Consider the following 72,089-nt stretch of genomic DNA (forward strand, 5'->3'; position numbering starts at 1 on the left):
GTTTCCATTAAATAGCCAAGATAAGTAAACAATATTTTTGAAAGCTATTAACATAATTACACCAAATAATGAGTCAACATAGATTGTTCATTTGCAAGTACAATTTGTTCACAATTTCCACACAAACTAAAAACAGTATTTAATACGAATTAGTAAGTTTGAAAGTTGCTTATATTTTATTTTGTTGATATTAAAAGCTTGCTTTCCTCTGCCAGATAACAGTGAAAAATCAGAAATAATTCTGAGATAAATCCTATTTCCATACTTCAATTCTTATTTCAAACAAGTTGGAGAAAGAAAAAATTTCATACATGAGTTATTTTTTAGAAACTCGTTTTAAAAAAAAATATTACAAAATTTTTTTTCATAAAATTGATATCTTACTTCTGCAATCCCACAATTAGTATAAAGAAATTGTGAAAATTCTTACAGAACAGCAATTCAATTGTTATCCTCCACATTATGCAACATACAAAATCTGACATTGATTGAGCGTCAAAAAGCAATTAATCTCAGAGGTGCCAACTTTCCGAACTAGCTATCAGTATGTGTGCCATTGTACAAAAACACAAATATTTAAAGTTTACAAAATTTAAATCAGCACAATTTTAAAGTGTACATACTACATAATTCTATAAAGGTATATAATATCAATAAAATTATGCATGAATTTACTATTAAATAAAAAAAATAACACCTGGATAAAGGTTCTTAACTAAAAATTATACAACGCTGAAATTTTATACTTAGCTATAAAATTATGAAATTAAATTGATTACTTTTAAATGTTATAGTTTTTTATTATTTGGCTTGGTATAGGAGATAGCCCTTTTTACCTTTCTGCATTTGAACCACTAGAAATTCTTGCTCACAGCATTTCAAATTTGATTATATGTTCTGCTTTTTCTATAAAGAGTTAAGTTTAAGTTTCTGAATAGCTTGTTAAATGGGTGAAAATGTGAGATTTCTATGTTGTTTTCCTTTTATGTATTTATGGTTTCTATTAAACCATTTTTGTTTGTTATTTTAAGAATTGTATAAGAAATAGAAAAAAACTATTGCAGACAAGTTGCAAACAATATAATTTCATAACTCTGGGAAATTATGGGGAAAAAACTTATTTTAAACAGATTATTAGGGAAATTCTCAAAAACTGCAAATTTTATAACTAAACCGCAAAGAGCGTAATCTTAACCGTGAAATCATAATAATTGGCACCCCTGTAAACACTCAAAGATTTGCTTTCCCTAAAAAGAAAAAAACTAAGGAATTGCATTTTACAGAGACATGCAGCCTGTGTTAATTAAAAAATTCATCTTTAAAAATAATATCTTGTAATAAAAAGTACTTTATACTTAGTTTTATAAGCATTTTTTAAGAATAAAAGTCATGGTTAATTTTTTTTAAAAAGGCAAAGATGTGAATATTTTCAATTACATTAGAAAAGAGCTGGGTTCAACACACATTTCAAACCTTTATAAGAGAATTACATTTATATAAACAGAATTATACTTAAAAATTAATTTTTTTTTAATTTTCATTGTGTTACAATTCTGCAAATGCTGAATTAAATATTAAAGGCATCTTAAATTTTTCAGTAAAATTGCATATATATGAACAATACTATTTTAGAATGATTCGTAGATATATTAAAGGAATATACAATGCTAGAATACATCACAAAGGAATAACTCAAGCCAAAATAATTAGTTAACTCAGAGTGTAAATAAATTGGATTATGCAAAAAATAAAGTCAATACTGCTTATAAAGAGTAACAGGAGTTTCAGCAAGCACAGTTTATTTACTTTATATATTTTTTACAGGAAAAATAATAATAAAATTTTAAAAAATTAAATTTTCCATTTTGGAATGTTTATATTTGTTCACTTGGGACAAAAGTTAGAAAAAATACTTGCCAAGTCAAGTAATAATTATATTAATACTGTAATTTGTTTATTTTTATTCTACAACTGGAATAGTTATGACATACAAAGCTATATATTTTATCATTTAAAAGCAATCCCAATAATTAACAGTAAAAAAAATAAAACAAACTTGAGCAATGATCTAAATTTTCTATTAAGCTGAAGTACTAGAAAATTGAAAGTTCTAACAAAATAAAAGCATTTCCCTCTTAAAGTAAAAAAAAAAACTAAATGCTTCAAACATAATACAACAATGAGTTTAATAAAAAAGTTTTAGACATAATATAGAACGAATTGAAATAATATTAGGATAAGCTTGTCATATTTTAAGTGAGTTTACTATTTCAAAATTTGTATTTTATATGCGGGTTATTCAGAAACTAAGGTCTGATGGCCATAACTAATTGAATGTCCCATTAACACTGAAAGGAAACTATGTATGAATACAAAGAAACTTGTAAGGAATAAATAAATAAAAAAAAGATTTGAGAAAAAAAACTTATGGTTCATATTATTTTACAAAAAATCAGATGTTACCTTCCAAATAATTTTCATTTATGAACTCTCAAATTTGTTCGTATGATTCTAATTTTGAAACTACAACAATACAATGAAGGAAATGTTTTAAATATATTCTTAATTAAATGATATAAGTATCAATATAAACTTCATATTTGTAAACTATCCCACAACCAAAATCATTTGTAAACTTTCAAATTAAAATCCACATAGCTTTGACTCGCTTATATTGTATATTGAATATCATATTTATATTATACATCAAAAAAATTCTAGAAATTTTCAAGAAGTAGCACAGCAACATTGGAAGTTGCAAGAAAATAAAATTGTGCTTGATATGTACGCAATGGATTCATTAAAACATATTACACAATTAGGTCAATATCATAATCTTTATGTCATAGATAAGCATTTAAGCCGAAAAATAAAAACAATGAAAATTTACTTATGTAATGCAACTTATTAAGCTAAATAGTTACAAAACTCAAGTAAACATGTCACCAAGCTGTATTGTATTAAGTATTGTCCATAGACAATACGTCACATGGCACTTAGGCAAAAAATTAATAAAAATGAAAATTCACTGAAATAATAAAAAGTAACAAACAATTTCTTAGTTTCTAACTGAACGAAACAAGCAATCAACAATGCGGCAAAAAAGCAACGACTGAAACTAAACATAATAATATACTTTCTTAAAAATAAATAGGTATAAATTCAATTTGTAGTATTTTGTCGCATACAATATAAGTCAAAATCAGCATCAAAAATTGACTTTATTGTTAAGGTTAATTTAAGAACTTAGAATATATTGACTAGGAAATAATACAGAATATTGGCAATAACAGAAATATGGCAATCTATTTTTTTTTACCTGAAAATTTGTCGCATTTCTCCCAGAATAAGGGGCAATAAAAATTTTACTCAGACTAGATATAATTTGTAGTTATGAAAATGAAAAATTACAAATAAGGAAATTTACACACCAAATTCAACAATAAAAACATGAAGTCAATGTAAGAAAAATATATAAATATATATTATGTATAGAGTTCAAAATAACAACTGTTAAAAATATCTAAATACATATTTATTCCAGGAACTCATATTATTTGCATAAATATAAAATTAAGTAATACTTTAAAAAAATTAACTACATTTATATTTTAACTTGCACACTAAAACAAGAAAAATATAAAGATTTATACAATAATGCTAACTTGGATAAAGAAAGAACAGATTTTGAAAATATATTTTACAAGTATTTTTGACAAAGACAAGTTTAAATATGCTCAATATAAAGTTGAAAGCTTCAAATATATATAAACCAGTGCTGTACATAAGTTGTCAATTTCTAATGATTAGAAATTGTTCTATAAAGCAAAAAGAGCGCCATCATTGTCATCTTTATCCATCTGACGTCGATTGTTTACAGCATTTGATTGGGATGAAGCTCCAGTTGCTCCTGCGGAAAGCCCAGTTGTACGTGAGTTGTGAAAGTTGGCAAAATCTAAAGGTAAAAATTTTGTTTTAGTTCTCTCATTAAAATCCTAGAACAAGAACATAAGTAAAAAGCAAAAAGTTAAAATGTTAAGCTTGCAACTTTTCAGTTCAAATTGTGTTCAGTAAAAAAAAAAGATAGAAAAATGGGTTGAAAATCTATTAACTCATTTTGAATAATTATAAATTAAATGGTTCTATTTATTTAATATTTCAAAGGTTTATATGAGAAATTTAAAAAATAAAAATAGTGAGTTAATTCAGAATAAATTACATTTAGATTAAAATTACACATAAAATTACATGAGTTAATTAGATTAAAACTTTTATAAGTTAATATCAGTTCCTACTAAGCCAACTAAAGGTATTAAAAACTAAAGATATTATGAAAGAACTAATATTAAAACTTTCAACATAGTTTTTAAGTATGCAACTTAAAATAATGCAATAAACGGCTTTATTTTAATGAACTATTTCATCCTTGAAAATCCAAATGAGTACATTCATATGTCTTACATGGCATTGCTATTTCTTTATCTAAGTTGACATGGTTAAAGTCATTGGATCTATTACACCCTTTGAAAAATTAACCATGCACTAAAAAAAATCAGACTTTTATGTGGAAATTTAAATACACTTCTCACAAAATAAGCTTTTTGTTAATATTCTAATTTTGTTAATGTTCAAAAAATACTTTTTTGTTAAAAAAAAATTTTTGCTTTAAGATATTTTAGAAATCAAGTAGGCAGAATGAAAAAATATGGTAAGAACACCATATTATGTTAACATTAATATTACAATAATTTAAAATTTATATTATATCCAGTCTTCTTTTCTTTTCTTTTTTTTTTTTTTTTTTTTTTTTTTGCAAAAATTATCAATAAGAATTTTTTTTTTTTTTTTATTTACTAAAGAGCATCTGATATTCTATAGGATTCATTGTTTTGAACTTTTATATGAATTCAGGGTTTGCCACACATTTCACAAAAAGGTTTAATCTCCAATCGATGCCTTTAAACTTTTACCTGTTCTTGGAAGATTAAATATTCTGATGTACTCAATATAGTCACACTTAAAATATTTTTTTATCATTCATTGTTAAATTTATATAATAAATTGCCAATGCAGTGAAGGCAACCAAGCCATACTGAAAATTTAAAAAATTCTAATTGGGCAGTGACAATAAAAAGGTTGGGGAGCACTGAGCACTTACAGCAACTATTTAATCCAATCATATGATTTAACAGGGTGCGTAGCCAAATCTTTGAATCAAAAATAAGCACTTTTTAAAAACTTTTCAAGCACTTTACAAAAAATTTCAAGCACTCAAAAAATTCATATTCAATCAATGATATTATTGAAAAACAAAAACTTTTTATAAAGAGTTTTAACGTTAAAAAAAACCCAAAAAGAAACGGACGTAAATCAAAACAATCAGTACTTTCCCACATCACCGAGTGAATTCAACTTGACCCTGAACTCAGAACAAAAGTACCCTTACCCCCTACGTCAAAAAAGTGTTAGAAGTAAAATAAAATAAACAAGAATAAAATTAAATTAAATTAAAAAGAAAAACATTTCATAAGGATCTGATATTCTCTATCCGAATTTGAGCACTCGGGTTTCGGTTTAAGTGTGCGCGCATGCGCAAGTCATAACGTGGGTACGACATGAAGTCCACGTGAATGATTATGTAGCAAACACCCCATTTTTCGTGAAATGCATGGGATCCATCAGATATCACTGAAGAAGAAAAAAATTAATTGTGGAAATAAAGCACTTTTTAAAAACACCAGCTAAAAAAAGCACCTTTAAAAGCTTTTAAAAACGAAATCCCCAAAAAAGCACCTTTAAGTACTTTTTACAAACGCTACGCGCCCTGTTTAAGGACATCCCTTAAGTAATTTTATACTTAACCAATGGCATTGGCTTAAAGCAGGGGTTTCAAACTCGCGGCCCGAGTTGAACATTTTTGTGGCCCAGTCAATATATCCGATGCAAAGTAAAAATAAAATAGAAATGTGAATTAGAAACGAAACCAGCATATAAAATTATAATATACTTAATTTATAAACTATACGGATCATTTTAAATTGTCCAAGCGAAAATGTAAAATTCTAATTGGCTGAAATGGAGTCCGTTTCACACTAAGCTATCAATTAGATAGTACATAATCAGGTTTATCCTATTATAGGGAGGTAGTTGCTTATTTTGCTCCAAGGTCTCAATCAATTCTGGGATTTGAAAGAAAAAATATGTAAGTTTACAAACTATAAACCGAGATACAAGCTTGTTCTCCGATCAAATATGGTTGCAAGATTTATCTTTTATGGTTGATATAACCAAACACTTATCCGATTTAAATTTATTGTTATAAGGCAAGGATCAGATCATTTTGAACATGTTTGACATAATTAAAAAAGCATTCAAATGTAAACTATTTCTTTGGGAAAGGCAACTGAAAAATGAAGATTTAACGCACTTCCCAACGTGCAACAAGAACCAATGTAGTTTAGATGATACTGCATCGTATCCAAAAATACGCAGAAAAAAATTTCAAATCTTAGAACAGAATTTGAAACAAGGTTTAAAAATTTTAATTCTTTGGAAGACAAATTTTGTTTGTTTTCTTCAGATTCAGTGCGACTCAAATTTGAAGGCACAATTCATTGAAGTGGGTGTGGGTGAATTTCACGCATATTTACCTGTAAGGTATGAAAATACTCGAAAATTCGCGTATGAAATTATTTCCATATTTGGAAGTACTTATCAGTGAGAGCAATTATTTTCTGTTATGAATGGAAATAAATCTCCTGTCCAAAACCGTATTAATAACGCTCACGTTGGGTCAATTTTGAAAGTAGTCTCGGCCAATAAAATTTCTCCCGAAATAGAAAAGATAATAGCAGAGAAGAAATGTCAAGTATCACGACGTAAACAATAATTTAACTATATGTTTATTACAATTCAAAATAAAAATATTAGATTCCATGAACATTGATTTTTTTTTTTTTTTTTTTTTTTTGCGGCCCACCTAAAGTTAAGCATTGTTTATTTGGCCCAAGTTAGCTTTTGAGTTTGACACCCCTGGTTTAAAGAAAGCAACTTTTTGTCAATTTTTAAAAAGTTTGACAGTGTTCTTTGATAAGAATTTTGACTTTTTAACCAATTACATAGCATTATGCCAATAGTTGACTATAATTGTTTTTACTTTACGCTATAAAAACATCATAACAGAAACATTTCAAGGGATTGCTTATGCAATTCCTTCTTCAACATGAAATATATCAGAAAAAATAGTCGAATTTCAATGTTCCTAAATCATAGGTTCCTAAACAATTTTAAATTACTGCCCATTATCAAAAAAATTAGAAAGAAAAGAAGCATTAATAAATAATTAATCTATAAAATTGTTTGTGCTATTAGATATCTTAATATTTTTGTTATGTTACACATCTGAAACAATATGTCATTAAGTTATTGAAAATATACCTATTGATCAGAACACTTATATTGGAAACACAATATAAATGTACTAGCCACTAGGTATATCTTAAAAACTTAAAATCATAGAAAACATAGTTATAGAAGATACATGACAGAAATCCTATATTAATTATGTTCTGATAATATCTCTTTAAATTATAAAACAAAAAGATAATAAATTATAGAAATAAATTAACTTAATGATAGATTTCAAGTTTCTTTATAAAAGGAGTTAAAAATAAGAGAAAAGTAAACAAAAACTTACATGCTTTAAAAATTTGTGTATAATACTCTTTTTTGAAGAAAAAAAATTAAATATTAATTTTAATAAACACATAGCCTTCAGCCTTTCAGGCAAAATTTAGGGAAGTCACAGGGGCGCAAGTTTTCAATTCACATAAAGATCATGACACCTTTCAATGGTAAAATTTTAATGTGGGTATTACATTCCTTCTCCTGATTAAAAAGTATTAAAAAAAACAATTTTAATGACTTAACTGCTTTAATGAAAGCTAAGTTATAAATATAAATAATTTTACCATACCATACTAAAACATTTATGAATTTTACTGTATAGTCAATACTAATTTCATCTTCAGTTACTTATAAAACTCTAGAAATACACAACACTCCTAAAATACCTATTATCTTGCTAAGGCCCCCTAAAAGTCTTTACTGCTTTGGAGACGATAGCACCCACGTTGGGAGCCTACGCCTCAAACAAATAACTCAAATGCTTATAACTTTTTAAATTTGTAGAAATAATATTAAAACAAGCAAATTATTTTAATTTAAGATTATTACAGTAATTACGTTACGTTTTCTAATTCTCTAACTCATCTCATTATGAATAAAAATAACTCCTAAAGTGAAACTAAGATTTGAGTTTTTCCAAACAAATAACTCATAACATAAAGGCAAACTTACCATTGCTTGCAGGAACATTTGAAGATCCTAAATCCCCACTTTCCTGAAAAATATAATTTAAACAGCTTTTAGCTTCAAACAATATAAGACATAATTACATGTTTATTTGAAATACACACAGTATATAATGTGGTCATGAACATGATTTTAAGTAGAAATTAGTGGCACAAGAGCCAGAGGCAGCTATACTGTGTTAAATAATTTTATAAACTAAGCCTGTTAATATAATGGAATGGAAGAAAACAAAATAAAAGGAAGAAAGACCACATGGATGCCTTAAGGTCATGGAAACTGTATTTACCTGAAGCATAAAACCCTCCTAAAATAAGATGTTTAAAGCTTTACTAAACTTCGCAATTACATTTAAACAAGTATTTTGGCCAAATATTCAATGATAAAATAAAAATATATTGGTCATAACATATAATACTTAAACAAACTTGAAGGCTATCTTTCCCAGACTACGATGATGGAATGTTTTAAAGTAATACTTAGAAGTGTCAAACAGAGATATGTTGATAGAATTTGATAAAGAAACCTATATGAATCTTAAAAACATGTTACTTTCCATACAAAATAGTCTCCCTTAAATTGTTTATAGTTTTGACAGACATTTAATTTTTAAATTTTATAGTCATATGCTTTCAAAAAATATCTAGCAAACTTGATAATGCTAAGTTTTCACAGGTAAATAAATAAATTAGAAATATAACTACATTTTTATATGATATTGAGTACATTTTTTAAACATCGAAAATATTTTAGTGAAAGAACGAGTTATGGATTGAGGCTTTAAATCTTTCAAATTTGAAAAAAATATTGAGTACCTCATAGAGCATAAGAAATACTATTAAAAAGCTATTAGGACATAAAAAACACTATTAAAACTTAAGTGTTAAATAGTGATTTTTTGGCATAACTGTCACTTTCAAATTAATCTAAATATAAATTATAACAAATAATACCATTGGTCTGCCTTTATTTGCTGCAAAAGATGCAAGACTTCCTTCAACTTGATTTGGATTAGTATTATCTTCATATGTACTACCCCTAAAAATATATAGGATACTTAATAATCAATGAATATCTATAATTTAATTAATTATTAATCAATGAATATATGAATGTATAAATTATTAATCAATGAATATATGAATGTATAAATTATTAATCAATGAATATACGAATTAATAATCAATGAATATCATCAATATCATCAATAATAATATAATAATCAATGAACCTTCGAAGAAAAAAAATTCTTATAAAGAAAGAATGATCTAAATTTCTTTCTCTCTTAGCAATGTTTGAGAAATACTGTAATAGGTTAATCATTTTGGCACAATTAAAAAAAAAAGAATGATTTAATAAAACAAATTCATGGTTTACACTCTAGCTTTCTTATTTTAACGTGAATTTTCTATTTTCAGAATACACCAAAAATATTAAGAAGTTGAAATAATTCACAAAAGTTACAAAATCAACAATAAAAATTTAGGAGGTAATCATTTAGAGGGCTCGTTTAAAAATTTATTGCTAATCAACATCAAATGAAATAAGTATAAAGCATATTATTTGTTAACAGAAGGGTAAAGGGTTAAAAAAAAAAAGAAGGGTAAAAAAAAAATAGAAAAAAAACAATCATATACATGTTCATTAAATAGCAAGCAATATAAATTAGAACAATCATTATATGAATTTCAGCATTATGAAGAAAGAAAGAAAAAAATATATATACTGAGCATGTTGTTAAGCAACTCTATATTGAGAATGTTGGAAGATAGTGAAAGAATGTAAAATAACTTTAATATAAGAGTAAACATATAACTTACGTTAAGAAGATATATTACACTTACATATATTAACTTACATTAAGAATATAATTTCGAACACTATATCAGAATATCATAAATTACATACTTAAGCTATTGATTTTTATATTTATACAGGGTACGTAGCCAAATCTTTCAACAAAAAATAAGTACCTTTTAAGCACTTTTTAAGCACTCAAAAATATTTTTAAGCACTATATACATTAACAATATGCAAAATAATTTTCAAAGAATTTACATGATTATGATAAAATAACTAGTTTCTGACAAAGAAATATTTTTTTAATTATATTAGCTATTATAAAATGATCAAGAGATTTTTTAGTTCGATATCAGAGGGTGGAAAAAGAATCCTGAAATTGAGAATATCTTGCAAAATGCAGCAGAGTTGCACATTAGAGAGCAAAGAATCTCACCAAATCCAGCTCAGTAGGCTCACACGCGGACTCGCAAGTATTTAATCAAACATGTAAAACGATTAGCGCTTTCATACGCTACCGACCAACGGTAAGCCGAAATGGATTGTCGTTGAATGTGGTAAAAACATTGAATAAAACAATGTGAAAAGCACACTTTTGCATAATATGGGGCGAAAATAGACATGGTTAAGAAAAAAATATTTTCGAAAATGGAAAATTAAGCACTTTTTAAAAACACCCAATAAAAAAAGCACCTTTAAGGGCTTTTAAAAAACAAAATTCGAAAATAAGCACCTTTAAGCACTTTTCAAAAATGCTATGCACCATGTTATACAGTAATTTCTTAAATGAGATAGAATCTCACCTGTTATTTCCACATTGCAGGCAACAGTAAGTAAATGTCGATTTTTATTTATGACGCATCTAATAAATATTGACATTAAGTAAAACTACTAAATATTTCATATTTAGAGACATACAATTTAAAAATGAAATGAACTAAAAATCTCTACTTTTAAACAATATAGTTTTCTACGCACAGGACCATCAAAGGGTTAACTTTAAAACTACTGAGGACTTTAAAAAATATTTAAAAAATATTTACTTTGTTTTACTAGAGTCAAAAGATGAAGTCCTTGCTTGTGCAAACATGTCAAATTCATCAGCTAGAGAGCTACTTTTTTGTTCATTGGAGGCAGACGCTGCTGAATCTTGCAAGTCTAGAATTCGGAGATGAAAGTCATAGATTAAAAGCAGTATCACAATAATGTATTTATTTTCTATTCATTATCATTATATTTCTCATTTAGTTTATTTATTTTTAACAGAACTAAAAATACTTTTTGATTTATAAAGGTCTTAAAGTGATAACTAATGATTAATTTTAAACTAAATATACATGAATGAGTTTAAATATACATTCAATCACATACAATAATAAATCAAAATATACCAAACACATTGCACAGTGGTTAAGGCACTGATTATTAACTGTTAAGGATCAAGGTTTGATCGCCTGGGATGGCTTGAAGCTGGTACCCAACCTAATTTCAAATGGGTGGGTATTACCTTGCTCGGGATATATTCTACCCAACAATAAATGAAGAAACACTTTTAGTTTTTAGCATTATTTTAAATTTCTCAAGAAATACTTAAAGGATTATTTTATAACTTTATAGGTGTATAGCTCATGTGATTTCTCATACTTATGAATAAAACTTTTTGCTTTCAGGAGTTTTAAGGGATCGGTAATAAATTACGAAAGAAAATAAGTGCTTTTGAACACTCTGTCAGAAAATATAGCAATAAATTTGTAACTTGTATCTGTGACTATCGAAGGCCTAGCTTAAATATTTATGAGGATACAGACATTTTCATAAAAGACTAATTTTTTTGTTTAATGTTTTTTGCTATAACTTTAAAAATATTCGAAAAAGTTTTTTTACAAATTAAGCAAGATATCATTTAAAGTAGTTTTTTCATACTGAGCATGTGTTGAAAACATTTTAAAAGGTTTTTTTATAAATTTTGCAGTGAATCGTATTTGGTAAAAGTGTGATTTGACTATCTTAAAAATTTAAAGTCATTTTCTAAGTAGTTTTGGTAAATTTTGAAGAAAAAAAAGCTCAGAATGGTAAGGGATTTTCTGCAAATTTCATTTTGTATAATAAGAAGATGAAATTCAATAGCAAATGATACCTTAGAAAAATCATCTATACATTAAAACATAATGGTATAAAAAAAGAAAACATACTTTTATGGGGGATGATTCCCCATAATGGAGTCTTTTTCAGGGTTCTTGCTCAATTATTTCAAAAAAAAATTAGGACTTTTTTAGGACTATGGAAAAAAAATTAGCACTTGATGTAAAGTAAAAATAACATACTTAATCTATACATGATATTAAAAATATACAAATAAAGTGTTTCACGATTCATGAAGTAAAAATTACATAATTAATCTATACATGATGCAAATTGCAGCTTAATTTTGTCACAATCTTTTTCCTCGATTTTCTTTTTTTTGACTTAAGTAATTTAATATGTTTCTCATTTTTAAAACACACTTGCTTTTGTTTTCTGACATTAATTTTGGATTGATGCAAGCAACATTAACATATCTGACAACAGAATAGTTTATTGGACATTTCTCCAGTAAAGTTTCTAACATTTTGGTGATAAACTTTCGGCAATCTTTCTTTATATTCATATGATCCCGGTCAGAAATAACTTTTGAGGGCAACAGCTGCTTTAAAATTTGGTCACCTTTAAAACCTACACTGATTTTTGTCAGAGAGACATAATTCTTTTCATCACAAAAATTAAAATGGCACAGTTTCTCCAGAGAATTTAAGTTTTCTATAGATTCTGGCTTCAGAATGTTATATAATTGCACACTATGTAATACCAAATCCTGTATATCTGCAGCAAAAAATGGTAAAAGTGGCCGATCTGCTTGATACAGTTTCAAAAATGGTGAAACTATCTCCGACACATTTAAGAAAAAGTTCAGCTTAATAAGAATTAATTTGTCTTTTATTGCTTCTTGTAAAGTTGAAAAAGATTTACATTTCTTTTTTCTAAACTTGCCAACATTTTTCACATAAGATTTCAGATCATTCCAAAGCAATATTGCTCTTTCAGCTGCAGGTGCATTTTCCAGCCAACCGTGGTTACAAAATTTTAGTGGTAATTTGTTCTCGTTTGATTGATTAATAAAATCTTTTCTTGTGGGTGAATCTTTAAAAAGATAGAAGATAAAGCTCAGGATGGAACCAATGAGCCATTCTGTTTCAGATTCACCTTTGTAGAATGCATTATTTAAAATATGAAGCCCACAACTTCCTATTGCATTGCATTGAACACCATGTTCTTTTAACAAATCTTCTTGATTATTATAAATTTTCCAATTGACAGCAGGACTATCCATAGAAATCTGCAATAATTTCTTCAGGTCTACATTTTTGACTGATGCATAAAAACAGGATAAAAGGTCATCTGCTGCTGAATGGCCCAGAAAAGCTGATGTTAAGTATAGCGTCTCTACAATGTTCTTATCTGGGTTCCAAAAGTGGATATGTAAATCCAACTGCTTCTGCTGGGTCGCTTTGTTCAAAGACTCATCAAAAAGCAATGTATAAAACTTGGCATTATCAATGCACTTCAGAAGTAGCATGCTAAAATGAGGTGCAAGTCCAAAATGACAGAGATATGCACACTTAGATTCACTGCAGGCGAAATGACGTGCTATTGAACTGTCTGGAAACATTGTACTAAATAATTTTCCAGTGTCTTTGGAAGAATTGTAGGAGTAGTAGCTTTCTACAACTTTTAAAGCCCATAAAATCTCAGAAGAAAGAATTTCTTTCCCCAAAGCCCAAGAATCTTCTAAAAAGATGGAGGCAGCAGGAGAGCTGAAGGCAACAGAATTTAAGGAAACCGATTTAAGGAATCCGCACTTTTTTAGCACTCAGAAGAAATTTTAGCACTTTTTAGGCCCTAAAAAAGTTTGGGGAAAATTTTAGCACTTTTTTAGGACATTTTAGGACAGCAAGAATCCTGTTTTTTAAGAAATTTTGTTAAACAAACTTAGTACAAATTGACATTTGTAGAAAATATATCATCATTAAGAGCTTTCTTTAAAAATGTACAAAAACTACTAAGAAAATTGCAAGAAATTTCTTAAATGTTCAAAATTTCAAATTGGACTTTTTTCATTAGTTACTAAATACAATTCACTACAAAATTATGAAGGGAAAAAAATTTAATGTTTTTTTTTTAATGCAAAACATGAAAGAATTACTTTAAATGCTCATGCCTTGCCTAATTTTTAACATATTGTTCTTTTTAAAATAATAATTTTATAATTAATCAAAAATTGCTCCAAAAATTTTGTTTACATTTATTGAATATTTCTAAAAGTATAGCAAAAAAAATGTAAAACAAAATATTTTTTTTAATAAATAGTTCGTTATACAAATATCTACATTTTCATAAATATTTAAGTTCGGCTCATTAAATTTTATGGAATTATTACATGTATTGCATTATTGCAATAACCAAAGTAAGCAATACAAGTTACAAATTTATTGCTATATTTTCTGACAGAGGGTGTTTCTTAAACACTTTTTTCGTTCGTCATTTATTGCTAGTCTCTTTCACCTCTGAAAGTTTTAAACTTCATTGATAAATATGAGAAATGCCATGGCCTAAGCATCTCTAAAATAGTCCTCCAAATATTTCTTCAGAATTTTTTTTTTTTTTTTTAAATTTAAATCTGAAAGTGTCATCTTCAATGATTATAGAGTAGAGTAAAAATGGCTGGTGTGAAACGCTTATCACATTGCAGGCAACTTCATATTTCATTCACTAATGCAGGACTTAGTATTTTTTTTTAAATATCTTATAATTGTTTTGATATTTTTTCCAAACAAATGTTTTAATAATCTGACTCCTGAGTTTATCTGTACTTTTTCTATTTTACCTTTAGAAAAAAAATCAATAGAAAGTCATTACTTGTTAATAAAATGTTTCTTTTATAGGAATTAATGAGCTACTACATAGAGTTAAACAAATGTAAATAGTATTCCAAGTAGCAGAAACCCTTTAGCATGGAAGTGGGTATGGCACAGCAGATTATTTTTTAGGAAAATTGCTGAGATTCCTTTTTAAAATATCTCTAAACTTTTTCCTCGTCAAAATTTTAAAAAAAGGCAGAATTGAGAAAACACCACAAAGATCAAAAAATTAAGAATTTGTCTGTTAATTGCAAGTTTAACTGTATAGGGATACATTCCATTTTTTTAGTGTCATTGTTTAAAATTCAAATTTAACCAATGTATAATTTTAAACGACCATACATTTGCAAATTCTGCTAAATAAATTTTTTAATACAAGAATTAAATTGTGAACTAATAATATAACTTATACATACTAAAATTAATATACGGTCGAACTCGCTTATGAAGAGTGCAAAAAGTCAACAATATTTATTCGTTATATTCAAATGCTTGGAAAGAATGAGTTTGTGCAAAAATTATTACAGTGCATAATTACATATTAAATTAAAAATGTTATACTTTCTTCGTTTCTTATTTCTGCACAGTACAACAGAAGTTAGTTTGCTTTGAGCTGTCTTAATATCGCTTTGTGGAGTTATTGTTCTTCGGATAAGATTCACGGCCCAAAAAACATTGTCATTTTACACCCCTGCTTTAGAAAAAAAGTTAATGTGTTGGCTAGCCTAATGATTTATCACTTTCAGTTCGATGTCTTTGAAATCTTAAAGGAATTTTACGAAAAAGGAATTATCTGAACTGATGGAAATACATAGAAATTTTATAAATCACAAAAATATTGCTCTCTAAAACAAGGTTTTGCTCATTTAATAAGAGCAATGCTTCAATTAGTACCAAATAAGTATTTCCTAATTCTTTATTAAATCCAGATTCAGAGTAACTCAGGGCTCTTTATAAGCAAGTTTGACTGAAATAGACTAAAAAATAGTTTTCAAGTACAAATTACATAATAATTATTCTCTTACTCAAATTTGAAAGTTTTGCAGCTGTATCCCCATCTTCGAAAGCTTCACCAAAATCTATTAGTGGCTTATCTATAGGATTCTAATGAATAAAAATAAAACAGGATATATTATTCACATAATGAAATGCAGTAAAGAACAAATTATCTAGGATGCTCGGGACCATCACTATCCCGGATGCCTGAATTTACCGGTTTTCCGGATCAGGTAAAAAGGTGCCATTAATCCATGTTTTATTGAACCCAAAATTCAATGAAAAAGAGTAACACATTTTAAAATAAGAAAAAATAAGAAAAGCTCTCCTAAATTCAAAAAAAAAATGGTAGAAAAATAACATTCAAAAGAATAAAAACATTTACAAGTTTAGACAAGAAAAATAAATTTAAAAAATGCAAAATTCACATATTTATTTCTTGAAGATTGATTAAAATCACCAAAATTAATTTATATAAACAAAACCAATGATTAGAAAACGCATTATAATTCATACCAAATTACAAGGAAAAAAGAAAATGATACAATAAAAGGAAAACTTATTAAACTAAATAAAAACAACACTTGAAAATTATCAAACGGAAACGATAGTTAAAAAAGGCACTAATATAAATATTAAAACCTCGGAAAGGCAGGACATTATAAGACCTGAATTTTTTTTAAAAACTTAATCTTAAAATTTATTGAGCACAAATTTTTTTGTAAATGGGGGGAGGGGGAGAAACACTCAAAACTTTGTGGAATCAGAAATGTATCTTTATACTTTATACTTTTAAAAAAAACTGCAATCTATTCATGAAATAATGTCTGTTATCAGTAATAAATAATTGCATACTTAGAATAATAAACAAACTTCTCCATTTATTTTTTTAATAAAAGCAGACAATTTTTCATGAAAGCAGATGTGATTCCACACCAAGAAAAACCTGCAAATGTTTTCGTAATTCTAAAGAATCAAAATTTGTTCAATTGGAAAATATTGTTTCCTTTGATGAGTCAAATTTTCATTTTATTCCACAATCGTTCTAGTTCAAAATGGCGGAAAACTGAGCAAAATTTTTCCCTGTTTTCTCGATGCCGAATAAATGGTTTTCTACTGTACCAAATTAATTTTATGAAATATAGTAGATCTAATATCTAAAATTCAAATCTAAATATAAGTTATCCAAAATTGCTTTACTTTTTGAAAACAATCTAAAAGAATAATTTCCTTAAAATTTTTTAGTTTTTTTTTTTTTTTCATAATCATAAATAAAAATATTTTTTATCCTGCAACAAAATATTATACACTAAAAACAAACTGATTGGATGATTCAAAGATCCCATTTATATTAAATAAAAAAAATTTACGGTCTATTCGTCAGCTAAGTACCAGGCAGAAATTCTAACAAGTTCTTAAGACAAATTTATTTTCAGCAATTGCAAGAGAAATTTATAAATCCATTCTGTTTGAGTAATTTTTGCTGCATTCAGTTCTTAAGACAAATTTATTTTCAGCAATTGCAAGAGAAATTTATAAATCCATTCTGTTTGAGTAATTTTTGCTGCATTCACATGTTTCTTTACCCATATTTTCCATCATTTGTGTCAACTGAATGGCAGAAAAATACAAGTCAATTAGGATCAAATAAATAACCAAGCTAATGCATGGATGAAGAAGCTTGGAAATTTTCTCAAGGCTTTGCATGGTAACCATCCAATGTATAAGTATTAAGCTAATGATAAGATAACAAATTACATTACATCACTAAATAAAATTAATTTTTTTATTGAACATTTTAATTTTACCTCAGCACTCGGGGGTGGAGGTAACTTGTGCTCAACATTTGATGTCATGGCTGTGCGTTTCTTGTCATAACGATCATAACGAAGAAATAAATTGTTAAGTTCATCATTAATTCTAAGTAAGTCACCTAAAAGAAACAGAAATTATGTTAACTTTACAGAAAAAAATAGAATGAGTTTCTGTTATAAAACAACAATACAAATAAAACTATAACATTAAAAACATCTGCTCATAATTTCAATAATACTCAGAATGTTCAACAATAAATTTCAATAAAAACAAAACATACTAAATATACTGAAAAATTAAATGATATTAAAAAAATATAGAATTTTTAAAACTTTACTTTAACCCGAAAAAATATTTTTTTGCTCGGAAAAGTTATGGAAAATACTTTTATAAGATTACATAAAAATTAAACATATCCCACTGTTTTATGTTCAAAATTTCGAAGTGACAAATTTAAAAAAACAATTTTTTTTTTAAATGTTTAATTAAAAAAGATTTTTTGATCATAAAGTACTTGACATATAAAAATGTATTATCCTGAACAATTTCAAATAATAAAATATATATTACTCAATCATAAAAGGTTGTTTTGTTATTTTTGAACCTAATAATCCTTTCATGCCCTGTAAAGGCAGTATCAATACTTTTCTTTTTCATTTGCAAGCAGGATACTTAAATGTGTTAAGAATTATATGTTCATAAATATAAAACAGTGAGCATATAAGCAAAAAGGTAATTTTATGATTAAGGATTAAATTGAATTTTACTGTTAAAATTATTTACTGAAATATAAGTAGTCAAAAATTTAAAAAAGTGAATTATAAAAGATACATTACATGTTTAATATAAATGGAAGATTAATAGCTTACCTCTAACAAGCATTTAAAAAAAAAGGGAAAACAAGCTTAGTTTTTAAAAAATCTATTATAGTATATAATTTTGCAACAAAAATAATTTTTTTAATAATAAGAACTTTAAAAAGTCTTGCACTAAATATATTTTGTCATTTTGTCACCAAAAATAAAAAAATGGTTTAAAATTAACTTCAACCCAACTTTAAAAAAGGGAGAAAAGTTATATAACTATTCAACTATATCAATGAACCAAAGACTTGGCTTGTAAAAAAAAAAAAAAAATTAAGTTAAAATATTATATTTAAAATAACTCCCTTGTTTTAGTTTGGATCATTGCATCAATAATAATAAAAGTGAGTAAAAGTAAAACATTTTTTTTTTGTATAAAAAATAAACTGAAAGTAATTACCATCATTATATTTCAAAACAAATTGACGTACATAGAATAAGCCTAAATAGTTTTAAAACCATAAGAGGTTAGGAATAGATACATCTCTAAATTAAATGAACTACTTAATGTATGTGAAAAACAAAAACATAAATTCAACAAAAATTAGAATTTTCAATATTAATTCCTATCTGTCCTACTAAATGGATCTGAGACATGGCACTGCAATAAAAATAACATGAAAAATCTTCAAGTATTTATTAACAACTGTTTAAGAAGAATCTTGTGTATCAAGTGGTTCCAAAAATTTTGTAATACAAAAATCCTTGAAAAAGCAAAACAGAAACATTGATCTGGAAATTAAAAAACGTAAATGGATTGGTCATGATCTACATAAACCTGAAAACTTTAAAGTAAAACAAGTTTTGGCTGGAAGCCTCAGGGCACTAGAAAAAGAGGAAGACCTAAAAATACTCGGCACAGGACGATTGTAAATGAATTGAAAGCAATAGGGAAAGATGTAGAGAGGCAAAATATCTGGCCACAAATAGATTGAGATAGAAAACTATGATAGAAGCCCTGTGCTCAGATTCAGAGTAAAAAAGAATATAAAAGTCTGTGCTAATGTACGTTGAGAACTTAAAACTTTAATTTCCGATATAAATAATATTTTCCTATATTATTTGAGCAAATTAGCTATTCAAACATAACATTTTATTTGAAATTTTAAGCCTCAACATTGATTCAAAATAGATATTTCATGAATGATAAGAAAGTAAAATTTTACATTGAAATAACATTATTTAGCAATATATAAATAATTTATTATCCAAATATTAAAGCATAAAATAATTGCAAAAATTTTCAGAAAAAAACTAATAAATTTTTGTACCCCAATATTAATTAAAATTATTGCTCTATTTCCACTAATTTTATAAAAATAGAAAAGCTAAACTTGATTTGTAATAATGTAAACTTTAGGAAAAATGCTTCATACTTTGTTCTTTTTTTTTTAACTAATTCATAGCACAAAATGCTTAACTCATGTTTCATTTTACATATAAACAAATCAACATTAACATGATACTCTAAAAATAAGAGTATACATTTATAACAAATAACATACAATTTTTGAGTATGTAAACAAAACTATTAAAAAGGTTAAAACATACTCGTAATTTCTTCTACTCCTATCCTGTCAATAAGATCCACAATTCTACTTTGCATAGCATAACATGTTTTTTGTAATTCCTAAAATAAACAAAGATTTATTAATAAATAACAGTCCGCAGCAACCAGCAGGTTTGCGTTTTTGATCTAACTGCTTCGTCGTCCCACATTGTTTTTTGTCTTCCCATTACGCAGCTCTACATTGATTCTGCTGCATTTGGCAACATTGTTGTGATGGTATTTTAGAAAAAAAAATGAAAAGAATGGAATTGAAATCATGCACGTCTCATGTGGCTTGCGGATCTTTCCTTATATTTGGTTAAACAAACTCACTGCTTGACGTTTCAATTTTATTGCAGTTTTTGAGGATTGTGGTTACAAAATCATCATTATTTAGTGTGCTTCATTTCTTTATTTTATTATATATAGAGAGAATAATATACATCCCAAGAAACTCAGTAATAAAATAAACTCTTTAAGCTGGAAACTATAATTGAATGGCATTGAGATAAAAGCAAGAGAAGTCATGATTTTTTTAAATGAAATATAGATTGTTTAATATATTTTTTTTCTAATTTATTTAATAGCACAAATAGTTTAACATATTTGATTAAGTATGGAATAAAACACTTCTGAAATAAGATCCTATACCTGCAAAAGTTCCAAATCTTGAGGGTGTTCTTTACCAGGAGTAAGTTCAGTTAACATATCTCCAAAAACTTTCATGTTACCTTGGACAATATCTAATTCACTGCGTAGTTTGGCTAATTGTTCCTGATTCAAAGTGAGAGGCAAAGCTTGAGGTGGCAAAACATCTGGCATAGGATTTGAACGTAGTGGCTGGAATACCTAGTAATTAATTAAAAATATGTTATAATTAATAAAGAAATAATAATTTTTCTAACATTATAAAATTTTTAATTAATATCACTTTCAACTACCTTTAACTATTAAAAAAATAAATCAAATAAATAAAAGCTTTACTAACTGGTGTTGGGTGAGCTACTTGGTCAGAAGACGGCCGAACAGCAGAAGATGTTGCAGGCGTTGGAACACTCTGGAATCAATGTTTTTTATAATAACAGCTAGTTTTGAATAGAAGCAAGTGATTTTTTATTAAGTGCAAATTCTGAATTAAAAGGCATTTAGCATTTTTTTTAATAATAAATTCTAAGTTACAGTTGAAATAACAGTATTTATGAAAAAAAAAAGATTCTAAATAAATTTTCTTACTAAGTGCTAATCCTAAAATAAATTGTAATATAAGTATGAATCAGACTAAATAGACTAGTTCAAAATTATAATAAAAACCCCAATAATCCTGAAAAAGTTATAGTTAACTTATTATCATTATTATTAAGAACAATTCTTGTTGAATGTAAATTCTGAAAAAAAAATTATATTAATTACAGGGTGCGTAGCAAAATCTTTCAACAAAAAATAAGCACTTTTTAAGTACTTTTTAAGCACTCAAAAAGTATTTTTAAGCACTATATACATTAATAAAATGCAAAATAATTTTCAAAGACTTTACATGATCATGATAAAATAACTAGTCTCTGACAAAGAACTTTTTGTAGATAATATTAGCCACCATGAAAAGATCGAGAGATTTTTCTGTTCGACTTCAGACAGTGGAAAATGAAGCCTGAAAATGAGAATATCTTGCAAAATGCAGAAGAGTTGCACAAGAGAGTACAAGAATCTCACCGATCCCAGCTCAGTAGACGCACATGTGGATTGGCGCTTTCATATGCTATGGAAATCAACTAGGAAAAACTCAAACTCAATTATGAAAAATGTATTATTCCTATTTATTTTTATTATTATTAAAGACAAATTCTGTATTGCTCAAGCTCAGATATGATTCATTACTATTATTAAAACAGAAAAGAAAATATAATTTATATTTAAAGAAAAGAAAATATAATGCATTCTTTGAAAAAGAATTATTCAACTAAAAAAAAAATATCTAAAATGTCTAATGATGTCACATTATCATCCAGACTAAAAAAAATTCTAAAAAGAGAGTGAGACCTGATAAATTAATCTGATTAAAAAAAGCATTGAATAAGAAAAATTACATATTTGAAAAACATAATTTATCCAAAGATATTTCAATGATTATATAATGCCAAATTAAAGCAAATCAAACATTTAAATTTCTTCTCTTATCTTCTGAAGTAATAGTATTCGTTAAAAAAAAATTATGATAAAAACTTCCATTTATCTCATTAGAGATATGTACAGTGCACAAAGAAAAGCAGACCATCCTGAATAACTTTTGATCTAATGATCGGAATTTCACATTCTAGGACCCAATTTTAATGGCTCGAGGGGGTGAGTTCAAATAAGTACATATTTGAGATCACCCCCTCGGGCCATTAAGACTGAGTGCTAGAACATGAAAATTCAATCATTAGATCAAAAGTAATACAGGTTGGCCTGTTCTTTTTTTGGCGCACTGTACATTTGCTCCAAATGAAACTTAATACTTAGCAACTTGCTTTAACAATAATTTTTATTTACATGTTTCAAATTTAACTAAAAGAGTAAAATATTAAACAACCTTAAAAGCTTAGCCTTAACTTATTATAAGTGTAAATATAAATAAAAAAAATTTAATTTAATGGATAGATGCATAGATAAATGTTTAAGTTATATAATATATAATTAAAAATAATGTAATATTGTTATATAATTGATAAAAGGAATTAAAACTAATTTAACATATTCTGAATGCAATGAAGATATTAGCTTTCAGATAAACCAGTTAGGCCTTTTAAAGAGTTACATACCATTAAGGGAAATTAAACTTGGAAACCAAAATGAAAAATGAAAAATAAGATTGTCCTTGTAAACTGAATTAGATGGCACAAAAGAATTTTAAAAGGTATGTTCATAAAATCTGACAATAAAGTGCAATAATAAAAACTCAAAAGTTGGGGAGTTTAAAAAGCTTTTAAAAATACTTGAGAATAACCCTGAGATTTTTTAACAAAATGGTCTTTAAACTTTAAATTCTATATATTAAGATTTTAGAAAAATATATTTACTTTAAAAAAATCTCAAAATAACAAAGTGGGATTTAAATTTTTTTTAATGCTTATGAACAAGAAACCATATCATTTAATTGCAACAATAAAGAAATAAAGACAAAGTTCTTAAAAATAAGAACTGTAAGCTTATTTTTTACTTAGTTAATAACTTATAATTAATTTAATAACAAAAAATTTACAATAAAAAGTTAACACTTTTAGAAACTGCAACAACTTATCTTTAATACAATTTAATAAATAGCATATATTTTCCAAATTTAATAAAACTTCATAATGATTGGGAAAAAAAACTTTTTTTGCCAATGCAGGATTTATAATTGATAACAGAATATGTAAAACAATTAAAAACAGTAGGAAGTTAATTAAAAAATAGCAGAAAAGTTAATTAACATTACAACTAGTATCCTGTATATAAAGAACTTATAAAAAAAATATGATAAATTGAATAATATAAATAATTAATATTTTACCCTTTGTGGAGTGTGAATTGGGGCCATTGTATCCAAATCAGTCATGGGAAATTCTATTCCCTTTTGTTTCAAATCGTGATACACTTGCACAACTCCTTGCATATCAGGATTATTCTGAAAAGCATCAGCCCAGCTCTAAAATGAAAAGCAATAAAATATAAATAAAACTATATTAATACTAGAGGTCTTTGCTCACAAATGTCATAATAAGTTTGCAATAATTTTTCATTTCTTAATGATGCATAGAAAATCCACTTTCTAAATTTATTATCGATCTCTATTGGTGAGGAAGATTTAATTATTATTGTCAATATTTGGATACTCTTCATACAGATTTTAGCAGGGTGCATAGCCAAATTATTCAACAAAAAATAAACACCTTTGAAGCACTTTTCAAGCACTTAAATAATATTTTTAAGCACTTAAAAAAAACACAATTACGTAGGATTGGAAAGTTTTTGACAATTGATGGTTTTATCTGGTTTTAACCGTCAAGTCAAAAAAAAAATTTTAAAACTTTTGGCATTGTTTTTGACAATTGTCAACATTTTTTAATCGTGTAAATCGAATGGCGTTTTCATACGCTACGGACTGACGATAAGCAGAAATAGATTGGGGTTGAATTAATTGTGAAAACGTTGAATAGAACAGTGTGAACAGTGTCTTTCTGCATAATTCGTAGCAAAAATCAACAAAGTAAAGGGAAAATCTAATTTTGGAAAAGGGAAATTAAGCACTTTTTAAAAACACCCTATGAAAAAAGCACCTTTAAGGACTTTTAAAATACGAAAATCGAAAATAAGCACCTTTAAGCACTTTTTAAAAATGCTATGCACGCTGTTTAATGAGAGACACCAGGATATCTTACACAAGGTAATACCAGATTGGTTTATTAATCCTTTCTCAAATGTAAACATCGCAATCACCAGATTTAAAGAAGAAACTCATAAAATTTACAACAAATGAAAAACTGAAAATAAAATTCAAAAGTGGATAAGGTTTTGGTTACAAAAAGAAAAAGCTATAATTACCCTAAATTATAGAAATTAGTTGTAAACATTCTAAATTGCATTTCCCTTCTTATTTTGCTTATTTTTCTGGGTTTCTTCTTATTTATTTTGCATTTTCTTCTTGTTTTTCTGGATACAGTACAGAAAAAAATTTCCTTAATAAAAGCAGAAACCGATTGAATATAACTAATTGATGAGATTTTCTATTGTTTTTAACAAAATTTGATCTCTATGCTGGCAATCTTCTAAAACTGCACCAGGTTCAATGCTCACAATAATTTTTTGTTTTTCCTTTTTTGCTTAAAACCATTTTTAAAAAAAAAAGTTGAAAATAATTCATACATCAGATAATTTTGTACTTTAACTTTCTGGGCATTCGAAACAACATTTAAGTAGCTTTTGCTAATAGGTGTTTTGTATTTAACAAAATATGAAATAATCCACTTACATTTAATTCAAATTATTTTATTCTTGCTTTGTATTGTTACTTTGTTTGAAAGAAACAATTGACATGATACAGTGATTTAATTATCATTAAAGAATTATAACATTGCACTTTCATAGATAAACCAACCTTCTATGCATCATGCTACAGAAGAAAACACGTAAGCTTTTGGATAGGTCTGAGTTACAGAAAATAGATATAACAATGTCAGATATAAGATATAAAATGTATTATAGTGATTTTATAATGAGAACACATTTTATATTCATTTCACATTCATTTTTATACGATTTTATTAGCTGTAAAGTTTTAGTATTTCAGGTAAATAAAGAATTCTGGGGCACACATTTTTCATCAAAAACCTTTTATTTTTACTTCACTATTTATTAAATAACCTGAATAGTATACAGAACAAGAAATTGACGAGATTTTAAGAGAAATTGAATTAATATTTCCTCTCACGCTTTTCAAATCAACATAAAATAATTCAATTTGCTAATATAGAAAAATGTTTCACCAATAACCATTTTCAATGTTTAAAGTAGCTCTTTATAGCTTTCAAAATCCATACGAAACCAACAATCATTTTGGCATATTTTTAGCATTATATATATATATATATACGCACCAGGCTAAAAACTAAATTAGATACAACTCCAGGAGTGCAAATTCAACCGTTGGGTATGAAACCTAATTTAAGATTTTCTATGAAAAAATAATTCTTTTAATTTAATATTTTCAAAATAAAGTAGCCTTTTGTTATTTAATGCTCAAAACTGTTTTTATATACTGAATTTTATACTGTTTTTATATACTTTATTATTTATAAAAGTCGAGGTTCCACAGAAAGAATTTTGATCATTTAGGGTTTCATAGAAGAAGAAAAATTGGGAACAGCTTATTTAGACCATTATCAACTTTAGTGGAATAATGTTTTTCTTTTTTTTTTATATATATAGAATATCAGACAGCTTTGTATATTACATAATAAATAAGCATTAATGGTAAATAATAAATAATAATGTAATAACAAATAAACATTGATGGGAAATATCCTAAAATAAGGGGGAAATTAATTATTTAAGGGTAAATAATCTTTATAATAAATAATCTTATAACATATAGTAATTAATATTATTTTGCTGATGACAGCCAAAAGTATCTAATTCAGCATTGTCATAAATGATCATAACATGTAACTTTTCTGCCCAATCAGAATACACAAAACTGTAAGAGGACTATAATTTATTATTTTTATGATATCTAGAGAAACACTTGAAATCCATACTAATTTTATTTTTTAAAAAAAATTCCAAAAAAATAAGAAAAAAGATTGAAAAAGACAAAAATTCTCAAAGCTAAAATGAATTCTTAAACATTTCAAACTTAAAATAAAAATAATAATCTTATTTTGTATTAGAATCTGTTTCTAACTGAGAAAACAAACAGAATAAATCGCAATCTAATTTCGGATATTAGAAAACTCAAATTTTCTTGTGATAAAAAGAACACTTTTAAGTAAATGCAGAAAGCCCTTTATTGTCTGGCAATTTTAAGATGTAATGTTATAAACATAGTTATAAAATCAATATGTTATGAGATACATATAATATATAACAGTGAGTGCAAATATAACAGTGAATGCTTTAACAATTATTACCTGAATCAAACTAAGAACTTTTTCTTGGACAGCAGTAGGTGGGTCATTCTTAGGACCAATAAGCTTTACTAATTCTAGAATAAAATCTTTCTGGCTGACAAGAAGATGGAATCGCTTGGAGCAGTTTTTAACGCAAGTTTCTAATACCTAAAAATAATTTTGTTTTAATTGTTTGAAATCATATTTCAGTAATACTTTTTTTAAAAATTTAAGTATATTAAAAATTTTTAAAATTCCAAAGAACTTTATAAAATTATTTAGTTTCAAATAATTATTCAGTGTTTAGACATTGAGAAAAATTCTTCTATATAAAACCAAAACTATAGTATGCCCATTTCAGTACTTTCAATTATGCTTTAATCACATAATTTTTTTTTTCACCTTTGCAAATTATTTTCCTGGTTTCACATTTCACCATATCACAGTAGCAAATAAAAATGTTTAAAAAAAAGCCAGTTACTCAAGAAGCTATTCAAACTTATACATAAGAACTGGAATCAATAAATTATGCATACAATAACAAAAATAAGAGTAAAACCAGGAATTAATTCAATTGGCAACAGTCGTTACTACATTACAATCACTACTACTATTTCAATTAGCTTGTCATATTTGATTTAATTAGTGTGAAGGAAAAGGTGATAAAGATGACTATGTTAAAAAAATAAAGAAATTTTAATCCTCACTGAAGCACTTAAAGATATAGCATTTATAATCATGAAAAAACAAAGAAAAAATTATTCACGTAAAGTGTAAACTAACTGCAAAAACAATTTTTCACAGAATAGATACCTTTCTCTTTTTTTACTAAAAACAATTATATAGATCCAGATTTCTAAATATTTAAACCTATTAAATGGATACATAAGTCTCATTAATTTCTTAAATCAAGAATAATTTTTTAAAAAAATAGGAAATAAAAAAATCAAGAAAAAATTTTAAAAAAAAAAGTTTTGAGTAATATAAATATATTTAAAGTAAATTTCAATGAGAGTGCAAACAAAAATTTAGCAAAAGTTTATTTAGGCAATTTCATTATATGAATATAAATTAAATTCAAAATCAAATAACAAATCTAGACTTATTTCTAAGAAATAAATTTTAAAATATATTAATTACTGTAATAAATAGAAAACTTAATAAAACAATAGTTTTTCATAAACGGATACTGACTATAATAACAAATCACTAAGCGAAGTTTAAGCAACTAAAAATAGTTAAATTAAATGATAAATTAATTTTAATGATAAACATTTTATAAATTTTAATGATGATTCTTTATTATTCATGTAAGAATGTCTACGATTGTAATACTTACTGTTAAAGTGTATAAAACTACAGTGTAATTTTTTCCTGTGTTTTGTTGTAGTCTCTTTTTAATAGCTTTCACAGCATCTTTTGGCCTGCAAAAAAATATTTTATATAGATATTGTTAAAAAAAGAAAATTGATTTTTTTTAAATTTTCAGTTAAGAAATTTATCAATTACCCTTCATCTGTATCATTAATTAAATCACAAATCTCCATATTTAAAGCCCAGTTTTCTGATGGCAAGGCTGCATCTGTGGCTTGTTCTAGAGTAAGAAGAAACAAATTCATTTTAAATTCTGTAAAATCTATCAATGTTACGAAATGAATGAAATGTTTTACAACAAAACTATAATAAATAACACATGTATTTTGTTGGTCTGAATGAAATTAAATAATTAAATTGTATAAAAACTTTTAATGTAACAAAAATTTTTATGTAATTATTTAAATGCATGATTTAAAATTCACACATCATAATTAAATTCGGAATTTTTGATGTTGATGCATTGCAGAAACTGCCAAAAAAAAAATTTGCAAAATAACTTGGATTTACAATGAAATCAGCATAAAAAAAAGTATGGTAAAAAGTGATAAATTAAATAAACGATTTATAACTCGCGAATCATAATATCATAACTGTATCAGTATTTTAAAAACAACATTGAAATCGGTAGCTATAAATGCTAGAAAAAACTAAACGTAACTTGGATTTATGATGAAATTGGCAAAAATCAAAGCATGACAAAAATTTATTATTTATATGTGCGATTTGAAACTCGCATGTCGTAATATCATAATAAATTACTGAATTTTCAAAATCATCATAATTTCTATTTTAGATATTTTTTTGTAGTTTTTTAACTGCAAAAAAGATTCAAGAGATATTTTTGATTATTTAAAGGAGTGTTTTCTGAAATTTGGGGAAATTTCCCAAAGAGTTTTTGGTAGGAGACATTTTTCTAAACAAACATATCTTAGATTTGCAACTTTAAAATCACATAAAATAAGTAATAAGAATTTTTATAACCAGTGGTTTAATTGAATGAAAACTGGAATTTTTTCAGGAGGTGGGTTATTCTTTAAAATATTTTCTGGCTATTCGTATATAAATATTTTTTACAATATTAAGTAGAATTCCAAGCGTAACAGAGGGGAAATCACACAGGTATTTTATCCTAAAAAATTAATTAATTATATGTGAAAACAAAGAATTGTGCAATAATATGCTACTTTAAGGTGCAATGTTTAATTAAATGGCATAAAATAATAAAAGAGCCTCATAATTTAATTGCCAGGTAATTAAAAGGGTCCATAACAGAGGGGAGAAAGAAAATCCCACATTTTTGGCATGCACTGTTATTTCCAATATATTCTGTGATTTAGAACATCCTAAACATTATTTGTAATTTATTTTTTTAATTATTACATTTGAAGGTAAAATAAATTATTATAAGACTTTTTAAATTGCTAACACATTTTTATTAACTTCAAAAAATGCAATGTAACAGAGGGGACATTTTGCAAATTTGACAAATAGTTACAGGGAAATATCATGCCATTTAATTAAACATTGCACCTTAAAGCAGTATATTATTGCACAATTTTTTGTTTTCACATACATTTAATACATTTCTTAGGATAAAATACCTGCAGGTGATTTCCCCTCTGTTACATTAGGTTCTACAACTGGTTTCAATTGGCATAGAATTAAACATAATTACATTCAAACAAATATTTATTTGCAAAACATTAGAGAAAATCGGTTGTTAAATTAATGCAGTTTTTAAAGTGACTCTACAATTTCACAAGTGAGTTCTCATTGCAATCTGAAAGGGGCTTATATTTCTTTTTCGTGGAACTTTTTCCCCTGCACTTTTTTTACTGTATTTTTTACGTGATTTTTTATATGAACACTTGCCTTGCAAAATGTTACTAACAGTTAATAGTAGTATAATTGAGTGATATAGATTATATTATGATATCGCTAAAATATTGCAGTTGTTAAAATTAAAAATTTTACATTTTTAAATTTACTAAAATAGCTTATTAATTATGTATTTGCTTATTAATTTTGTTGGAAGGTGGGCACCCCTGAAAATTTTAATGTCATTCTCATAAAACTCATTTTTTTATCAGTATTATTTCTTTGAAACATTCATTTATAGTTGCAATATACTGTCAGTTATGTGATTTTTAAAATATTGTACAACACACATTATTTAATTTAGTGATTATACTCAGCTAAAATTTTCTAAAATTGTTAATTTTCTGTGGCTCTAAAAAAAAGGAATCACCTCTCTACATCAACCTAATAATAGTTTTTTTGTTGTTTCTTTTCAACTAATAAACTTAATTCCCACAAAACTTGAAAAATTAATTTATGCTGAGAACTTACCAATCTTTTGTCCAACTGGAGTATTAAGTGGATTACCCCCAAGAGTTGCTAGAAGACCAGCCATAGCTGAAAGACAAATGCAATATTTTAATCAAACAAATAAAAAAATCCAGAATATTTTTGAAGGTGTACCTCTGCCAAATTTATGAAATTCAGAATACCCCTAATATTGATATTTTCTGCCACTTAGCATTATATCTCACTTTTCTTACATTTTGCCAGTAGAAAACATTTTCAACACCTCTAAGTAATAGTCGCATCCAATCACATTTAGGTTTGAGAAATCTTTTAAATAAAAGAAAAAATGGGAGTATCTCTTTATCAGCACCTGTGCCAAAATAATTTTCAAATTTTCAGGCAATGAGCCATAAAAATCTTTCAAAAAAAAACAAAAAAAAAAGACATCATAGAGAACGACTAACTCTAAGAGTATAGATTGGCATTTGCAGTTGGCCCCAATATGGAAATAACCAGCAGGAAACAAATACAGCAGACAATTTGAGGTTAGCATAGTTTTCGACAATTGTCAAAAACAATATTAAACTAAAATTTTGATATAAAAAATTATTAGCTATTATAAATATGAAGTAGTAATGATTAATAACAGTACATAAAAATTAGCAGTGCTCAATTAAACTCCCATTTTGTTTTGACAATTTCTGTCAAAATTTTAGGGTAAAAAATCATAATTTATTATAATAAATATTAAATAATTATAAATAAAAATATGTAAAATTGCAATTTATCCACAAAGTAATTTGCTTAATTTTTGAATATAAAGATACAAAAACAATCAGCTTATAAAAAAAAAATTTAAAATGAACACTTAACAATCATATTTTTTCTAATAGAAATGGTTATGAGTTCTCCACTAATGATAGATTATGAAAAACTTCAAAACAAGAAATATCATCTAATAACCCTTAATTTTAAAAAAATACCACTATATCCTAATTTTTTTTTAGTTGTAGGGCCATTATCTGGAATTCCTGACACGATTTTTCTTTTTTTTTTGTGAAGGACAACAACCGAGTATTCTTTGGACAAATATTTTTTTTCTTTTAAAGAAAAGAAGAAAAAAAGATTACAGGCCATTGTCTGAGATTCAATACACTGACATTCCCAATAGAAGTGAAATTTGCATTCCATAAGTGAAAATGATTAATTCAAAGAGATATGCTATTTTTCCTTAATTATCAACTCAGTTAAAAAAATAATTAAAGGAAGTTTAACTTTTACATCGTTCAATGTATCAAACATAAAATAAATCATTTCCAATCCATCACATTCTGGTCGTTTTGAAAATAATGTTAATATTCTATAATAATAAGCTCACAGTTGGGCTGAAAAGTTCGTAGGAGGCTATTATTATTAAATACATATGATTTTTAGTTAGTTCTAACCTTTGAAAGACCAGAATTTGACAGCTGTCGGACTATTAGTTTGTGAGATATAGTATTTTTAGTGAAGCAACTTTTGTTAGTTTAAGAACAATGGACAAAAAGGAATTTTGTGTGTTTTTAAAGCATTGCTTTTTAGCGAAAAAAATACTCTTGAAGCCAAGGCTTGGCTTGGGAAACATTATTCGGACTCTGTACCAGGAAAATCAACCATTGAGAGTTAAGTTTAAACGAGGCAAAATGAGCACTGACGATGCACACAGTAGTCGCCCCAAAGAGGCTGTTACCGACAACATAAAAAAAGTCCACAAAATAATTTTAGATTACCGTAAGTGAAGTTGATCAAAACATCTGAGACTCTAAAGATATCAAAGGAATGTGTTGAACATATCGTGAATGAATATTTGGGTATGGGAAAGTTCTAGGCAAAGTGGGTGCCGCACTAGCTCCCAATTGGACAAAAACAACATCGAATTGATGATTCTGAGCTGTTTTTGAAGCTGTTTAATCGTAATAAATCCGAATTTATGCATCAATATAGGACAATGGGTGAAACATGGCTCCATAATTTCACACCGGAGTCCAACCGACCGTCAGCCGCGTGAAGTGCACGAGACGAACCAACTCCAAAGCGTGGAAAGGCGCAACAGTCAGCTGGCAAAGTTATGGCGTCAGTATTTTGGGATGCTCATGGTATAATATTCATTGACTATCTTGAAAAGGGAAAAACCATCAACAGCGGCTATTACATAGCGTCATTGGAGCGTTTGAGCTACAAAATTGCAGAAAAACGGCCCCATTAGAAGAAGAAAGTGCTGTTTTATCAAGACAATGCACCGTGTCACAAGTCAATGAAAATAATGGCAAAATTATATGAATTGGTCTTCGAATTGCTTCTGCATCCACCCTATTCTCGAGATCTGGTCCCCAGTGACTTTTTCCTGTTCTCAGACCTCAAGAGAATGCTTGCTGGAAAGAAATTTGGCGCCGATGAAGAAGTAATCACCGAAACAATGGCCTATTTTGAGGCTAAAGGCAAATTGTACGATATAAATGGTATCCCTTGAAGGAAAAAATATTGAATAATAGGAAGGTAACCCTTGAAGGAAAATATATTGAATAATAAAATTGAATTTTTATCAAAAAAAATTTTTTTTTCTATGTTACCCTACGAACTTTTCAGCCCAACTGTTAAATCTGTACTCATGATTAACCAGATTGATTCTCAAACCAGGCGACTAGATCGGATTAGATATATCATCTATAGTCCTACCTAGATATCCAAAAAAATTTAATCAGAGGCAAAAATTTTATATATCTTTATGGTGATAACACAAACCACTTCAGGTCAATGAAATTATTTGTCTACTAAAGTTTTACCATAAGGGAAATCATAATTTAAACTCCTTTAACAATTTTTTGAAGAAAAAAAATACTGAGAAAACCTGACAACAATACACAGTAAATTTCGACAGTTTAGAAAAAGAACATTTATGAAGCATACACTTTTCCTGAATGAGTATCAATTGAAATCACAACTACCATTCTGAGATAATTTTTGATGGGAAACAACATGAACAACTACAATAAATATATATATCTATACATATATATATATACAGTAGGGAACCGATTATCCGGAACGATCGGGACCATCACTATTCCGGATAACTGATTTTTCCGGTTTTCTGAATCGCTACAAAAAGCCGTTTTTTTATTGTTAAACTAAAAAAAACTGCCAACTATTGCCAACTAAAAAAAAAATATTTGGAAATAATCTTAAAAAGAAGAAAAAACGATGAAGTAATACGCTAATAATTATTTCCAAAATGATGGTAAGGTAAACATCTTTAAAAAAAGAAAGAAAAATCCTGAAATCTTATGAGGAAAAAAAAATTTTTTTTTTTAATGATGGGAAAATTTATCGAATTTCGTTCCGGTTTTTTGGTTTTCCGGTTTTCTGATTTCCGGATAAAAGGTTCTGTGCTGTATATATATATATATATATATATATATATATATATATATTTTACTGAAAAACTTGGTGGAAGAAGCCACTACCTAGTATAACAACTGAACATTATTCTACATTTGCATCTTGACCTTAATTCTAATAGGTAATTTATAATATATAATTTCCAAGATAATATAGAACAGTGAAGATCATTGTTTCTATATTATCACAGATATAGACATTGTTTCTAAAAACTCATTTCTAGATAAAATGACTACTTTTATCTATTAATTATAAATCAATTAAATATTTGCACTTAATTTACAGATTTGATTTACATTAAATAATAATAGCTTATCCATCATAAACATTAATAACATTTAAGGAAGGGGAAAAAATAAGATTAAAAATTTTTCAACGTTTTGTTATAAATTGCGAACAGTAACTTTAAATTGAAGAATGTAACATAAAAGCTTTTTAAAAAAAAAACTACATTAATGTATATATTAAAGAGAACTGATTAATGCCATATTGGAAAAATTCTTTTAAAGCAATACTAACTTTATAAGCAAGTTAAAATTGATGCTTCAAAAATATGAAGTCGAAGAACTTATGTTTGTTTTTTATGATCTACAAAGTATTTTCTAACAAAACTTTTTTCATGATAATTTTCAATCGAATTCGCAACTACTATTCTGCAATAATTTTGATTACAAATATTGTGTTACTTCCTTTCATTTCAATGTTGTGGAAGTCACACTTATTAAATTTTTTAATTTATTTATTTTTCAATGGTGCTAAGCAGCCGCTATGAGTAATAAATAAATAAATTTCATTGGCTGATTTTAATATCTTTGCAATAGTTATCAAGGTCGTCGGGCTACCGAAGCGGGGGTGCCATCCCCTCCGCAGAGGATCAAAATTGGGATGGCATGTCTTCGGATCATCCTCCGGGATGTTTCCCAGACCGTCGCCAATAGCCCATTGTGCAGCTCTAGTGCGACGTAAATTAACAACAACAGCAATAGTTATCAATTAATCACTATTGGCGATCGAAATGGGCTGCAGGTGGCGTAAAGCAGAACTCTCTATGCAGTTTTCAGTTCCATGTAGTTTCCCAACTTAAAGGATTTCAATCTATTTGAAAATCAAGACGAAAACTAACGTACTTCCTTCTTCCATGACTCCCCACACGCTAGGGGTGAAAGCATGCGAAGTGTTGTCATAGGTAGAGAGTTCTTCTCTTCGCCACCTGTAGCCCATTTTGATCACCAATTCATGTTTACTAGATTTGGCTACTTGAGCTTTCTTTAACATCTTTGAATAATTTATAGGGTTCATGACTGCAAAATGCCTGTCCTTCCATTCGACTTTAACACGCTCTCCGAAGGTGATCTGTTCCTTTAATTTTTGTGAAAAAAAATGCGTTTTCAATGAATACGCACCCGATCCATACGATTCTTCTTTTCTTTCCATCGCAATTTATAAAAGTAAAATGGTTCTTTAAGAATAATTCATTTCTTATTTTTCCTTTCAATATTATTAACCATTGATGCAAGTATTCGTCGTCTATTACAGTCACTCGAAAAAATAGCTGAGCACCGTGACCCTTGCAAAATAAAATTGGAAACGCAAAACGACACAATAAATAGTCTCAAGCCTCGATTCTCACTGCTCTTTTGTCGTGACACCATGATTGGAAACGTTCTCACTGCCCTCTCGTGAAGCAGTCCATTGTGTATGTGAAATGGGTGACCCCCCCAGAAAGCCCTGTCCAATGCATTTTCAAGGGGTCTGCACCCAAACGCCCAATGTTGGCGTTGTGTGTATTTTAAAAAAATGGGACGAGTCCCCAATGAGGGGGACTCGTCCCATTTTTTTAAAAAAAAATGGCTTTTGACACAGAGTTAGATTTCGTGTCGGCAAAGGGGACATGTCCTGTGTGGACGCGTGCGCAACCAATTGTCCAGACACTGTGCGTGAAACACGTGCTGGCAACGAGTTGGATGAGGCATTTCCAACATTTCCTCCAAACAAATCGGACAAGGCTCGGGTGGGGCGTAATACCAGCTTTCAAAAGGTAACGAGAACAGACAATTTCGAATTTCGCTGGCTAAGCGAATCCGCAAATCGTCTGTCAAGTTGTAGCCTTTCCTAAACCAGTCACCCACAATATTCGACAACCATCTCATGCCGAAGCTATCAAAGCTCCGGTAAGCTGGGCTCACCTGACTGACATTATTCTCGAAACGCAACTCTAGATCGAGAAATTGCTTAAAAGCACCCCTCACCTGCCTCACATCGGAATAGCCTTCCGGGTCGAGGAATCGAAGCACTGGAAGCGCCTCGTCCCCCAATTCCACGACCTCTGGCTCTCCCATCAACAACACCTCCCGAGGAAAAGCATAGCATGGAAACACCTCATCGGGGGATTTGAGAACGAGATTTCTTACAATAAAAAGATTTGCCATTTTGAATCGACTCTATGTCAAAAAATATAACGGCTCCTCGGCGTGCAAGCCCTTTTTATAGACACACAGAGGGCGCTCCAGTCGTCCTGAAATGTTTTAGAAAATGGCCACGTGACCTGAAAAGAATCACACGATGCATTTCCAGAAATCGAGCGACAAAACACTTTCACCGGATGTATTTCCAGGAAGTCGAGTGACACATCACATCCGCCAGATGCACTTTTAGGATATCACCGGATGTATTTCCAAGAAGTCGAGCGACAAAACACTTTCGCCAGATGCACTTTTAGAATATCACCGGATGTAATTCCAAGAAGTCGAGCGACAAAACACTTTCAACAGATGCACTTTTAGGATATCACGTGACAGGACATGGGTTCGAAACCACATGGATCCAGAGGATGGGGCACCAACCCATTTGACATCTTTGAGAGGGTTGCGTCACGTGGATCCTTTGAAGGGGTGAACAGCTTTCTTGGACCTGGCTCAGTTAGTGTGAGAGCAACTCTGTGGCTCTGGGATCTGGGGGGTTGTGAAATGAATTGTGATTGAAAGGTCAATGACCCAAGGTCATTAGAATGTTTGGACAGCTTTCCTGGACCTGGCTCACCAAGTGTGAGACTCGAGACTCGAGGCTCGGGGCTCAACTGAAAAAAAATTTTTAAACCGGAAGTGGGCGTGGCCAAATGACAACTCAAAACTTGCATTTTGAAAATTTCAAATTTTGTCTCGACCCAAATTTTGCTGGACCCAAATCTGTGGCCGAATGAAAAAAAATTTTATAAACCGGAAGTGATGGAAAGGTAACAACTGCTTAACATTTGGATTTCGAAAATTTCAAATTCAGTCTCGAGAAAATTTTTGCCTCGGCCCAAGTCGTCAGGCGATTGAAAAAAAAAAAAAAAAAAAAAAAAAAAAAAAAAAAAAAATTAACCGGAAGTGGGCGTGGCCAACAACTCAAAACTTGCATTTCGAAAATTTGAAATTTGTCTCGATCCAAATTTTGCTAGACCCCAGTCTGTGGCCTCGAGAAAATTTTTGCTCAACCCAAAATCTCCGGACGAGTGAAAAAAAAATTTTTCAATTTTGTAGTTAAAAAAAATATTCTAATTTTTAATTGAATAAAAAAATTCTTATTTGTAATTAAAAAATGCTCAAATATGTCTTCAACCCTAGTTAACAGTTTGCACATTCAAAAAAAACATCGTTTTTTCATAATACACACCTTCACCAACCCACAAAGCGTCGTTTTAAACGATGAAATATAATAGATGGAAAAAATCCAACCCTGCTCCAGGTTGTCAGATCCAAGTGCCATGCATTCAGTCTCGAGAAAATTTTTGCTCAACCCAAAATCTCCGGACGAGTGAAAAAAATTTTTTTTATAAACTGGAAGTGGTATGTGACGTAACGACAACGCTTGCCCATGACAACTCAAAACTTGCATTTCGAAAATTTCAAATTTCGGCTCGACCCAAATTTGCCTCAGCCCAAATCTCCAGGCGATTGAAAAAAATTTTTTTGCCTCGGCCCAAGTCGTCAGACGATTGAAAAAAAAAAAAAAAAAAAAAAAAAAAAAAAAAAAAAAAATCTATTTATAGACTGGATCTATTTATAGAACGGAATCTATTTATAGAACTGGCTCAATTAGTCTTACCCGTTTTTAGACCAAGAATTTAGACCTTTTCAGAAAGGGCGTTTTTACAAGTACAAGACCACGCCCACACCACGCCCACTTCCTGTCAATCAAAAAAAAAAAAAAAAAAAAAAAAAATTTTTTTTTTTTTTTTTTTTTTTTTTTTTTTTTTTTTTTGTAAATGATGTATATAAGTGAGCGTGGAGCTTTGCTAAATTCAGTTTGAAATTGATTCTCAAGCCTCGAGAATGAGCTTGATTGCTTTTAAAAAGAGATTTTGTTCTTCTTACAAGTACTGGAAGCATAGAGCTATCGAATGTCCCATTTGCTCTGATAAAGTGACGTTGGAAGATTATATAAAGACTCATTCAATATCCAAACATGGTCTCAATGAAAAAATCAAATGCATTTTTTGTGGTAAACACACATTTTGTGAAAGTCTCGAAGCAAACAACAGCCACGTCGAAAAGTGCTTTATCCTTCTCAAAAAAAAGAATCGAATCAACAAAAAAGTTTGCTCCCTCCCTACTGACGACACTCCAGTGCCCGCTCCCAGTTTATGTGACTGCGTTCCATTTGATCTCTCATTGCTTTATCGTCGACTCCACCACCGAGTCATGGAGGAGGATGCGCAACAAGCTGGATTTTATGACGACTACCCGGGCAACTTTCCAGAGTTGACCGACACGGGATCGTATGCCGCGTTTGATGAAGAGAGCAATTTGGGTCGCGAGCCCTTGGCCCTGTTTCGAATGTATTTTTCCGACGCTTGGACGCTCTATCACGTGTTTATTCGATCGTATGCCTTTTCTAGTTTCAAGACCCAAATGTCTCCACTCTTGGAGGCCGGTGCTATGGTCGTCTCGACCTTTTGGTGTTTGTGCGACGGTTGCTCGACCGACCTGCCTCAGGCCATGGCGTGTCATAAACTTCATCGCCACATGATTGTGGCCGTGCGAGATCGAGCCGCCTTCTTTAATGCTTGGAGACGCATCAGCGTGACGCGTGAATCCGAGCGCTATTGCAAAAATCAGAAAGAAATCCAGTCGCCCATGCATTTGGCCAATGCTATTTACTACGTATCGAGCGAAAAACCTCAATGTTCTGGATCTCAGAAGAAGGGTGGCGGTGGGACGCCAAAAGGACACTTTTACATCAATCGCCCGCTGCACAAGCATGCCGTCACTTCCATGGTCTTGTTGTGGCCAAAGGGCTCCATGGAATACATCCAGCAAAAGCTTCGTCATCAAGTCGTCATCGATTGGAAAACGGAAACCTACTGGTCGTCTGGCGAGAAAAAATATCGGGTTCGCGTGCTCGACGTCTTGCCGGAGCTGCGAGAGTGTCCCGCTCCATTGCGATGGGATTACGAGCCACATCCCGATGGAGAACACCTACTGTACTGGACAGAGAGTGACATTATGCGCGTCCGATCCACGGAGGCAAGCTTCGAGAATCGCGTCGAGGCCATGACACATCAGATTGAATTGGGTAATTCATGGCGTCAACGCATGAAGGACGTCTACTACACGCTCAATAAAGAACAAGTCTTTCAAATGCATATTTTTGAGCGTGCGCAACAGAAACAAGCCGTGGAGATGAATAAGCTCTATGCCATCATCGACGCACTGGAGCGAGAAAATGAAACGTTGAAGCGCAAAATTGCAGAGTTGGAGCAGAGATCCACCACCGTCAACCATTTTGTCAGTGACATTCATGCGACCACGGTCGTCGTTCAATCTCAGTAAAAAAAAAAAAAAAAAAAAAAAAAAAAAAAAAAAAAAAATTTTTTTTTTTTTTTTTTTTTTTTTTTTTTTTTTTTTTTGATTGACAGGAAGTGGGCGTGGTGTGGGCGTGGTCTTGTACTTGTAAAAAACGCCCTTTATGAAAAGGTCTAAATTCTTGGTCTAAAAACGGGTAAGACTAATTGAGCCAGTTCTATAAATAGATTCCGTTCTATAAATAGATCCAGTCTATAAATAGATTTTTTTTTTTTTTTTTTTTTTTTTTTTTTTTTTTTTTTTTTTTTTTTTTTCAATCGTCTGACGACTTGGGCCGAGGCAAAAAAATTTTTTTCAATCGCCTGGAGATTTGGGCTGAGGCAAATTTGGGTCGAGCCGAAATTTGAAATTTTCGAAATGCAAGTTTTGAGTTGTCATGGGCAAGCGTTGTCGTTACGTCACATACCACTTCCAGTTTATAAAAAAAATTTTTTTCACTCGTCCGGAGATTTTGGGTTGAGCAAAAATTTTCTCGAGACTGAATGCATGGCACTTGGATCTGACAACCTGGAGCAGGGTTGGATTTTTTCCATCTATTATATTTCATCGTTTAAAACGACGCTTTGTGGGTTGGTGAAGGTGTGTATTATGAAAAAACGATGTTTTTTTTGAATGTGCAAACTGTTAACTAGGGTTGAAGACATATTTGAGCATTTTTTAATTACAAATAAGAATTTTTTTATTCAATTAAAAATTAGAATATTTTTTTTAACTACAAAATTGAAAAAATTTTTTTTCACTCGTCCGGAGATTTTGGGTTGAGCAAAAATTTTCTCGAGGCCACAGACTGGGGTCTAGCAAAATTTGGATCGAGACAAATTTCAAATTTTCGAAATGCAAGTTTTGAGTTGTTGGCCACGCCCACTTCCGGTTAATTTTTTTTTTTTTTTTTTTTTTTTTTTCAATCGCCTGACGACTTGGGCCGAGGCAAAAATTTTCTCGAGACTGAATTTGAAATTTTCGAAATCCAAATGTTAAGCAGTTGTTACCTTTCCATCACTTCCGGTTTATAAAATTTTTTTTCACTCGGCCACAGATTTGGGTCCAGCAAAATTTGGGTCGAGACAAAATTTGAAATTTTCAAAATGCAAGTTTTGAGTTGTCATTTGGCCACGCCCACTTCCGGTTTAAAAATTTTTTTTCAGTTGAGCCCCGAGCCTCGAGTCTCGAGTCTCACACTTGGTGAGCCAGGTCCAGGAAAGCTGTCCAAACATTCTAATGACCTTGGGTCATTGACCTTTCAATCACAATTCATTTCACAACCCCCCAGATCCCAGAGCCACAGAGTTGCTCTCACACTAACTGAGCCAGGTCCAAGAAAGCTGTTCACCCCTTCAAAGGATCCACGTGACGCAACCCTCTCAAAGATGTCAAATGGGTTGGTGCCCCATCCTCTGGATCCATGTGGTTTCGAACCCATGTCCTGTCACGTGATATCCTAAAAGTGCATCTGTTGAAAGTGTTTTGTCGCTCGACTTCTTGGAATTACATCCGGTGATATTCTAAAAGTGCATCTGGCGAAAGTGTTTTGTCGCTCGACTTCTTGGAAATACATCCGGTGATATCCTAAAAGTGCATCTGGCGGATGTGATGTGTCACTCGACTTCCTGGAAATACATCCGGTGAAAGTGTTTTGTCGCTCGATTTCTGGAAATGCATCGTGTGATTCTTTTCAGGTCACGTGGCCATTTTCTAAAACATTTCAGGACGACTGGAGCGCCCTCTGTGTGTCTATAAAAAGGGCTTGCACGCCGAGGAGCCGTTATATTTTTTGACATAGAGTCGATTCAAAATGGCAAATCTTTTTATTGTAAGAAATCTCGTTCTCAAATCCCCCGATGAGGTGTTTCCATGCTATGCTTTTCCTCGGGAGGTGTTGTTGATGGGAGAGCCAGAGGTCGTGGAATTGGGGGACGAGGCGCATCCAGTGCTTCGATTCCTCGACCCGGAAGGCTATTCCGATGTGAGGCAGGTGAGGGGTGCTTTTAAGCAATTTCTCGATCTAGAGTTGCGTTTCGAGAATAATGTCAGTCAGGTGAGCCCAGCTTACCGGAGCTTTGATAGCTTCGGCATGAGATGGTTGTCGAATATTGTGGGTGACTGGTTTAGGAAAGGCTACAACTTGACAGACGATTTGCGGATTCGCTTAGCCAGCGAAATTCGAAATTGTCTGTTCTCGTTACCTTTTGAAAGCTGGTATTACGCCCCACCCGAGCCTTGTCCGATTTGTTTGGAGGAAATGTTGGAAATGCCTCATCCAACTCGTTGCCAGCACGTGTTTCACGCACAGTGTCTGGACAATTGGTTGCGCACGCGTCCACACAGGACATGTCCCCTTTGCCGACACGAAATCTAACTCTGTGTCAAAAGCCATTTTTTTTTAAAAAAATGGGACGAGTCCCCCTCATTGGGGACTCGTCCCATTTTTTTAAAATACACACAACGCCAACATTGGGCGTTTGGGTGCAGACCCCTTGAAAATGCATTGGACAGGGCTTTCTGGGGGGGTCACCCATTTCACATACACAATGGACTGCTTCACGAGAGGGCAGTGAGAACGTTTCCAATCATGGTGTCACGACAAAAGAGCAGTGAGAATCGAGGCTTGAGACTATTTATTGTGTCGTTTTGCGTTTCCAATTTTATTTTGCAAGGGTCACGGTGCTCAGCTATTTTTTCGAGTGACTGCGTGTCGAGTAGGCGTAGAGCCGTGGAGAGCCGTCAAACCGAATCTGGGGTCTGGTTTGACGGCTCCCGCCATTGACGCCTTGTTAAAGACCTTTTTTCAGTGGACCCCCTGTGACAGGAGGAGGCAGACACGTTTCCAATGCAACCTTTGGAAGTGGGTTATCGTAGAGTGAATCCCTGGGGGGTTCCTCCAGGTTATTCTAGGCAGACTCATCGATTGTTTGATACCTCACTCGATATATTTCGTTGGAAAGTATTTGCGTAAAATCCAACTCTGCTCCATGGGGGGTCTCGTGGACCCAGGTGCTACCAAAATATTTTACTCGTCGAGACAAATTGTTTGATACCTCACATGATACCCTACATGATTTACTTTGCGAAAATGTTTTTCCAACTCTGCTCCATGGGGGGTCTCGTGAACCCGGGTGCTACCAAAATATTTTACTCGTCGAGACAAATTTTTTGATACCTCACATGATACCCTACATGATATACTTTACAAAAACGTTTTTCCAACTCTGCTCCATGGGGGGTCTGATGGACCCGGGTGCTACCAAAATATTTTACTCGTCGAGACAAATCTATAGATACCCCACACGATATGCTTTGCGAAAATTTTTTCCCAACTCTGCTCCAGGGGGGGTCTCATGGACCTCAAAATATTTCTTTCGTCGAGACGAATCTATTGATACCCCACATGATACCCTACATGATATACTTTGCGAAACTGTTTTTTCCAACTCTGCTCCATGGGGGGTCTGATGGACCCGGGTGCTACCAAAATATTTTACTCGTCGAGACGAATCTATTGATACCCCACATGATATGCTTTGCGAAAATTTTTTCCCAACTGTGCTCCAGGGGGGGTCTCATGGCCCTCAAAATATTTTTTTCGTCGAGACGAATCTATTGATACCCCACATGATATACTTTTCGAAAATTTTTTCCAACTCTTATCCATGGGGGGTCTGATGGACCCGGGTGCTACCAAAATTTTTTACTCGTCGAGACGAATCTATAGATACCCCACATGATATGCTTTGTGAAAATTTTTTCCCAACTCTGCTCCAGGGGGGGTCTCATGGCCCTCAAAATATTTTTCTCGTCGAGACGAATCTATTGATACCCTACATGATACCCTACATGATATACTTTGCGAAACTGTTTTTTCCAACTCTGCTCCATGGGGGGTCTGATGGACCCGGGTGCTACCAAAATATTTTTCTCGTCGAGACGAATCTATTGATACCCCACATGACATGCTTTGTGAAAATTTTTTCCCAAGTCTGCTCCATGGGGGGTCTCATGGACCTCAAAATATTTTTTTCGTCGAGACGAATCTATTGATATCCCACATGATATACTTTTCGAAAATTTTTTCCAACTCTTATCCATGGGGGGTCTGATGGACCCGGGTGCTACCAAAATATTTTTCTCGTCGAGACGAATCTATTGATACCTCACATGATATGCTTTGCTTGAATTTTTCAAATTGTACCATGGGGGGTCCATCCAACCCCGGGTGCTACCAAAATATTTTTCTCATCGAGACGAATCTATTGATACCCCACTCGATATACTTTGCTTGAATTTTTCAAATTGTACCATGGGGGGTCCATCCGACCCCGGGGGCCACCAAAATTTTCAGCTCATCGAGACAAATCTATTGATACCCCACACGATATACTTTGCTTGAATTTTAAATAATGTCCCATGGGGGTCCGATGGACCCGGGAGCATTCAAATTATAGATTGACTATCAATCTCTTATATAATCTAAAGTCGCTTCTGATTGGTTCAAACTTTTCAAAATTGGGTTTAAAAGGAGCTCCTTCAGCTTTGGAAATCAGTCGCAGCCGCGACTCCACCTTGAGAAGATATGCCTGAAAAATTTACAAGTCTGAACTAGATGAACGACTGGCCGACGATTGCCGTCTGCCTTGCCGAAGCTCTCTCTGATATTTGCCGGAACGATCTGCAGCCTTTGCCGTCGACCAGGAGCAATTGAAGACACGTCTTGACTCGAGGAAGAACTTTTGAATAATGATATTGATGACAAAATACTTCTTGAACTTTCAAATCCTGAATGAGGAGTGAAGAGACTGGGTACTCGCTGGCTAGTTAAAGCCCAATCTCAAAAAAAAAAAAAAAAAAAAAAAAAAAAAAAAAAAAAAAAAAAATTTTTTTTTTTTTTTTTTTTTTTTTTTTTTTTTTTTTGAGATTGGGCTTTAAAAGCGCTGGTGAGATCTGGGATCCTCACTGTATTGGCAAGCAGTCACCAGCCCTGGAGAGCCTCTACAGTCATTTCGTTACGATGGATGAATCTACAGCTGAATAGGATTGTGCGCAGGGACCGCTGCCGCTGCTACTCTCTATCTTATACCTTTTGCATGTGTGTGCTCCTTTTCAACATTATCTGCGACTAGCCTGGCCAACTGGAAGCGGATAATGTCTTTCTCTTTGCATGTCTCTTTGCTTGCTGCGCAAATTGAGTTTTCGGATGAAACAATCCTATTCAGCTGTGGACGTCTGTCGTAACGAGATTAGCTTTTTTTTCAGGTCCGGACCCGATGGAAGGTTCCAGCCATGAGATGACAGAAGAAGCGTTGCCTTAAAGAATTCGAGAGAAATTGGAGTAAATCGAGAGAAATAGCTGAATTAAAAAAATCGAGAGAAATAGCTGAATTAAAAAAAATCGAGAGAAATAGCTGAATTAAAAAAAATCGAGAGAAATAGCTGAATTAAAAACTCTAATGTTTCATTAGAGAGGGAGACTCTGCGGTCCAGCGGAGAGAGGGAGGATGGTGACATCACGACGATGTCATCGAGAAGAGCATGTTCCCGTAGGGGCTTCGGCCCAACGAGAAAACCCGTAGTCGCTACGGCGGCTATGATGCACATATTGCAGGTCGGAGTTGCATTAGCAATACCGAGGTAGCGTTTCCGTAGGGGTTTCGGCCCAACGAGAGAACCCGTAGTCGCTACGGCGGCTATGATGCACATATTGCAGGTCGGAGTTGCTTTGGCAATACCGAGGTAGCGTTTCCGTAGTGGCTTCGGCAGCTATGAGGAGAGCTTATTTTTTTCAGGTCCAGACCAGCAGGTAAGTATTTTTTTTTCAGGTGGAGACGACCCGATGGAATGTTCCAGCCATGAGATGACAGAAGAAGCGTTGCCTTAAAGAATTCGAGAGAAATTGGAGATAATCGAGAGAAATAGCTGAATTAAAAAAATCGAGAGAAATAGCTGAATTAAAAAAAATCGAGAGAAATAGCTGAATTAAAAACTCTAATGTTTCATTAGAGAGGGAGACTCTGCGGTCCAGCGGAGAGAGGGAGGATGGTGACATCACGACGATGTCATCGAGAAGAGCATGTTCCCGTAGGGGCTTCGGCCCAACGAGAAAACCCGTAGTCGCTACGGCGGCTATGATGCACATATTGCAGGTCGGAGTTGCTTTGGCAATACCGAGGTAGCGTTTCCGTAGGGGTTTTGCACCCCCCTATGAGATATTTTTTTGGAGCTTATGTGTTGATCATGACCCTATCCATGGATAGAATGTTTAAGATTTAGATTAGATTTAGATTTAGTTTTAGATTTAGATTTAGTTTTAGATTTAGTTTTAGATTTAGTTTTAGATTTAGATTTAGTTTTAGATTTAGTTTTAGTTTTAAGTTTTAGATTTAGTTTTAGATTTAGTTTTAGATTAGTTTTAAGTTGGATGATGGTACCTCATCCCCCTCACTAGTGTGGATCTAGTGAATTTTTTTTGCCGTTTGGATGACCTTGAAAATGGACTTTGAAAATTTTGCGTTGTTTAGAATTAGTTTTAGATTTACAATTAGTTTTAAGTTGGATGATGGTACCCCCCATCATCCCCTCACTAGTGTGGATCTAGTGAATTTTTTTTGCCACTTGGATGACCTTGAAAATAGACTTTGAAAAATCTAAACTCAACTTTAAAAAATTTTTTTAACTTCAAAAAAAAAAAAAAAAAAAAAAAAAAAAAAAAAAATTTTTTTTTTTTTTTTTTTTTTTTTTTTTTTTTTTTTTTTTGAAGCTGCTATTTAAAACCATGCGTAGAGTCTTGAGAATCTCAGTTCATCAGAATTTTTTGGAGCTGTCAAAACTTGCAAATTTCTTGGAGCTGTCACACCTTGCCAATTTCTTGGAACCAGCCTTGTGATTGGTTCAAATTTTTGAGCAGCGAGTATAAAAGGCGCTCACACACAGTTGAAAATCACTCGTTGCTGCTCCAGCATCCGGAGATAAAGTCTGAAAAAACTCTTAGCTTGACTTGATCACAACCCAAAGACCTGTGGAAATTGGACGACTGAATAGCATCATGGCCAGCAATCATCCATACATTTCAACTGATGAGGACAATAGTGAATTTACAGCCACAATGGCTCGAGTGCAAGCCAATGCTCGTGACCAAAATGACGAGGACACTGAAATTATTTCACTATTCTCGCCACCCATGACTCCTACTCCTGTGGATCCACCCGTTTCGACAAAGTCTACGGAGAGGATACACGATTCCAGTCAACATGGCACGTGGCGAAGAATGTCTGAGCGTCCAAGAAATTCAAACTCTGATGCCTCTGGCTGGAAGCGTCCCAGAGATTTCTATACGCCTCGTAATCGTCCGACAAAGTTCTCATGCACACCTCGTAGATTGGATTTTTCTAGACAGTCTGCCTTCCAACGCTATCCTTCGAGATGGAGGGAGACGCCTCGTGCTCAGCCACCACCCAAATACTACCGTTACCAACACAGAAATGCGTTTGCAGTCCTGTGCTTGCGCTCTGATGGATTTACAATCACCAATGGTTATGTGTGCAAGTCGGGCGACGGATCCATTCCGAAGCAGGAGCTCTTTGATAAACTGTCGAGCCTAAACGCAACGACCCTCGTCTTACCAGACGACACGACACGGAAATTATGGAGCGACATCCTGAGCAGGTGGCCGAAATATCATCCAGCCCACGATATAAAGATTGTGACTCTGGATACTTTGCCTGAGCCGCCCATCGGAATGTGCGAGTCTTGCGGTCGAGAAGAGTGTCACCGTTGGATTGCAGTAGTGGGTGGTATTTCACGCTACCTGAATATGTACTTTAAACCAATATATCATTGATGCTGTAAATCATTTTGAATAGATGAATAAAAAAAGTTGTATTGAACAATGTCTCATCCTTCTGTGTCGTCATCTTCTCAAACAACTGCTTACATGATCCAATTTTCAAAAACTATTATTTTCCACGGAGGGTCTCAACCACTCGCTCTGGATGACTCACGTTTGATTTGAAAGCTCACTGAAAGAATGGTCATGCCACACCCAAACTGTCTTAAAACTCGACGGGGTCTACACACTTTATGGAAGGACCGGATATCCTAATCACAGGATGTGATGCGTCATATCCCCTTTGAACAGTATATATAAGAAGCAGCTCTCCAGAGCCAAACCATATTCTTCTCGCTTCAACTCTAGCCATCATGACCCAGCAATCTCACATTTGTGGATTTGTTCATCTCCACGGCTACATGATCAACCAACAGTTTTACGTGCGAGAACTCTCTGCTCTCTCGGTGAGGAACGAGGAACCACCGATCCGTGTCGGCTTCTCCATCGACTCTGCACCGCAAAGCCACCTCGATCTGTTGTCGGCTGAATTTCTCTACGCCAACGTACATGGACTTTGCTTGATGAGTCGACCTCACGAATCTGTGCAGCCACAATCTAACGTCCGAACCATCCTGCAAAATATCTACCTACAACTCCTGAAAGCCTATCCAGGGGGCAACCGCCTAGCGTTTAAAGGTTGTGATGCGACTGCTAAACTCCTACAAGAGCTGGACATACCTGCCGTCAATCTGGGGACCTGGGGTTGCCCACGATTCGACCTCCTCCCATTCGATGCTGAAAAGTCGTGTGGATTTCATTCGAGATCCATGAGAAACAATTGTGGCAACGTCAAACTGTGTGCTCTCAGAAATTGGTTGGCCCACGACTGTGACGTGATGTAAAGCGTTTTTTTGAACACGCACGGTTTTTCCATCTCTTTTTCCAAAAAAAGGGATGGGTAAAAAAATGGGGAAACGCTCTCGATCTAGAGACTGTTTCCCCATTTTTTTACAACACGGGTCGTGCCAAGCTTGAACAAATGATCCCACAATTGTCTACGCGATCCATCTGCTGCTTGCGCTCTGATGGATTTACAATCACCAATGGTTATGTTTGCAAGTCTGGCGATGGATCCATTGCGAACCAAGTGCTCTTTGATAAACTGTCAAACATGAATGCAACGACCCTCGTCTTACCAGACGACACGACACAGAAATTATGGAGCGACATCCTGAGCACGTGGCCGAAATATCATCCAGCCCACGATATAAAGACTGTTACTCTGGATACTTTGCCTGAATATGTACTTTAAACCAATATATCATTGATGCTGTAAATCATTTTGAATAGATTAATAAAAAAAGTTTTATTGAACAATGTCTCATCCTTTCGAATAATGTTAAAAAAAAAAAAAAAAAAAAAAAAAAAAAAAAAAAATTTTTTTTTTTTTTTTTTTTTTTTTTTTCCGGAATAATGTATGAAAGAGCCAGTATCGAGGCTTTACGATCTTAACTCATCTCGATTTCTTGGAGCAAACATTTCTTTTTTCTGCATTGTCTTTAAGAATGGAGATGAGGATGAATGCGGATGAGGATGAATGTCCAATCTGTTGTACTTCTTTTAAATTGCTAAAACCAATTTATGAAACTCCCTGCAAGCACTTGTTCCACAGGCCATGTCTCGATCTATGGTTGAAGGTCAATCCAATCATGTTCCTTTTTTTCACCATGCTTCAACAGGAAGCTTTCAAATGCTTCATGGAGAGGAAGATTGTCGCAAACCATGTGAAATCTTCCATATTCTGTGTTACAATATACGTTTCCATACGTCCCGATCTTGACGTTGTAATTCAAGTAGGGTAGTCCCCAATATGCACCTAGCAATGTAATTTTCATGTTTTAAAAAAGCGCCTTTATTATGTAACGTTTTTTCATGGGACAAGCCAAATGGCGATGTTTAGACAAACGGTTTAAATTGACGGCGCTTATATATTTTTTTCTGCTCGAGTATTTTTTCGACTTTTGTCCATATGGTAATTCCATATTCGAAGACCGTCAACTTGAAACTGGGTATAGCAGAAAACTGCAAAAATATATAAGCACTTCTCAGAACGAAAAAGTACTTGAGCATGCAAATGTTTGATTTTTCAAAGGAAAATTTGGAAATTTGGAAAATGGGGAAAACGCAAAACATTTCCATTTTCGAGTCTGTAAATGTTATGTTTTGCTATTGAAAGATGAAAAAACTGATTAGAAAAACTATACAACTTATACAAAATTAATGTAAAAATCACATTTAAAAGCTATTAAAATAGGATTTTGAGTTTAAAAGTTTGATTATAAATTTTAACTTTTAAACGATTCATGGTACCAAAAGGATTGGTACCTTGAATCGTTTAAAAGTCGCAGCTAGAAGGGGGGTACTTTTAAACTCAAAATTCGAAATCGGCATGTTTTTACAGTCTCAATTACATAATTTTTCTACCATTTTTCAATAATACATATTTAAAACAACAATTTTCAAGAAAATAAAATTGTAAAACATTAAAAAAGAATTCAAAAAAATTGTCAAATATTAAAAAAAGAATTCTTAAAAAAATAAATAATTCAGTCTTTTGAATAATAGGGTTAATATTCCACAGTATTAAATAATGCTAAAGTTTTAATTATAGCATAAGTTTTTCCAATAATAAAAAAAAAAAAAAAAAAAAAAAAAAAGTTAGATTTCGTGTCGGCAAAGGGGACATGTCCTGTGTGGACGCGTGCGCAACCAATTGTCCAGACACTGTGCGTGAAACACGTGCTGGCAACGAGTTGGATGAGGCATTTCCAACATTTCCTCCAAACAAATCGGGCAAGGCTCGGGTGGGGCGTAATACCAGCTTTCAAAAGGTAACGAGAACAGACAATTTCGAATTTCGCTGGCTAAGCGAATCCGCAAATCGTCTGTCAAGTTATAGCCTTTCCTAAACCAGTCACACACAATATTCGACAACCATCTCATGCCGAAGCTATCAAAGCTCCGGTAAGCTGGGCTCACGTGACTGACATTATTCTCGAAACGCAACTCTCGATCGAGAAATTGCTTAAAAGCACCCCTCACCTGCCTCACATCGGAATAGCCTTCCGGGTCGAGGAATCGAAGCACTGGATGCGCCTCGTCCCCCAATTCCACGACCTCTGGCTCTCCCATCAACAACACCTCCCGAGGAAAAGCATAGCATGGAAACACCTCATCGGGGGATTTGAGAACGAGATTTCTTACAATAAAAAGATTTGCCATTTTGAATCGACTCTATGTCAAAAAATATAACGGCTCCTCGGCGTGCGAGCCCTTTTTATAGACACACAGAGGGCGCTCCAGTCGTCCTGAAATGTTTTAGAAAATGCCACGTGACCTGAAAAGAATCACACGATGCATTTCCAGAAAGTCACGTGACAGGACATTCGATCCACCTCACAGGATGCGTTTCCAAGAAATCGAGCGACAAAACACATCCGCCAGATGCACTTTTAGAATGTCACAGGATGCGTTTCCAAGAAATCGAGCGACAAAACACATCCGCCAGATGCACTTTTAGAATATCACCGGATGTAATTCCAAGAAGTCGAGCGACAAAACACTTTCGCCAGATGCACTTTTAGAATATCACCGGATGTAATTCCAAGAAGTCGAGCGACAAAACACTTTCACCAGATGCACTTTTAGGATATCACGTGACAGGTTCGAAACCACATGGATCCAGAGGATGTGGCACCAACCCACTTGACATCTTTGAGATTGTTGCGTCACGTGGATCCTTTGAAGGGGTGAACAGCTTTCCTGAACCTGGCTCAGACAGTGTGAGAGCGACTCTGTGGCTCTGGGATCTGGGGGGTTGTGAAATGAATTGTGATTGAAAGGTCAATGCCCCAAGGACATTGAGATGTTTGGACAGCTTTTGGCCGAGTGAAAAAAAATTTTATAAACCGGAAGTGATGGAAAGGTAACAACTGCTTAACATTTGGATTTCGAAAATTTCAAATTCAGTCTCGAGAAAATTTTTGCCTCGGCCCAAGTCGTCAGGAGATTGAAAAAAAAAAAAAAAAAAAAAAAAAAAAAAAAAAAAAAAAAAACCGGAAGTGGGCGTGGCCAACAACTCAAAACTTGCATTTCGAAAATTTGAAATTTGTCTCGACCCAAATTTTGCTGGACCCAAGTCTGTGGCCTCGAGAAAATTTTTGCTCAACCCAAAATCTCCGGACGAGTGAAAAAAATTTTTTTTCAATTTTGTAGTTAAAAAAAATATTCTAATTTTTAATTGAATAAAAAAATTCTTATTTGTAATTAAAAAATGCTCATACAGCAAACCTACCTAAATGCAAAGTGATTTGCAAAGTGAAAAATTGTCATTTTCTCATAATACACACCTTCAAAAACCCACAAAGCGTGGGAACCATCGTTTTAAACGATGAAATATAATAGATGGAAAAAATCCAACCCAAAAATCTGCTCCAGGATGTCAGATCCAAGTGCCATGGATTTCAGAACCCCCCCTCCATGGATGACCCTGCACCTGTCCAGCGTCTCAAAAAAAAAAAAAAAAAAAAAAAAAAAAAAAAATTTTTTTTTTTTTTTTTTTTTTTTTTTTTTTTTTTTTTGGAATTGTGGTATATCTAAGAGAGCGTCTTGATAATTTTCCATTCGAGTGAAAGCGTTTCAGCCGATTACATTGCTCCATCACTGAGAAGCATTTGACTATTCTGATTCGTATTGGTTACATTTTGGACACCTCGTCAACATGAGTTTGAATTCAGATTTGAGATTGAAATTGTACTGGGGGTACCGATATTGGGACAAGCAAATCATCACCTGTCCACATTGCGTAAAAAAGGTTAAAAAGTTGTTATTTAAAGAGTATCGGGAGACTCATTGCCGTTCCGAACATGGTTTAAATGAAGAAACTGAATGCATTTTTTGCGGAAAATATACATTTTCAAATTCGACTCAAGACGACTTTCACAGAAAAGAATGCTTTGAATCGTTCAAAAAGAGGAATAAAAAACGACAAAAAAAACGTTTAAGCCACACTGACAACGCCACTGCTGGAACCAGTGCTGCCTCTGCAATCGATTCTGTCGAAATCTCCACAGCCTCTGCAATCGATTCTGCCGCTCCCGATTTATGTGAATGTAAATCTTTTGACCCTTCATTATTACGTCGTAAACTTAAACATAGAGTCCTCGACACAGATTTACAAGAAGTTGGATTTTACGACAACTACCCCGGCGACTTTCGAGCATTGACCAACACGGGTTCCCTTTACCCGTTCAACGACGAAAGCAATTTGGGACGCGAGGCCGCGGCCCTGTTTCGAATGTATTTTTCCAAAGCGTGGACACTTTATCACGTGTTTATTCGATCCTACGCCTTTGCCAGTTTCAAACAAAAAATGTCCGTGTTTGACGAGGGTCAACTGGTGGTGTCGTCCTTTTGGTGCTTGTGCGATGGTTGCAAGATTGACATACGAAATACCATAAATCCTAATAAACTGCATCGCCACATGATTGTGGCTGTTCAAGATCGAGCTGCCTACCTGAAGGTTTGGAGGTCGATTAAACAATCTCGTGCCAACGAGCGCTATTGCAAAGGACATAAAAAAATTGTTTCGCCCATGCATTTGGCCAATGCCATTCATTACGTATCGAGCGAAAAATCCCAATGCTCCGGATCCAAGAAGCCGGGCGAGGGGCGACGCGGACATTTTTACATCAATCGCCCGTTACACGAGCATTCCGTCATGAACATGGCCAGTCTCTTCCGCCACGGCGTGATGACATGGCTAAAAGGAAAACTTCGCGATAAACTCGTACTGGATTGGAAGTGTGAAAAGTTTGGTTCAAATTACAAAACGTATCGCGTGAAAGTGTCTGAGATTATGACGCTTCCAAACTGTTGCATTCAATTGCGATGGGATTGGGCGCCTCATCCAGACGGAGATTACGGAGCGTATTGGTTCGAGAACGACGTAATGGGCGTCCAGCCCACGGGAGGTGAACCTACATTTTCGAATCACGCACAAGCCATGATGTTTCAGATTCAAAAGGGAAATTCCTTGCGCCAACGCATGGCAAATGCTTATTACACGTTGAGTAAACCACAAGCCCGTCAGATGAGTGTCGTGGAATACATGAGGGAGAAGCAAAGAGTGGAGATGGAACGAATCAATGCAGAAAACGTATCGGAAAAAAATGTATTGAAACGACGGATTGACGAGCTGGAGACGGAAATTGAAACACTCTTGCGAAAAATTGCCACTCAGGCTGAAGAAGTGGCAAATTTGAGAAGACAAGTCGCGTCAACAGTACACGTCACTGTCAATGTAGCTGCTGGTTCAACACCATCACCCTAGTACTACCAAAAAAAAAAAAAAAAAAAAAAAAAAAAAAAAAAAAAAAAAAAAAAAAAATTTTTTTTTTTTTTTTTTTTTTTTTTTTTTTTTTTTTTTGAGACGCTGGACAGGTGCAGGGTCATCCATGGAGGGGGGGTTCTGAAATCCATGGCACTTGGATCTGACATCCTGGAGCAGATTTTTGGGTTGGATTTTTTCCATCTATTATATTTCATCGTTTAAAACGATGGTTCCCACGCTTTGTGGGTTTTTGAAGGTGTGTATTATGAGAAAATGACAATTTTTCACTTTGCAAATCACTTTGCATTTAGGTAGGTTTGCTGTATGAGCATTTTTTAATTACAAATAAGAATTTTTTTATTCAATTAAAAATTAGAATATTTTTTTTAACTACAAAATTGAAAAAAAATTTTTTTCACTCGTCCGGAGATTTTGGGTTGAGCAAAAATTTTCTCGAGGCCACAGACTTGGGTCCAGCAAAATTTGGGTCGAGACAAATTTCAAATTTTCGAAATGCAAGTTTTGAGTTGTTGGCCACGCCCACTTCCGGTTATTTTTTTTTTTTTTTTTTTTTTTTTTTTTTTTTTTTTTTTTTTTTTCAATCTCCTGACGACTTGGGCCGAGGCAAAAATTTTCTCGAGACTGAATTTGAAATTTTCGAAATCCAAATGTTAAGCAGTTGTTACCTTTCCATCACTTCCGGTTTATAAAATTTTTTTTCACTCGGCCAAAAGCTGTCCAAACATCTCAATGTCCTTGGGGCATTGACCTTTCAATCACAATTCATTTCACAACCCCCCAGATCCCAGAGCCACAGAGTCGCTCTCACACTGTCTGAGCCAGGTTCAGGAAAGCTGTTCACCCCTTCAAAGGATCCACGTGACGCAACAATCTCAAAGATGTCAAGTGGGTTGGTGCCACATCCTCTGGATCCATGTGGTTTCGAACCTGTCACGTGATATCCTAAAAGTGCATCTGGTGAAAGTGTTTTGTCGCTCGACTTCTTGGAATTACATCCGGTGATATTCTAAAAGTGCATCTGGCGAAAGTGTTTTGTCGCTCGACTTCTTGGAATTACATCCGGTGATATTCTAAAAGTGCATCTGGCGGATGTGTTTTGTCGCTCGATTTCTTGGAAACGCATCCTGTGACATTCTAAAAGTGCATCTGGCGGATGTGTTTTGTCGCTCGATTTCTTGGAAACGCATCCTGTGAGGTGGATCGAATGTCCTGTCACGTGACTTTCTGGAAATGCATCGTGTGATTCTTTTCAGGTCACGTGGCATTTTCTAAAACATTTCAGGACGACTGGAGCGCCCTCTGTGTGTCTATAAAAAGGGCTCGCACGCCGAGGAGCCGTTATATTTTTTGACATAGAGTCGATTCAAAATGGCAAATCTTTTTATTGTAAGAAATCTCGTTCTCAAATCCCCCGATGAGGTGTTTCCATGCTATGCTTTTCCTCGGGAGGTGTTGTTGATGGGAGAGCCAGAGGTCGTGGAATTGGGGGACGAGGCGCATCCAGTGCTTCGATTCCTCGACCCGGAAGGCTATTCCGATGTGAGGCAGGTGAGGGGTGCTTTTAAGCAATTTCTCGATCGAGAGTTGCGTTTCGAGAATAATGTCAGTCACGTGAGCCCAGCTTACCGGAGCTTTGATAGCTTCGGCATGAGATGGTTGTCGAATATTGTGTGTGACTGGTTTAGGAAAGGCTATAACTTGACAGACGATTTGCGGATTCGCTTAGCCAGCGAAATTCGAAATTGTCTGTTCTCGTTACCTTTTGAAAGCTGGTATTACGCCCCACCCGAGCCTTGCCCGATTTGTTTGGAGGAAATGTTGGAAATGCCTCATCCAACTCGTTGCCAGCACGTGTTTCACGCACAGTGTCTGGACAATTGGTTGCGCACGCGTCCACACAGGACATGTCCCCTTTGCCGACACGAAATCTAACTTTTTTTTTTTTTTTTTTTTTTATTATTGGAAAAACTTATGCTATAATTAAAACTTTAGCATTATTTAATACTGTGGAATATTAACCCTATTATTCAAAAGACTGAATTATTTATTTTTTTAAGAATTCTTTTTTTAATATTTGACAATTTTTTTGAATTCTTTTTTAATGTTTTACAATTTTATTTTCTTGAAAATTGTTGTTTTAAATATGTATTATTGAAAAATGGTAGAAAAATTATGTAATTGAGACTGTAAAAACATGCCGATTTCGAATTTTGAGTTTAAAAGTACCCCCCTTCTAGCTGCGACTTTTAAACGATTCAAGGTACCAATCCTTTTGGTACCATGAATCGTTTAAAAGTTAAAATTTATAATCAAACTTTTAAACTCAAAATCCTATTTTAATAGCTTTTAAATGTGATTTTTACATTAATTTTGTATAAGTTGTATAGTTTTTCTAATCAGTTTTTTCATCTTTCAATAGCAAAACATAACATTTACAGACTCGAAAATGGAAATGTTTTGCGTTTTCCCCATTTTCCAAATTTCCAAATTTTCCTTTGAAAAATCAAACATTTGCATGCTCAAGTACTTTTTCGTTCTGAGAAGTGCTTATATATTTTTGCAGTTTTCTGCTATACCCAGTTTCAAGTTGACGGTCTTCGAATATGGAATTACCATATGGACAAAAGTCGAAAAAATACTCGAGCAGAAAAAAATATATAAGCGCCGTCAATTTAAACCGTTTGTCTAAACATCGCCATTTGGCTTGTCCCATGAAAAAACGTTACATAATAAAGGCGCTTTTTTAAAACATGAAAATTACATTGCTAGGTGCATATTGGGGACTACCCTACTTGAATTACAACGTCAAGATCGGGACGTATGGAAACGTATATTGTAACACAGAATATGGAAGATTTCACATGGTTTGCGACAATCTTCCTCTCCATGAAGCATTTGAAAGCTTCCTGTTGAAGCATGGTGAAAAAAAGGAACATGATTGGATTGACCTTCAACCATAGATCGAGACATGGCCTGTGGAACAAGTGCTTGCAGGGAGTTTCATAAATTGGTTTTAGCAATTTAAAAGAAGTACAACAGATTGGACATTCATCCTCATCCGCATTCATCCTCATCTCCATTCTTAAAGACAATGCAGAAAAAAGAAATGTTTGCTCCAAGAAATCGAGATGAGTTAAGATCGTAAAGCCTCGATACTGGCTCTTTCATACATTATTCCGGAAAAAAAAAAAAAAAAAAAAAAAAAAAAAAAAAAAAAACTTTTTTTTTTTTTTTTTTTTTTTTTTTTTTAACATTATTCGAAAGGATGAGACATTGTTCAATAAAACTTTTTTTATTAATCTATTCAAAATGATTTACAGCATCAATGATATATTGGTTTAAAGTACATATTCAGGCAAAGTATCCAGAGTAACAGTCTTTATATCGTGGGCTGGATGATATTTCGGCCACGTGCTCAGGATGTCGCTCCATAATTTCTGTGTCGTGTCGTCTGGTAAGACGAGGGTCGTTGCATTCATGTTTGACAGTTTATCAAAGAGCACTTGGTTCGCAATGGATCCATCGCCAGACTTGCAAACATAACCATTGGTGATTGTAAATCCATCAGAGCGCAAGCAGCAGATGGATCGCGTAGACAATTGTGGGATCATTTGTTCAAGCTTGGCACGACCCGTGTTGTAAAAAAATGGGGAAACAGTCTCTAGATCGAGAGCGTTTCCCCATTTTTTTACCCATCCCTTTTTTTGGAAAAAGAGATGGAAAAACCGTGCGTGTTCAAAAAAACGCTTTACATCACGTCACAGTCGTGGGCCAACCAATTTCTGAGAGCACACAGTTTGACGTTGCCACAATTGTTTCTCATGGATCTCGAATGAAATCCACACGACTTTTCAGCATCGAATGGGAGGAGGTCGAATCGTGGGCAACCCCAGGTCCCCAGATTGACGGCAGGTATGTCCAGCTCTTGTAGGAGTTTAGCAGTCGCATCACAACCTTTAAACGCTAGGCGGTTGCCCCCTGGATAGGCTTTCAGGAGTTGTAGGTAGATATTTTGCAGGATGGTTCGGACGTTAGATTGTGGCTGCACAGATTCGTGAGGTCGACTCATCAAGCAAAGTCCATGTACGTTGGCGTAGAGAAATTCAGCCGACAACAGATCGAGGTGGCTTTGCGGTGCAGAGTCGATGGAGAAGCCGACACGGATCGGTGGTTCCTCGTTCCTCACCGAGAGAGCAGAGAGTTCTCGCACGTAAAACTGTTGGTTGATCATGTAGCCGTGGAGATGAACAAATCCACAAATGTGAGATTGCTGGGTCATGATGGCTAGAGTTGAAGCGAGAAGAATATGGTTTGGCTCTGGAGAGCTGCTTCTTATATATACTGTTCAAAGGGGATATGACGCATCACATCCTGTGATTAGGATATCCGGTCCTTCCATAAAGTGTGTAGACCCCGTCGAGTTTTAAGACAGTTTGGGTGTGGCATGACCATTCTTTCAGTGAGCTTTCAAATCAAACGTGAGTCATCCAGAGCGAGTGGTTGAGACCCTCCGTGGAAAATAATAGTTTTTGAAAATTGGATCATGTAAGCAGTTGTTTGAGAAGATGACGACACAGAAGGATGAGACATTGTTCAATACAACTTTTTTTATTCATCTATTCAAAATGATTTACAGCATCAATGATATATTGGTTTAAAGTACATATTCAGGTAGCGTGAAATACCACCCACTACTGCAATCCAACGGTGACACTCTTCTCGACCGCAAGACTCGCACATTCCGATGGGCGGCTCAGGCAAAGTATCCAGAGTCACAATCTTTATATCGTGGGCTGGATGATATTTCGGCCACCTGCTCAGGATGTCGCTCCATAATTTCCGTGTCGTGTCGTCTGGTAAGACGAGGGTCGTTGCGTTTAGGCTCGACAGTTTATCAAAGAGCTCCTGCTTCGGAATGGATCCGTCGCCCGACTTGCACACATAACCATTGGTGATTGTAAATCCATCAGAGCGCAAGCACAGGACTGCAAACGCATTTCTGTGTTGGTAACGGTAGTATTTGGGTGGTGGCTGAGCACGAGGCGTCTCCCTCCATCTCGAAGGATAGCGTTGGAAGGCAGACTGTCTAGAAAAATCCAATCTACGAGGTGTGCATGAGAACTTTGTCGGACGATTACGAGGCGTATAGAAATCTCTGGGACGCTTCCAGCCAGAGGCATCAGAGTTTGAATTTCTTGGACGCTCAGACATTCTTCGCCACGTGCCATGTTGACTGGAATCGTGTATCCTCTCCGTAGACTTTGTCGAAACGGGTGGATCCACAGGAGTAGGAGTCATGGGTGGCGAGAATAGTGAAATAATTTCAGTGTCCTCGTCATTTTGGTCACGAGCATTGGCTTGCACTCGAGCCATTGTGGCTGTAAATTCACTATTGTCCTCATCAGTTGAAATGTATGGATGATTGCTGGCCATGATGCTATTCAGTCGTCCAATTTCCACAGGTCTTTGGGTTGTGATCAAGTCAAGCTAAGAGTTTTTTCAGACTTTATCTCCGGATGCTGGAGCAGCAACGAGTGATTTTCAACTGTGTGTGAGCGCCTTTTATACTCGCTGCTCAAAAATTTGAACCAATCACAAGGCTGGTTCCAAGAAATTGGCAAGGTGTGACAGCTCCAAGAAATTTGCAAGTTTTGACAGCTCCAAAAAATTCTGATGAACTGAGATTCTCAAGACTCTACGCATGGTTTTAAATAGCAGCTTCAAAAAAAAAAAAAAAAAAAAAAAAAAAAAAAAAAAAAAAATTTTTTTTTTTTTTTTTTTTTTTTTTTTTTTTTGAAGTTAAAAAAATTTTTTAAAGTTGAGTTTAGATTTTTCAAAGTCTATTTTCAAGGTCATCCAAGTGGCAAAAAAAATTCACTAGATCCACACTAGTGAGGGGATGATGGGGGGTACCATCATCCAACTTAAAACTAATTGTAAATCTAAAACTAATTCTAAACAACGCAAAATTTTCAAAGTCCATTTTCAAGGTCATCCAAACGGCAAAAAAAATTCACTAGATCCACACTAGTGAGGGGGATGAGGTACCATCATCCAACTTAAAACTAATCTAAAACTAAATCTAAAACTAAATCTAAAACTTAAAACTAAAACTAAATCTAAAACTAAATCTAAATCTAAAACTAAATCTAAAACTAAATCTAAAACTAAATCTAAATCTAAAACTAAATCTAAATCTAATCTAAATCTTAAACATTCTATCCATGGATAGGGTCATGATCAACACATAAGCTCCAAAAAAATATCTCATAGGGGGGTGCAAAACCCCTACGGAAACGCTACCTCGGTATTGCCAAAGCAACTCCGACCTGCAATATGTGCATCATAGCCGCCGTAGCGACTACGGGTTTTCTCGTTGGGCCGAAGCCCCTACGGGAACATGCTCTTCTCGATGACATCGTCGTGATGTCACCATCCTCCCTCTCTCCGCTGGACCGCAGAGTCTCCCTCTCTAATGAAACATTAGAGTTTTTAATTCAGCTATTTCTCTCGATTTTTTTTAATTCAGCTATTTCTCTCGATTTTTTTAATTCAGCTATTTCTCTCGATTATCTCCAATTTCTCTCGAATTCTTTAAGGCAACGCTTCTTCTGTCATCTCATGGCTGGAACATTCCATCGGGTCGTCTCCACCTGAAAAAAAAAATACTTACCTGCTGGTCTGGACCTGAAAAAAATAAGCTCTCCTCATAGCTGCCGAAGCCACTACGGAAACGCTACCTCGGTATTGCCAAAGCAACTCCGACCTGCAATATGTGCATCATAGCCGCCGTAGCGACTACGGGTTCTCTCGTTGGGCCGAAACCCCTACGGAAACGCTACCTCGGTATTGCTAATGCAACTCCGACCTGCAATATGTGCATCATAGCCGCCGTAGCGACTACGGGTTTTCTCGTTGGGCCGAAGCCCCTACGGGAACATGCTCTTCTCGATGACATCGTCGTGATGTCACCATCCTCCCTCTCTCCGCTGGACCGCAGAGTCTCCCTCTCTAATGAAACATTAGAGTTTTTAATTCAGCTATTTCTCTCGATTTTTTTTAATTCAGCTATTTCTCTCGATTTTTTTAATTCAGCTATTTCTCTCGATTTACTCCAATTTCTCTCGAATTCTTTAAGGCAACGCTTCTTCTGTCATCTCATGGCTGGAACCTTCCATCGGGTCCGGACCTGAAAAAAAAGCTAATCTCGTTACGACAGACGTCCACAGCTGAATAGGATTGTTTCATCCGAAAACTCAATTTGCGCAGCAAGCAAAGAGACATGCAAAGAGAAAGACATTATCCGCTTCCAGTTGGCCAGGCTAGTCGCAGATAATGTTGAAAAGGAGCACACACATGCAAAAGGTATAAGATAGAGAGTAGCAGCGGCAGCGGTCCCTGCGCACAATCCTATTCAGCTGTAGATTCATCCATCGTAACGAAATGACTGTAGAGTCTCTCCAGGGCTGGTGACTGCTTGCCAATACAGTGAGGATCCCAGATCTCACCAGCGCTTTTAAAGCCCAATCTCAAAAAAAAAAAAAAAAAAAAAAAAAAAAAAAAAAAAAAATTTTTTTTTTTTTTTTTTTTTTTTTTTTTTTGAGATTGGGCTTTAACTAGCCAGCGAGTACCCAGTCTCTTCACTCCTCATTCAGGATTTGAAAGTTCAAGAAGTATTTTGTCATCAATATCATTATTCAAAAGTTCTTCCTCGAGTCAAGACGTGTCTTCAATTGCTCCTGGTCGACGGCAAAGGCTGCAGATCGTTCCGGCAAATATCAGAGAGAGCTTCGGCAAGGCAGACGGCAATCGTCGGCCAGTCGTTCATCTAGTTCAGACTTGTAAATTTTTCAGGCATATCTTCTCAAGGTGGAGTCGCGGCTGCGACTGATTTCCAAAGCTGAAGGAGCTCCTTTTAAACCCAATTTTGAAAAGTTTGAACCAATCAGAAGCGACTTTAGATTATATAAGAGATTGATAGTCAATCTATAATTTGAATGCTCCCGGGTCCATCGGACCCCCATGGGACATTATTTAAAATTCAAGCAAAGTATATCGTGTGGGGTATCAATAGATTTGTCTCGATGAGCTGAAAATTTTGGTGGCCCCCGGGGTCGGATGGACCCCCCATGGTACAATTTGAAAAATTCAAGCAAAGTATATCGAGTGGGGTATCAATAGATTCGTCTCGATGAGAAAAATATTTTGGTAGCACCCGGGGTTGGATGGACCCCCCATGGTACAATTTGAAAAATTCAAGCAAAGCATATCATGTGAGGTATCAATAGATTCGTCTCGACGAGAAAAATATTTTGGTAGCACCCGGGTCCATCAGACCCCCCATGGATAAGAGTTGGAAAAAATTTTCGAAAAGTATATCATGTGGGATATCAATAGATTCGTCTCGACGAAAAAAATATTTTGAGGTCCATGAGACCCCCCATGGAGCAGACTTGGGAAAAATTTTCACAAATCATGTCATGTGGGGTATCAATAGATTCGTCTCGACGAGAAAAATATTTTGGTAGCACCCGGGTCCATCAGACCCCCCATGGAGCAGAGTTGGAAAAAACAGTTTCGCAAAGTATATCATGTAGGGTATCATGTAGGGTATCAATAGATTCGTCTCGACGAGAAAAATATTTTGAGGGCCATGAGACCCCCCCTGGAGCAGAGTTGGGAAAAAATTTTCACAAAGCATATCATGTGGGGTATCTATAGATTCGTCTCGACGAGTAAAAAATTTTGGTAGCACCCGGGTCCATCAGACCCCCCATGGATAAGAGTTGGAAAAAATTTTCGAAAAGTATATCATGTGGGGTATCAATAGATTCGTCTCGACGAAAAAAATATTTTGAGGGCCATGAGACCCCCCCTGGAGCACAGTTGGGAAAAAATTTTCGCAAAGCATATCATGTGGGGTATCAATAGATTCGTCTCGACGAGTAAAATATTTTGGTAGCACCCGGGTCCATCAGACCCCCCATGGAGCAGAGTTGGAAAAAACAGTTTCGCAAAGTATATCATGTAGGGTATCATGTGGGGTATCAATAGATTCGTCTCGACGAAAGAAATATTTTGAGGTCCATGAGACCCCCCCTGGAGCAGAGTTGGGAAAAAATTTTCGCAAAGCATATCGTGTGGGGTATCTATAGATTTGTCTCGACGAGTAAAATATTTTGGTAGCACCCGGGTCCATCAGACCCCCCATGGAGCAGAGTTGGAAAAACGTTTTTGTAAAGTATATCATGTAGGGTATCATGTGAGGTATCAAAAAATTTGTCTCGACGAGTAAAATATTTTGGTAGCACCCGGGTTCACGAGACCCCCCATGGAGCAGAGTTGGAAAAACATTTTCGCAAAGTAAATCATGTAGGGTATCATGTGAGGTATCAAACAATTTGTCTCGACGAGTAAAATATTTTGGTAGCACCTGGGTCCACGAGACCCCCCATGGAGCAGAGTTGGATTTTACGCAAATACTTTCCAACGAAATATATCGAGTGAGGTATCAAACAATCGATGAGTCTGCCTAGAATAACCTGGAGGAACCCCCCAGGGATTCACTCTACGATAACCCACTTCCAAAGGTTGCATTGGAAACGTGTCTGCCTCCTCCTGTCACAGGGGGTCCACTGAAAAAAGGTCTTTAACAAGGCGTCAATGGCGGGAGCCGTCAAACCAGACCCCAGATTCGGTTTGACGGCTCTCCACGGCTCTACGCCTACTCGACACGCAGTCACTCGAAAAAATAGCTGAGCACCGTGACCCTTGCAAAATAAAATTGGAAACGCAAAACGACACAATAAATAGTCTCAAGCCTCGATTCTCACTGCTCTTTTGTCGTGACACCATGATTGGAAACGTTCTCACTGCCCTCTCGTGAAGCAGTCCATTGTGTATGTGAAATGGGTGACCCCCCCAGAAAGCCCTGTCCAATGCATTTTCAAGGGGTCTGCACCCAAACGCCCAATGTTGGCGTTGTGTGTATTTTAAAAAAATGGGACGAGTCCCCAATGAGGGGGACTCGTCCCATTTTTTTAAAAAAAAATGGCTTTTGACACAGAGTTAGATTTCGTGTCGGCAAAGGGGACATGTCCTGTGTGGACGCGTGCGCAACCAATTGTCCAGACACTGTGCGTGAAACACGTGCTGGCAACGAGTTGGATGAGGCATTTCCAACATTTCCTCCAAACAAATCGGACAAGGCTCGGGTGGGGCGTAATACCAGCTTTCAAAAGGTAACGAGAACAGACAATTTCGAATTTCGCTGGCTAAGCGAATCCGCAAATCGTCTGTCAAGTTGTAGCCTTTCCTAAACCAGTCACCCACAATATTCGACAACCATCTCATGCCGAAGCTATCAAAGCTCCGGTAAGCTGGGCTCACCTGACTGACATTATTCTCGAAACGCAACTCTAGATCGAGAAATTGCTTAAAAGCACCCCTCACCTGCCTCACATCGGAATAGCCTTCCGGGTCGAGGAATCGAAGCACTGGATGCGCCTCGTCCCCCAATTCCACGACCTCTGGCTCTCCCATCAACAACACCTCCCGAGGAAAAGCATAGCATGGAAACACCTCATCGGGGGATTTGAGAACGAGATTTCTTACAATAAAAAGATTTGCCATTTTGAATCGACTCTATGTCAAAAAATATAACGGCTCCTCGGCGTGCAAGCCCTTTTTATAGACACACAGAGGGCGCTCCAGTCGTCCTGAAATGTTTTAGAAAATGGCCACGTGACCTGAAAAGAATCACACGATGCATTTCCAGAAATCGAGCGACAAAACACTTTCACCGGATGTATTTCCAGGAAGTCGAGTGACACATCACATCCGCCAGATGCACTTTTAGGATATCACCGGATGTATTTCCAAGAAGTCGAGCGACAAAACACTTTCGCCAGATGCACTTTTAGAATATCACCGGATGTAATTCCAAGAAGTCGAGCGACAAAACACTTTCAACAGATGCACTTTTAGGATATCACGTGACAGGACATGGGTTCGAAACCACATGGATCCAGAGGATGGGGCACCAACCCATTTGACATCTTTGAGAGGGTTGCGTCACGTGGATCCTTTGAAGGGGTGAACAGCTTTCTTGGACCTGGCTCAGTTAGTGTGAGAGCAACTCTGTGGCTCTGGGATCTGGGGGGTTGTGAAATGAATTGTGATTGAAAGGTCAATGACCCAAGGTCATTAGAATGTTTGGACAGCTTTCCTGGACCTGGCTCACCAAGTGTGAGACTCGAGACTCGAGGCTCGGGGCTCAACTGAAAAAAATTTTTTAAACCGGAAGTGGGCGTGGCCAAATGACAACTCAAAACTTGCATTTTGAAAATTTCAAATTTTGTCTCGACCCAAATTTTGCTGGACCCAAATCTGTGGCCGAGTGAAAAAAAATTTTATAAACCGGAAGTGATGGAAAGGTAACAACTGCTTAACATTTGGATTTCGAAAATTTCAAATTCAGTCTCGAGAAAATTTTTGCCTCGGCCCAAGTCGTCAGGCGATTGAAAAAAAAAAAAAAAAAAAAAAAAAAAAAAAAAAAAAAAAAAAAAAAAAATTAACCGGAAGTGGGCGTGGCCAACAACTCAAAACTTGCATTTCGAAAATTTGAAATTTGTCTCGATCCAAATTTTGCTAGACCCCAGTCTGTGGCCTCGAGAAAATTTTTGCTCAACCCAAAATCTCCGGACGAGTGAAAAAAAAATTTTTCAATTTTGTAGTTAAAAAAAATATTCTAATTTTTAATTGAATAAAAAAATTCTTATTTGTAATTAAAAAATGCTCAAATATGTCTTCAACCCTAGTTAACAGTTTGCACATTCAAAAAAAACATCGTTTTTTCATAATACACACCTTCACCAACCCACAAAGCGTCGTTTTAAACGATGAAATATAATAGATGGAAAAAATCCAACCCTGCTCCAGGTTGTCAGATCCAAGTGCCATGCATTCAGTCTCGAGAAAATTTTTGCTCAACCCAAAATCTCCGGACGAGTGAAAAAAATTTTTTTTATAAACTGGAAGTGGTATGTGACGTAACGACAACGCTTGCCCATGACAACTCAAAACTTGCATTTCGAAAATTTCAAATTTCGGCTCGACCCAAATTTGCCTCAGCCCAAATCTCCAGGCGATTGAAAAAAATTTTTTTGCCTCGGCCCAAGTCGTCAGACGATTGAAAAAAAAAAAAAAAAAAAAAAAAAAAAAAAAAAAAAAAAAAAATCTATTTATAGACTGGATCTATTTATAGAACGGAATCTATTTATAGAACTGGCTCAATTAGTCTTACCCGTTTTTAGACCAAGAATTTAGACCTTTTCATAAAGGGCGTTTTTTACAAGTACAAGACCACGCCCACACCACGCCCACTTCCTGTCAATCAAAAAAAAAAAAAAAAAAAAAAAAAAAAAAAAAAATTTTTTTTTTTTTTTTTTTTTTTTTTTTTTTTTTACTGAGATTGAACGACGACCGTGGTCGCATGAATGTCACTGACAAAATGGTTGACGGTGGTGGATCTCTGCTCCAACTCTGCAATTTTGCGCTTCAACGTTTCATTTTCTCGCTCCAGTGCGTCGATGATGGCATAGAGCTTATTCATCTCCACGGCTTGTTTCTGTTGCGCACGCTCAAAAATATGCATTTGAAAGACTTGTTCTTTATTGAGCGTGTAGTAGACGTCCTTCATGCGTTGACGCCATGAATTACCCAATTCAATCTGATGTGTCATGGCCTCGACGCGATTCTCGAAGCTTGCCTCCGTGGATCGGACGCGCATAATGTCACTCTCTGTCCAGTACAGTAGGTGTTCTCCATCGGGATGTGGCTCGTAATCCCATCGCAATGGAGCGGGACACTCTCGCAGCTCCGGCAAGACGTCGAGCACGCGAACCCGATATTTTTTCTCGCCAGACGACCAGTAGGTTTCCGTTTTCCAATCGATGACGACTTGATGACGAAGCTTTTGCTGGATGTATTCCATGGAGCCCTTTGGCCACAACAAGACCATGGAAGTGACGGCATGCTTGTGCAGCGGGCGATTGATGTAAAAGTGTCCTTTTGGCGTCCCACCGCCACCCTTCTTCTGAGATCCAGAACATTGAGGTTTTTCGCTCGATACGTAGTAAATAGCATTGGCCAAATGCATGGGCGACTGGATTTCTTTCTGATTTTTGCAATAGCGCTCGGATTCACGCGTCACGCTGATGCGTCTCCAAGCATTAAAGAAGGCGGCTCGATCTCGCACGGCCACAATCATGTGGCGATGAAGTTTATGACACGCCATGGCCTGAGGCAGGTCGGTCGAGCAACCGTCGCACAAACACCAAAAGGTCGAGACGACCATAGCACCGGCCTCCAAGAGTGGAGACATTTGGGTCTTGAAACTAGAAAAGGCATACGATCGAATAAACACGTGATAGAGCGTCCAAGCGTCGGAAAAATACATTCGAAACAGGGCCAAGGGCTCGCGACCCAAATTGCTCTCTTCATCAAACGCGGCATACGATCCCGTGTCGGTCAACTCTGGAAAGTTGCCCGGGTAGTCGTCATAAAATCCAGCTTGTTGCGCATCCTCCTCCATGACTCGGTGGTGGAGTCGACGATAAAGCAATGAGAGATCAAATGGAACGCAGTCACATAAACTGGGAGCGGGCACTGGAGTGTCGTCAGTAGGGAGGGAGCAAACTTTTTTGTTGATTCGATTCTTTTTTTTGAGAAGGATAAAGCACTTTTCGACGTGGCTGTTGTTTGCTTCGAGACTTTCACAAAATGTGTGTTTACCACAAAAAATGCATTTGATTTTTTCATTGAGACCATGTTTGGATATTGAATGAGTCTTTATATAATCTTCCAACGTCACTTTATCAGAGCAAATGGGACATTCGATAGCTCTATGCTTCCAGTACTTGTAAGAAGAACAAAATCTCTTTTTAAAAGCAATCAAGCTCATTCTCGAGGCTTGAGAATCAATTTCAAACTGAATTTAGCAAAGCTCCACGCTCACTTATATACATCATTTACAAAAAAAAAAAAAAAAAAAAAAAAAAAAAAAAAAAAAAAATTTTTTTTTTTTTTTTTTTTTTTTTTTTTTGATTGACAGGAAGTGGGCGTGGTGTGGGCGTGGTCTTGTACTTGTAAAAACGCCCTTTCTGAAAAGGTCTAAATTCTTGGTCTAAAAACGGGTAAGACTAATTGAGCCAGTTCTATAAATAGATTCCGTTCTATAAATAGATCCAGTCTATAAATAGATTTTTTTTTTTTTTTTTTTTTCAATCGTCTGACGACTTGGGCCGAGGCAAAAAAATTTTTTTCAATCGCCTGGAGATTTGGGCTGAGGCAAATTTGGGTCGAGCCGAAATTTGAAATTTTCGAAATGCAAGTTTTGAGTTGTCATGGGCAAGCGTTGTCGTTACGTCACATACCACTTCCAGTTTATAAAAAAAATTTTTTTCACTCGTCCGGAGATTTTGGGTTGAGCAAAAATTTTCTCGAGACTGAATGCATGGCACTTGGATCTGACAACCTGGAGCAGGGTTGGATTTTTTCCATCTATTATATTTCATCGTTTAAAACGACGCTTTGTGGGTTGGTGAAGGTGTGTATTATGAAAAAACGATGTTTTTTTTGAATGTGCAAACTGTTAACTAGGGTTGAAGACATATTTGAGCATTTTTTAATTACAAATAAGAATTTTTTTATTCAATTAAAAATTAGAATATTTTTTTTAACTACAAAATTGAAAAAAAATTTTTTTCACTCGTCCGGAGATTTTGGGTTGAGCAAAAATTTTCTCGAGGCCACAGACTTGGGTCCAGCAAAATTTGGGTCGAGACAAATTTCAAATTTTCGAAATGCAAGTTTTGAGTTGTTGGCCACGCCCACTTCCGGTTATTTTTTTTTTTTTTTTTTTTTTTTTTTTTTTTTTTTTTTTTTCAATCTCCTGACGACTTGGGCCGAGGCAAAAATTTTCTCGAGACTGAATTTGAAATTTTCGAAATCCAAATGTTAAGCAGTTGTTACCTTTCCATCACTTCCGGTTTATAAAATTTTTTTTCACTCGGCCAAAAGCTGTCCAAACATCTCAATGTCCTTGGGGCATTGACCTTTCAATCACAATTCATTTCACAACCCCCCAGATCCCAGAGCCACAGAGTCGCTCTCACACTGTCTGAGCCAGGTTCAGGAAAGCTGTTCACCCCTTCAAAGGATCCACGTGACGCAACAATCTCAAAGATGTCAAGTGGGTTGGTGCCACATCCTCTGGATCCATGTGGTTTCGAACCTGTCACGTGATATCCTAAAAGTGCATCTGGTGAAAGTGTTTTGTCGCTCGACTTCTTGGAATTACATCCGGTGATATTCTAAAAGTGCATCTGGCGAAAGTGTTTTGTCGCTCGACTTCTTGGAATTACATCCGGTGATATTCTAAAAGTGCATCTGGCGGATGTGTTTTGTCGCTCGATTTCTTGGAAACGCATCCTGTGACATTCTAAAAGTGCATCTGGCGGATGTGTTTTGTCGCTCGATTTCTTGGAAACGCATCCTGTGAGGTGGATCGAATGTCCTGTCACGTGACTTTCTGGAAATGCATCGTGTGATTCTTTTCAGGTCACGTGGCATTTTCTAAAACATTTCAGGACGACTGGAGCGCCCTCTGTGTGTCTATAAAAAGGGCTCGCACGCCGAGGAGCCGTTATATTTTTTGACATAGAGTCGATTCAAAATGGCAAATCTTTTTATTGTAAGAAATCTCGTTCTCAAATCCCCCGATGAGGTGTTTCCATGCTATGCTTTTCCTCGGGAGGTGTTGTTGATGGGAGAGCCAGAGGTCGTGGAATTGGGGGACGAGGCGCATCCAGTGCTTCGATTCCTCGACCCGGAAGGCTATTCCGATGTGAGGCAGGTGAGGGGTGCTTTTAAGCAATTTCTCGATCGAGAGTTGCGTTTCGAGAATAATGTCAGTCACGTGAGCCCAGCTTACCGGAGCTTTGATAGCTTCGGCATGAGATGGTTGTCGAATATTGTGTGTGACTGGTTTAGGAAAGGCTATAACTTGACAGACGATTTGCGGATTCGCTTAGCCAGCGAAATTCGAAATTGTCTGTTCTCGTTACCTTTTGAAAGCTGGTATTACGCCCCACCCGAGCCTTGCCCGATTTGTTTGGAGGAAATGTTGGAAATGCCTCATCCAACTCGTTGCCAGCACGTGTTTCACGCACAGTGTCTGGACAATTGGTTGCGCACGCGTCCACACAGGACATGTCCCCTTTGCCGACACGAAATCTAACTTTTTTTTTTTTTTTTTTTTTTTTTTTTTTTTTTATTATTGGAAAAACTTATGCTATAATTAAAACTTTAGCATTATTTAATACTGTGGAATATTAACCCTATTATTCAAAAGACTGAATTATTTATTTTTTTAAGAATTCTTTTTTTAATATTTGACAATTTTTTTGAATTCTTTTTTAATGTTTTACAATTTTATTTTCTTGAAAATTGTTGTTTTAAATATGTATTATTGAAAAATGGTAGAAAAATTATGTAATTGAGACTGTAAAAACATGCCGATTTCGAATTTTGAGTTTAAAAGTACCCCCCTTCTAGCTGCGACTTTTAAACGATTCAAGGTACCAATCCTTTTGGTACCATGAATCGTTTAAAAGTTAAAATTTATAATCAAACTTTTAAACTCAAAATCCTATTTTAATAGCTTTTAAATGTGATTTTTACATTAATTTTGTATAAGTTGTATAGTTTTTCTAATCAGTTTTTTCATCTTTCAATAGCAAAACATAACATTTACAGACTCGAAAATGGAAATGTTTTGCGTTTTCCCCATTTTCCAAATTTCCAAATTTTCCTTTGAAAAATCAAACATTTGCATGCTCAAGTACTTTTTCGTTCTGAGAAGTGCTTATATATTTTTGCAGTTTTCTGCTATACCCAGTTTCAAGTTGACGGTCTTCGAATATGGAATTACCATATGGACAAAAGTCGAAAAAATACTCGAGCAGAAAAAAATATATAAGCGCCGTCAATTTAAACCGTTTGTCTAAACATCGCCATTTGGCTTGTCCCATGAAAAAACGTTACATAATAAAGGCGCTTTTTTAAAACATGAAAATTACATTGCTAGGTGCATATTGGGAACTACCCTACTTGAATTACAACGTCAAGATCGGGACGTATGGAAACGTATATTGTAACACAGAATATGGAAGATTTCACATGGTTTGCGACAATCTTCCTCTCCATGAAGCATTTGAAAGCTTCCTGTTGAAGCATGGTGAAAAAAAGGAACATGATTGGATTGACCTTCAACCATAGATCGAGACATGGCCTGTGGAACAAGTGCTTGCAGGGAGTTTCATAAATTGGTTTTAGCAATTTAAAAGAAGTACAACAGATTGGACATTCATCCTCATCCGCATTCATCCTCATCTCCATTCTTAAAGACAATGCAGAAAAAAGAAATGTTTGCTCCAAGAAATCGAGATGAGTTAAGATCGTAAAGCCTCGATACTGGCTCTTTCATACATTATTCCGGAAAAAAAAAAAAAAAAAAAAAAAAAAAAAAAAAAAAAAAAATTTTTTTTTTTTTTTTTTTTTTTTTTTAACATTATTCGAAAGGATGAGACATTGTACAATAAAACTTTTTTTATTAATCTATTCAAAATGATTTACAGCATCAATGATATATTGGTTTAAAGTACATATTCAGGCAAAGTATCCAGAGTAACAGTCTTTATATCGTGGGCTGGATGATATTTCGGCCACGTGCTCAGGATGTCGCTCCATAATTTCTGTGTCGTGTCGTCTGGTAAGACGAGGGTCGTTGCATTCATGTTTGACAGTTTATCAAAGAGCACTTGGTTCGCAATGGATCCATCGCCAGACCTGCAAACATAA

General features: G+C 34.0%; 1 protein-coding gene across 1 annotated transcript; it reads right to left on the reverse strand.

The window, feature by feature from the left end:
* Positions 1-2,496: 2,496 nt before the first annotated feature.
* LOC107456168 (TOM1-like protein 2) lies at positions 2,497-34,804 on the reverse strand. The gene is made up of 15 exons (XM_087151722.1): positions 34,613-34,804; positions 30,698-30,763; positions 28,481-28,565; positions 28,311-28,395; positions 26,993-27,139; positions 23,878-24,012; positions 21,337-21,405; positions 21,000-21,197; positions 20,351-20,429; positions 17,930-18,054; positions 16,151-16,229; positions 11,214-11,328; positions 9,324-9,408; positions 8,359-8,401; positions 2,497-3,955 (listed from the first exon to the last, which is right to left on the reverse strand). Exons 2-15 carry the CDS (start codon positions 30,759-30,761, stop codon positions 3,819-3,821), a joined length of 1,446 nt encoding a protein of 481 aa, XP_087007848.1. The 5' UTR covers positions 30,762-30,763; positions 34,613-34,804; the 3' UTR covers positions 2,497-3,818.
* Positions 34,805-72,089: the final 37,285 nt, after the last annotated feature.

Source organism: Parasteatoda tepidariorum, chromosome 9 (genome assembly GCF_982258835.1).
Source record: "Parasteatoda tepidariorum strain Cologne lab strain chromosome 9, Ptep-v5.0, whole genome shotgun sequence".
In the NCBI taxonomy this organism is placed as follows: Eukaryota; Metazoa; Arthropoda; class Arachnida; order Araneae; family Theridiidae; genus Parasteatoda; species Parasteatoda tepidariorum.

Excerpts from the sequence above, each read along its gene's own strand:
- LOC107456168 (XM_087151722.1), bottom strand. The coding sequence starts at position 30,761 with ATGGCTGGTCTTCTAGCAACTCTTGGGGGTAATCCACTTAATACTCCA. Across the intron at positions 28,396-28,480 it reads ATTAATGATACAGATGAAGG|GCCAAAAGATGCTGTGAAAG; the intron begins GTAATTGATAAA and ends ATTTTTTTGCAG. Across the intron at positions 11,329-16,150 it reads TGCAAAACTTTCAAATTTGA|ACTTGCAAGATTCAGCAGCG; the intron begins GTAAGAGAATAA and ends TCCGAATTCTAG.